The sequence below is a fragment of the Marmota flaviventris genome, chromosome 6 (assembly GCF_047511675.1).
Source record: "Marmota flaviventris isolate mMarFla1 chromosome 6, mMarFla1.hap1, whole genome shotgun sequence".
NCBI lineage: Eukaryota > Metazoa > Chordata > Mammalia > Rodentia > Sciuridae > Marmota > Marmota flaviventris.
The window spans coordinates 137,518,298-137,579,245 of record NC_092503.1 but is presented as its reverse complement, the minus strand read 5'-3'; the positions used below and the strand labels follow the sequence as shown (position 1 = coordinate 137,579,245).

General features: G+C 41.5%; 1 protein-coding gene and 1 long non-coding RNA gene across 7 annotated transcripts; both read right to left on the bottom strand.

The window, feature by feature from the left end:
- Positions 1–4,280: 4,280 nt before the first annotated feature.
- Positions 4,281–7,233, bottom strand: LOC139706280 (uncharacterized). The gene is made up of 3 exons (XR_011707888.1): positions 6,530–7,233; positions 6,075–6,235; positions 4,281–4,566 (listed from the first exon to the last, which is right to left on the bottom strand). It is a non-coding gene; the product is annotated as an uncharacterized lncRNA (long non-coding RNA).
- Positions 7,234–20,856: 13,623 nt separating this feature from the next.
- LOC114084330 (N-ribosyldihydronicotinamide:quinone dehydrogenase 2) lies at positions 20,857–41,660 on the bottom strand. 6 transcript variants are annotated; one of them, XM_071613635.1, is made up of 8 exons: positions 41,493–41,660; positions 38,706–38,773; positions 38,247–38,342; positions 36,124–36,288; positions 25,982–26,112; positions 24,430–24,543; positions 23,448–23,549; positions 20,857–21,252 (listed from the first exon to the last, which is right to left on the bottom strand). In XM_071613635.1, the coding sequence occupies exons 3-8, from the start codon at positions 38,251–38,253 to the stop codon at positions 21,076–21,078; spliced, it is 696 nt and encodes a 231-aa protein (XP_071469736.1). In that variant the 5' UTR covers positions 38,254–38,342; positions 38,706–38,773; positions 41,493–41,660; the 3' UTR covers positions 20,857–21,075. The 6 variants fall into 6 exon arrangements, with proteins under 6 accessions (XP_071469736.1, XP_071469737.1, XP_027781246.2 ...); XM_071613636.1 differs by lacking the exon at positions 41,493–41,660 and adding an exon at positions 41,127–41,237; XM_027925445.3 differs by lacking the exon at positions 38,706–38,773.
- Positions 41,661–60,948: the final 19,288 nt, after the last annotated feature.

Genomic DNA, 60,948 nt, shown 5'->3' with positions numbered 1-60,948 from the left:
CTTCTCTGACAAAGGAAAGAAGCTGACATGGCAATATTAGGCAATATTAGGAATATATTAGGCAATATTAAGAAGCTATATTAGGAATATATCAACTATATTAGGAATATAGTAGGCAATGTTAAGAAGTTGACATGGCAATATTAAGAATATACTAGGCAAGATTAAGATGCTATATTAGGTATATGTTAGGAATATAGTAGCTATATTAAGAATATATTAGGCAATATTAAGGAATATATTAGGCATTATTAAGAAGCTATGTGAGGAGAGGAGATGTGGTGTATGGAGGGTAAGGGAGCCTAGGGCTGGTCAGCGCAGAGAAGCACAGAGAGGACAACTGTGTCCATACTGGCTCCCCATCTATCAAAGCATGGCTCCCCCCAGACCACCTCTGTTAGGTAATGAGCATTAAAATGCAGGCAAGGTCACAGGTGTTCTTTAAATTACTTCTGCCAAAGTAAACAAGAAAGCAAAATGTGGCAATTTGTAGAAAAAGAAACAGAAGCAAAAGGAGATGTCAAGAAAAAAGGGTTAATGGGACTAACTCTTAATAGGGTCCATTGATGTTGACATGATGCTAGGAATAAAAGTATCTCCACTTATCTGGGGAGGAAGACTCCTTTAGTAGCACAGGCACACTAAAGTAACTTCTGATCAGTGATTGACCCCAATGCCCACATTAACATTGGATTGACTTGTAGATGAAACCCCCCCTAAATAGAATGGCCACCATGACAGTTTCGGAGAGGACCAACTAAGGTCAAAAACTCCACCATCCCACGTGAAGGAGGAGTTAAACACCAGATTGGTGAAAGTTGCTGGAGGAGGAGTCCAGTTTTCAAATTAACCATAAAACAATAGTGAAATTGGGGACAGTATTGTCTTCTTTGTTGTTTTCTGTTTGGAGACGGCCCACTCTCTCTCTTGAGAGTGCTTTTGGCTTAAGCCTCACTTTCCTTTATTTTCACCTCACTTTTGCTTCTAATAAAGTTCTTCTGCATGACGTTTTGGTGTCTGACTTTAAATCTTCTTTCGTTGGAACACAAGAACTGAGGTTTGGAGTTTCAGCTCCCTGTTTTCCTGTGACACCTCCATCTTGGAACACTGGAGCCACTGCTATAGCCTTCCCCACATGGTAGCCTTCACCTTAGAACAATGGACAGGGCCTGGAGGCAGCTGCCCACTGCAGCACTGTCGGCCACAGCCCTGCATCCCTGAAGGGCTGCCCAATGCCATTACACAGCCCGCCCTTCCAGCCCCATCTCTGAAAGTGGTCACCTCCATCATGGGACACCTCTGCCACCATCTTGGGATACATGTGCTACTGCCACTGCCATCTCTAGTTGGGGCAGTTTCCGTCTTGAGACATTGGCTGGGGCCTGGAAGCCCAACATCAAGGTACTACAGGTTTGACACTACTGCTGCCACCAACTAGGGACGTGGGTGCTTCTATCTAGGGACAACAGCCAGGATGTGGAACACTACCACCAAAGTCCCTGCAGGCCTGATTGCTCCAGAGGTGTCCCTACTAGTTGTGCTAATAGACACCATCTGGTTGCAGAGGCAGAGGAGAGCCTTGCTTGGGGTCACCTCTTTCTCTTTTTTCTTCTGCTAACACCAACTTCTTTTGATTCCTTTTTCATTCCTCTTGTGAACCAGTACCTCTATATTCTCACATCCTACCTCATAAACATCAATTTGTGCACCATTAGAAACTGTAGGCCCTTATGCAAACCTACAGTTTATATTGTAGATAATAATTGAACACATCATTCTATTTATTGTGACAAAACTGTAATCACCTAAATAGGAGCTATTTGGTTTAAGGCTGCATATTGTTTGTATTGGGTGCAGTAAAATTGATCTCCCCCTTAAAAAGGTGAGGTATTGGTAACTTGCAGGGATACTACAAGATTATAGGGTAGAAACTGTAATACCTCTAAAAAGCTTTTTCTCAGTAAAGGAAATAATCAATAATGTGAAGAGAGAGCCTACAGAGTGGGAGAAAATCTTTACCACAGACACATCAGATAGAGCACTAATTTCCAGGATCTATAAAGAACTCAAAAAACTTAACACTAAAAATAAAATAACCCAATCAATAAATGGGCTTAGATACTGAACAGACACTTATCAGAATAAGATATACAATCAACCAACAAATATATGAAAAAATTTTTCAACATCTCCAGTAATTAGAAAAATACAAATCAAAACTAATATTTCATCTCACTCCAGTCAGAAATGGCAGTTATCAAGAATATAAGAATGGGGCTGGGGATGTGGTTCAAGTGGTAGCGCGCTCACTTGCCATGCGTGCGGCCCGGGTTCGATCCTCAGCACCACATACAAACAAAGATGTTGTGTCTGCCGAGAACTGAAAAATAATTATTAAAAAAAAATTCTCTCTCTCTCTCCTCTTTCTTAAAAAAAAAAAGAATGTAAGAATAATAAGTGTTGGCGAGGATGTGGAAGAAAAGGTACACTTGTACATTGCTGGTGGGGCTGCAAATCAGTGCAAACACTCTGGAAAGCAGTATGGAGATTCCTTAGAAAACTTGGGATAGAACCACAATTTGACCCAGCTATCCCACTCCTTGGTTTATGGTCAAAGGACTTAAAATCAAAATACTATAGTGATGCAACTACATCAATGTTTATAGCAGCTCAATTCACAATAGCTAAATTGTGGAACCAACCCAGATGCCCTTCAATAGATCAATGGATAAAGAAACTGTGGTACATATACACAATGGAATATTATTCAGCATTAAAAGAGAATAAAATTATGGCATTTCAGCTGAATGGATGGAGTTGGAGAATATCATGCTAAGCAAAGTAAGACAATCCCCAAAAACCAAAGGCCAAATATTTTCTCTGATAAGTGGATGCTGATCCATAATGGTGTGTGTGGGGGGGGCAGGGAAAGAATGGAGGAAATTTGGATTGGGCAAAGGGAGGGTAGCGAGGAGTAGGGGCATGGGAGTAGGAAAGATGGTGGAGTGAGATGGACGTCATTACCCTAGGAACATGTATGATTGCATGAATGGTGTGACTCTACATCATGTACAACCAGATAAATGAAAGTTGTGCTCCATTTGTGTACAATGAATTGAAATGCATTCTGATGTCATGTATAACTAATTAGAACAAATAAAAAATAAAATCAAAAAGAAAACTAAGAAGCTATATTAGGAATATGTTAGCTATGTTAGGAATATATTAGAAAATATTAAGCTGACTTGGCAATATTAGGTAATATTGGGAATTTATTAGGCAATGTTAAGGAATATATTTAAGGAATATATTAGGCAATATTAAGAAGCTATATTAGAGGTCAGGCACAGTGGCACATGCCTGTAATACTAGCGGCTCAGGAGGCTGAGACAGGAGGATTGCGACTTCAGAACCAGCCACAGCAAAAGCAAGGTGCTAAGCAACTCAGTGAGACCCTGTTTCTAAACAAAACACAAAATAAGACTGGAGATGTGGCTCGGAGGGCAAGTGCCACCTCCCTCCAAAAAATAAGAAGCTATATTAGGAATATATTAAGAATATATGAGCTATATTAGAAATATATTAGGCAATATTAAGAAGCTGACATGGCAATACTAGGAAGAGAGAATTTCCTTGCATAGTTTTCTGAAAATTGATTTTGGACAGTGTTCTCTGCCCAGTGCTTGAATATGTATACACATACATACATATTTACCTATATAGCTGACAAGAGGAAAGAACAAGACTGTTATGGTTTGGATATGGTTTGAGTGTGTCCCCCAGAAGTTCATGTGCTGGAAGCTTCTTTGGTGTGGCAGTATGGATGTGGTAGAACTTTTAAGAAGTGGGGCCTGGTGCAAGGAAACTAGGTAATGGGAGGTGCTGCCCTTGGAAGTAATTAATGTAGTTCTCTTGGGATCCCAGTTCCCTCAAAAGTGGATTATTATAAAAAAGAATAAGCCTGGCACCTAAATCTCTCTAGCTTTCTGTCTTTCCATGTGATCTCTTCCACCTGTGTTCTTATCATTGTGTTACAGTCCTGCCGTGAGGCCTTCCCTGGAGGCCAGATAGGGCCAGCTGATCTTGGACCTTTAGCCTCCAAAACTGTGAGTTAAATAATTCTCTTATCTTTATAAAGTACCCAGCCACCACTATTTTGTTATAGCAACAGAAAACAGAGACAAAGACAAAGGGTTAAGAAAATTTTACCACATGAACAAAATTATTTGTATTTTTGTTTCATTCTTCTATTCAGTCTTCATCCTTCTTGCCTAGTTTTTATATTGTTAGGAAAGACGATCCATGGCAGTGCCCACCTCCCCCACACCTACACATACAAGCTCTTGCTGGGTATGCCAAGAATACCTGACTATGCTTTACATGGTCCACGTGTTTGCAAGGGGTGACTTCAAGGGATGAGTCTACATCTTTCTCCAGACAAGAGCATCTTGCTTCTGCTTTCTGTAAAAGCAGTGAATCAACAATCTCATTGTCCTCTTCTTCTGTAACCCAGTCATCCTCTTGTGCATCCATGGTGAGCATTTTTTTGCTTTGCCTTCCTGGGGCCTGGGAAAGGTAGGGAACCAACACAAGAGAAATAATTATTATAAGTTCTAGCTGCTGCTTTGCTGTGAATAATAGAGTCCTTTATCTCTGACCCAGAAATCTTGTGTCTTCTACCAGTATCCATGACATAGGTTGTAACAGGCTAGCTTGCAAGTAGCAAGTAGCTACTTGTTATAACAGGCTAGCTTGTAAGTAGTTGTAACAGGCTAGCTTGCAAGTAGCATCAAATCCCATAGTTCTTGATCATGCAGTTCTATCATGTGTAGCACTTTCCATGATAGCATTTTATATGTTAACTATTCTTTCTGATGTTCATACTGTTACATGAAAGTGATATATTTGCTCAATCAAAACCATATTTAGGAGTCTTTTCTTCATTGTAAAATATCTACCACTTGGTGATTCTTAATAATTTTCTTAGGATAAATTTTCAAGAGTGAGTTTAAAGTTGCTAAATGTATATAATGAACATATTCTTCATAAATTTTCCCATGACCTCCTGAAAGAAAAAAAAAGTAATAGTAATAATAGAAAATATAACTCCATGATCACAATGGCAATTAAAAATAATTATGAGTGAATAATGTGCTTCCTGAAAGCACAGATTGTATCATGAGGCTATGGATCTAGGTATCTTCATTATGGTCTTTGAAGACTTCAGAAGATTTGGATTTTACTTTGTAAAATATTAAACACACTAGCTCATGAAAGTCATTGACCATCCAAGTTATTTATCCTGAAGTTTATGCACATCATTAAATGTGCAGATTTTTTTTAAAAAAAGAACAATAACAAAACAAACCAGAAGGTCAAGGAGGAGATGTTTAATGTAAAGAATTAACTTATGACACAAGGGAGTCTGTAGGGTACCCTAAGACGGGGGAAGTACCCACAGAAGGATGAGTATGAGTGACTCAGATCGGTTGGAGAAGGTGTGACAGCCCACAGGCTGGAGCTGGTCTGGAGTGGCTGGGGGGGGCACTAGGCCATGGTGGGTAGTACAGATGGGCAGGCAGCATCCAAGCAAGGGTATTCTGAGCTGGGGGCTTCAGAGGTTGCAGGGACTGTTGCAGACACCTCTGGCCCAGGTGGCAGCTGTGCAGACCAATGTTAGGGCTTCTCTGCAGGGAGTGTGGCCAAGGTCAGTTCACCAAGGCTATGAGGTAGCACTGGCTGCCTCTGGTGGCTGGGAAGGCTCCCCAGAAGTCCTAGCTGCACAGTGCAGACCCCTGCCCATGCTGGAAACAGCTGTAGGGGGTCTTCCTCCTCCTGCCTCTTCAGAGCTTTCCTCAGAGGACACCAAATGTATACTTGCTTTACAGCAGATGTGCTTAAAGGAATTCTGACGTTTACCCCAGGGTGGCATGGGGAGCTGAAAGGCAGGCAGTAGACTGGTAACTGACACCTGAAGTATTTCTTACCAACTATTCTGTGCATTGTAGTTAGCTACGGTCCCATCTGACTACTCTTTGATAGACTGAGTGTGTAACATTATTTCTCCAAGTTACCAAAGGGGTATGTAGTGGATGGGTTCTTCCTTCCAGAGGGTCTTCATGTGGCCACGTTCACTTTCCTTTTTTTTCTCATGATGTAGCCTCGGGAGCAAAACCCATCTTCTGAAAAACCATGGAATATAGCATCCTTGGACTGGCTTGATTTCTAGCTCTCTCTAGAAATCCCAAAGGTAGAAAGGAACCGGTTAGAAATCACCCCCTACATGTAAGCCGCTATAAATGCCTCTTAAGAGAGGATTAAATATCACTTAATTAAAAATAAACCCCTCTTCTATGTAAAGGCAAAATGCACAAAATATGCATTTCTTTTCTGTTGACATCTACATCTTTTATGACTGTGGCAGGCTCACATAGCAGATGTATTAGTCAAGAGGGAAGGGAGTTTCCCGTGATGAGGAATCCTGAGGCTCCTCACTTCCTCCAGAATATCAGTTCTTAGAACCACTCACCAATCTCCTTTTCTAAGTAGTCACATGTTCATCCTGGAATTAATGGCTTTCTTCTATATTGTTTTTTTTTTTTTCTTTAAGTCCATCCTTCACGAAGCAATTGTAGCTGTACTTTGTTTCAGATCTTGAGATACTGGACTTTTCTTGGCATTTATTACGTATGTGTAGGTAATAATTTGTCATGCAACAGAAAGTGGTGCAGAAGGCTTGCTTGCCTTTGACTCTGTCCTGAAGGATTCAGTGAGTCAACTCTTGGGAGTCTCATTCAAAGGCACTATCAGTTGTCATTTTTTTTTCCACTTCAGTGCTATAAAGATCAAGAAGGAGAAAAATTAGGGAAACATATATTATCTCCCAGTCCTGGTTTTACTTCTATTTTCAGAATCAGCTCTTAATAACAAACTGTGGATCACGAAGGACCCGGTTGTGTCTGTTCTGCCCAGAGGTGGAGGGAAGGTCGAATGCCAGAGCACACAATTGCCAGAAGGAAACATGTGGGGCTTAAATATGTTCACAGGCCACAGGAAGTCACAGTCCCCTACACCGAGCCCTGCTTGGCTGGACATCTCAGCTGTGCCCCCATGGTAGATGAAAGGAGGGATAATTTATCCTGGGAATAGGAAATAATTGTGTGAGGAGCAGAAGAGACCTCTCCTAGGAAGCATTTACAATAACTCAGGTGGGGAAGTTCAAACTAGTAAAGAGAAACAAGTCAAGGACAGAAACAGATATAACATTCCCTGCCAGGTATTACAGTTATTTTTGTGTGTCTATGTCTCTTCTAATTTAATGATTTTTTATATTTTTTAAATACATGACAGTGGAATGCATTACAATTCTTATTACACATAGAGTACAATTTTTTCATCTCTTTGTATATAGAGTATGTTCACGCCAATTCATGACTTTATACATGTACTTTTTTTTGCATTACAATTCTTATTACACATACACATACACAGTTTTTCATATCTCTGTTTTATGAATGTGCTCCATGTTTTCCTCATCTTTTTTTTTTCATTCAGGATACGCAGCCCCATACACAATAGCTTAATAGAAATTTGTTGAATAATAATAATCATAAAATATATCTAGTAGACCAGAAGTCTAACTTGATAAGATGGAAAAATAGGACGTCTAAAGTTTTTATGAAATGTTCTTGGTAAACTCAAGAAATCTATTCCAAAATACAAACCTGAAGTCAGGTTCCTAGTATTTTTGGTGGCTACAATAGCAAACCCTCAACAGCTGGATGACTGTGTTCACCCAGCCCTTCAGGATAACTAGCACACCTAACTAGTACAGTAGGAACTGGGGTGGCACCCCAAGGAGACCTAGCTAGCCAAAAAGAAAGGAGCACCCCAGAAAAGCCAAACAAAGCGTTTTGAATGTTTTCATCATAAAAACATGATAAATGTTGGAGGAGATATGTATGTTTACCCTGGTTTGAACTTTACACAATGTGTACATGTATTGAAATATCACATGGTACCCCACAAAATTTTTTTTTAGTAATATGTGACAGTGGAGTCTATTTGGACATGTTTATACAGACATGGAGTCTATCTTTCTAATTAGGATGTATGATGTTGAGATCCACTGTGGTATATTTCTATATAAATAGGAAAGTTATGTCAGATTCATTCCCCTGCCTTTCCTTTCCTATCCTCCCTCCATTACCTTCATTTCCCTTAGTCTAATTCACTGAACTTCTATTCCCCTGCCCCCCACCCAGTTGTTGTGTATTAGCATCCACATATCAGAGAGACCATGCAACCTTTGATTTGGGGGGATTGTCCTACTTCACATGGCATGATAGTCTCCAGATCCTTCCATTTACTGGTAAATGCTATAATTTCATTCTTCTTTAAGGCTGAGTAATATTCCACTGTATACATATACCACATTTTTCTTTATCTATTCATCTGTTGAAGGGCACCTAGGTTGTTTCCATAGCTTAACTATTGTGAATTAAGCTGCTATAAACATTGATGTGGCTGCATCACTGTAGTATGCTGACTTTAATTCTTTTGGATATATACTGAAGAGTGGTATAACTGGGTCAAATGGTATTTCCATTCCTAGTTTTTTTGAGGAATCTCCATATTTCTTTCCACAGTGGTTGTACTAATTTGCAGTCCCATCAACAATGTATGAGTGTACCTTTTTCCTCACATCCTCACCAACGTTTATTGTTACTTGTATTCTTGATAACTGCCATTCTGACTGGACTGAGGTGAAATCTCTGTAGTGTTAATTTGCATTTCTCTAATTGCTAGAGATGTTGAACTTTTTTTTTTTCACATATTTGTTCACCATTTGTATTTCTTCTTTTGAGAACAAAATACAGGATCCTGTGGCCAAAGTTTCTTGATTTTTTTTTTTTTTTTGCTATGGAGATTTATTTAAACACATCTAGAGTATGTTTCAGGTGAGTGGTTAGGAGTGAACAGCAGTTCTTCTTAGGACCTTCATTTTTCCCCTTCCTCTTAATTTTCTATTTCCCTGTCTCTTCTGTTCACATTTTCATGTTTCTCACTCCTACTCCCAGATGCCACTTCCTACCCACCAGTGATACTCTTAAACATCTCCTTTGCCCCAGAAGTCACAGTTGTTGTTTTTTTTCTTAAACTTTTTATTTGTTCTACTTAATTGTACATGACAGCAAAATGAATTTCAATGGATTATTTGCTGATTGGATTATTTGTTCTTTTGGTGTTAAGTGTCACAACCCGCGTGATATTTACTCAGTTTCCCCAAGCTGGGGTGGTAAGTCAGATTAGCAATATTACTAGAAATTTAAGACATAAAGACAAGACATGGAGGGACTGGGGTTGTGGCTCAGTGGTTGAGCACTTGCCTGACATGCGTGAGGCACTGGGTTCAGTCCTCAGCACCACATGAAAAAATCAGTAAATAAAATAAAGATAGTGTCTCCATCTACAACTAAAAAATATTAAAAAAAAAAAGACAAGACATGGAAATAAGCGAAATGGCAGGATCTAGTGGAGACTGGATCTAACAACAAAATGGAGCCTATGGGCTTTATTCATATGGGTAGGAACACCAACGGGATTCAGTGTGAAGAACTTGTTGAGGAAAACAGGATGAAGATGGCAAAATCAACTTGGCTGGGGCTTAGCGGGTTACACCCACCGCCTGTTCTTCTGGGCTGGTGCATTTGAACCTAGAGCTGTCTGAGCCAATGAGAGGGCCTCAACATAATCTGAGCAGTCTCGAATATGTGGGATTTCACCGAGAGTTCTCAGAAGAGCTATACCCCTGCCTTGAGGTGGCAATTCATTCATGGCCCCCAATATTTAAGCTTTTTGAATTCTTTGTGTATTCTGGAAATTAACATGTTATCTGATGTCCAAAGGGCAAAGATTTTTCTCCCATCCTATAGGCTCTCTCTTCATGCTCTTGATTGTTTCCTTTACTGTGAAGAAGCTCTTTAGTTTGATACCATCCTTATTTATTTTTTTTTAAATTTTACTTCTTGTTCTTTAGGAGTCTTGGTGAGAAAGTTGGTTCCTAAGTTGACATGTAGGAGTGTTGGGCTTACATTTTCTTCTAGTATGTGCAGTGTTTCTGGTCTAATAACTAGTCTTTGATCTACTTTTAGTTGAGTTTTGTTCAGGGAAAGAGATAGGGGTTAAATTTCATTCTACTACATATGGATTTCCAGTTTTCCCAGCACCGTTTTTTTTGAAGAGGATATTTTTTTCTTCAGTGTGTATGAGATAACTGTATTTATGTGGGTTTGTCTCTCTTTCCTCTATTCTATTCTATTCTATTGGTTTTCTCTATTTTGGTACCAATAACATGATGTTTTTGTTACTATAGCTCAGTAGTATACTTTTAAAATATATATATATTTTTTTAATTTAGAAAGAAACACCATGCTTCAGTATGGTGGGAGAACCTGTGCTCAGAGCCTATCTTTAATTTTTGTATAGCTGAACTGATAATTACTAGAAATAAATCCAGTCATCTTTTCACCTAGCGGGTTAAACAGTTGGTTGTGAATTGGCTTAAGTCTCTCTTCCCATTCTCTGTGGTCTACATCTGACGTGACTGCAGCAGTGGAATTCCGTGGCTGAAGCCCCTTTATATTATTGATATTCAGACTATTAGCTGGACCCTGGCCCTGTTGAGGCTGTTCCCTCCTAATGCACGGACCAAATCAAGGACCCAGTCAAGAGAGAGCCCATGACAAAGAGAATAAAAGTGCTCTTTGCCATTTCATGGCTGAAATAATAGGCCACTGGCCATCCTGTACTTGGTGTCAATAAGACGCTTTGGTGTTTGGATTTGGACACTTGTTCAAGGTCTTACATAACTGTGCAAGATCCTTAAGCTTTAGCCTTAACTGACCTACAGCTTTGGTCAGTACTGGAATAGGCCAGGTAAAACACTCTGTTCCTTAAATGTGTGGGGACTGTGTGCGAGATATTTTAGGGGAGTACTGGGAATTAAACTCAGGGGCACTTGATCACTGAGCCACATCTCCAGCCCTATTTTGTGTTTTATTTAGAGACAGGGCCTCTCGGAGTTGCTTAGTGCCTCACTTTTGCTGAGGCTGGCTCTGAACTCGCGATCCTCCTGTCTCAGCCTCTGGAACCACTGGGATTACAGGTGTGAGCCACCATGCCTGGCCTGGGAGTGATTTTAACAGATATCTAACTCAGCTTGCAGCATAGGAGATGGTACAGCTTTGACTCTGAAGGCAGCAGACCTGCCTTAGTGTTAGGGTTAGGATTTTATTCTAGCTCCAAAGCTCTTTAATTCTTACTTCCTCTCAGGCTTCCATTTGTTCATCAGACAGGAACGCCACTACAGGTTGAGTATCCCTTGAGCAGAATGCTTGGGAAGAAGTGTTTCAAATTTCAGGTGTTTTCAGATTTTAGAACATTTGGATAAAAATAATGATATATCTTGGGGAGGGGACCCAAGTCTAAACACAAAATTTACTTGTTTCAAATATACCTTATACACATAACTGAAAGTCAATGTTACACAATATTTTTAGAGTGCCTATGTTTTGACTGGACCTGTCACATGAGGTCAGGTGTGAGATTTTTCCACATGTGGCATCATGTTGGTGCTCAAATGTTCAGGTTTTGGATCATTCCACATTTTGGATTTTCAGATTAGGGATGCTCAACCTGTTAGTAGTAATACCTGTTTCATACACAAGTGAGCATTTAATGACATACTTTATACAAAGTATACAGCACTATGTAGTGTGCAGAGGGAGCATTCAATCAATGTTAACTGTTGTTATTAGCAGTGTTACATGAAAAAATTGAGCTAGGCTTTGGAGCTAGGTGTGTAGGAACAGTCTAGGAGTTGAATCAGAGGCAAATGAAAACATTCACCCATTCATCCTTTAGTTGGAGGAGGATGCTAAGCTCTTTACATGAACTGAAGAGAACCCCAGGCTCTCTTCAGAATTTGCCACCAGAGGGCAGCAAATGCACAGCTGGCTCTACTTTCAGCACCCCAGGTACCCAGGAGCAAGTCAGTCAGACCTATAGCTTTATTCTGGGTCAGTTTAGATAACAGAGCACCCTGGGGGCCCACCCACTTTTTTTCCCCAGACCACACAGTGCCAAGCTTATCAGAGTGTGTACATTATGGAGCAAGTGGCCTCAGTGACTCAGAACTGGCAAGGTCACATGATTGTAATCAATACCTTGGAAAGGTGTTAACCCCTCAGGTAAATTATTAATGTATTTTTTGTTTTTAAAGGAGATGTAACAATCAACAGGAAAAAAAGATTATGAGTATTTTCTACCAAACATGCCAGGTAGATGGCTTATTTTGCTGCAATGCCCTGACAATCTTGCCTTGGTAATGCCAAGGTCCAAGGAGGCCTGTAGCCTGGACCGTGGAAGGAGCAGAGTTGACACAAGGAGGTCATCTTTGAGCCACCACACTGGAGGAAGAGTCTTCTATCTGTATTTAGCTTGGAGATTCAGAATTTACAATTTGTGATTCTGATTATAGCAATCTCATTTCCTGGGGTGCGGGGCGGGGGGGAATAAGTTTGTAACAGCATTATTTCTTGATGTCCACATAAGTATATGTATGATGCTTATATTACACTCTAACCTGAAGATAGCTGGCTTATCTTATGTTTAAAGATATTAAATATATTTAAAAAGAGGGAAAAAGAACCTGAAATATACTGGCCCCCCAAAACACCAGCTCAGCTTCCTTTGAAACTTCTTGTGCTCCTCAATTATATCTCTGGCCAGAGACCCCTCTTGGAGTCCTTCATGACTTTCCAACTCCACTGAAGAATCTTGCCAAGAGTAGCTGGGGAGGGGTCTCCCTTATGTAGGCATTCTCACTCCTAAGACCAGTGGACCGTCCAAGCAAGTCAGAGATCATGTGTGTCAGACAGGATGGAATAATCTTGCCCCTTCAATTCTACACATGTTCATTGAGGTTCTAGAATGTGCCAGGGCCATTCCTGGCACAGATTTTCCAATACTGTTTTCTATTTGCAATATATTAGGGGGAATGGATGGGTCAAAGGGAACCAAAAATACATTGAGCAATGTGGGAAGAGGGGCTAAGTGACTCACCCAGCACCCTCTGTACAATTAACCTTGGAAAACATATTTCAGTCAGAATTATTCACAGTCAACAAGCAAAATAAAGTGAAAGGATACAGATATTTAAAGGAGGTACAGCAAATATGCTTAACTATAGGTGGGCAGATTACCTTCATTAGCAAATGAGGGTGTCTTTCTAGACAGGGCATTCTTAAACTGAATTTTGGAGAATTCCTAGGATTTTCCAGAAAGAATGGTCTGAGAGGTAGGAGAATATGATCATTGTAGACAAACATTCCACTGGTCCAAGAATTTCCTGCTGAAGCATGAGGATTGTGTGTGCCAGGGTGGGAGTGTGCCAGAGTTTATGGCAGCCAGGGGAGGGTGATGGAGCCTTGTCCAGAAAGCAGACCAGAGTGTAGGTAGGGCCATGTCACAAAAGGTCTTGTTTGCCATGCTGAGAAATTTGGACTTTATTCTGGAAGCAGTGGACAGCAAGGGCAGGAGTTCATGCTGGAGGGTTAACTTGGAGCATTCTTGGGTTTATTATTTTTTGTAATTTTTTTTTTTTTAGTTTTAGGTGGACACAATATCTTTATTTTGTTTTTATGTGGTGCTGAGGATCGAACCCAGGGCCTCACGCATGCTAGGTAAGCATGCTACCACTTGAGTCACATCCCCACATTCTTGGGTTTATGAGCGATCCTTTGGTAGAATGCAGACAAGGACAAGGTTAGAAGTTAGGCATCCAGTTAGGAGGTGACCATATCATAATAAAACATTTCAGGGAACCACGCGTCCCATGCCAATATGCTTTGAATGTATCCCCCAAAGTTCATGTGTTAGAAATTTGATTCTCAATGTGGAGATAAGGCCTGTTGGAAAGTGGGTCATGTGATGACTTACCCTCAGGAATGGATTAATGCTTTTACTGAGGGAGGGGTTTCCTTATAAAAGGACCAGAGCAACCTCGTTCTCCCCTCCCCTGTCTTCTCTTTTGCTTTCTTTATGTCTTTACCTTTCTGCCTTTTGCCATGGGATGACACAGCAAGAAGTGGCTTCTCCATCTTGAGTTCCCCAGACTCCAGAACCATCAGCCAAATATATATTTTTTTTCATGAGAAATCTGACCTGTAATCCCAGTGGCTTGGGAGGCTGAGGCAGGAAGATCCCGAGTTCAAAACCAGCCTCAGCAAAAGCAAGGTGCTAAGCAACTCAGTGAGACCCTGTCTCTAAATAAAATGCAATATCTGTGGTATTCTGTTATAGTGCTACAGACTTAAGACAAAGCCTCACATTATACAAAGAAAAACACAATTAACTAGAAGTTATTAAAAACTAATCCCAGTCTTGTGTTTCTCCAAAATGCTAAAGGAAATACATTTCAAAGCACAAAGCAACACATCTTGGCTGCCTCTTTCTCCTCCCTGCTTTCCTCCACTTCCTCCGCCTTCACCTCACCTCTCCCTGATGTGGAGCATTACATTCCAGAAATCCTTGAAAAGCGTATTGTCCTTCTGGAAGATGAAATAGCAAATATCCTCTGTCCAGAAGTCAGAATATTTATAATATTTCCACCATGCTGAAGTGTGAGCCAGGGAAATGACAATTAAAATAGTAAATTCCCGGTTTAGAATGATCTTTTCAGGCCCTAAAGAGAAAATACTGTACATCATGCTAAAATAATCTGCTTTACGCTTTTTACAAGCATTGGAGTTGAAAATAAAATATTGTTATTATTTTAAATTCTGATTCCCAAAGTTATGTTTCAAGTCTTTCAAGAGTGGCTTTGTTTGTTTGTTTATTTCCTGAAGATTTTATTTATGACTGATTTAGAGGAATCCAAGAGGAGGATCTCCTGACAGCTCTGGGTTCTTTGGCAGCTATAACCCCTTTCTCCTGGGGTGCACTTTGATAGAGCAGAGGTGTGAGGTGTGTTCTCAACCTGAATAGGAGGAACCAGTGTCCACGACAGCCTTCGGATTATCACAGGGCCCTGCTGCCGCCTGCTGGTTATGTGTGGCTATGGCACAGTAAAGCAGCCCCATATCAAAGGCACCCGGTGTCAGCTGCCCTATCAGTTTAGAAATCAAAGAATGTATTTTCTTCCATTTAATTACATGTGCCCCAATGCCCTCAGTAGCTGGGCTCCCTGCTCCTACTCTAAATTGTACAAGAACCCCTGGGGATTTTCTCAGGACTTTTGCTTCCAAACCTCAAAAGTTTCGTGAATTGAAAAGTCTGACCTGGCCTTTAGCACTCATCTTTCTGACCCTGCTGTTTGGGGTCACTGTGAGGTTTATGACCTGTATGGCTTGTGGGATGGGCTTGCCTTGATGGATCAGAGCCCTTCCAACCCCCAGAGGATGCCCATGTGGACTCCAGAGGGGCAACTCGCTCATATTCATGCAACCCTTCCCCAGCCTGCCTTGGTGTCAAAGGGATTTTAAAATAATGTGTATGTGCACTGTTTGATGGTAGTGCACACACTTATCATACCGGAGGTTCTGTAACCAAAGTTTTTTTAGAAAACATATATCTAGATTTATCTTATTATTACTCATCACAAATGATTTCACCTATGTGAAAGTGTTCTACAACTATCACTTCAAAAACAGTAAAATGAACACTTGTGTACTCATCACCTAAGGACATAGAACATTAATAATACCTTTAAAAGCCTGTCCCCTCCTAACACACAACTATCCTGAAATTTGTAATTTTACCACATCAGTATGTATCCTTGAGTAACTTTTTCTTTGACTTGTGTTTATTCTTTGTTAAGGGATACTCTATATCCTGCATTTTTTCTTTTTTTAAATTTTTTAATATTTATTTTTTAGTTATCGGCGGACACAACATCTTTGTTTGTATGTGGTGCTGAGGATCGAACCCGGGCCGCACGCATGCCAGGCGAGCGCGCTACCGCTTGAGCCACATTCCCAGCCCTACCCTGCATTTTTTCACTCAACTTTTTACTTATTAAATACATACATCTTGATATGTGTGCCTAAGGTTAACTAATTTTTGATTAGTAGTAAGATGTGAAAATACTCTATAATTCTGTTGATCCATATTCTCACTAATACTTGGGGCTGTCTAAACTAAGATTTCTTCTAGACTGGTAGATGCAGAATGGTATAGCATTGTGCTCTTAATTTGAATTTCCTTTTAATAATTAGAGTGGCATCTAATGTGTGTATCTCCTGTGAAATACCTTCTATTTGTGAGTGTGTATGTATTCTTTTATTATCTCTTGAATATGACATTCAGCTTGGTTATTTTCAGTCTTTATTTTTCACTAATGAGCATTTAAGGCTGTCTGAGATGTAGTCCACAAATTTTAATAATGCAGTAATTTCATTATATTCACTTCTAAGCAATTTTTAAATTTTCCATTGTAATGTCCACTTTTATCCAAGAGTTATGAAAAGAAGGTTGTCAAGTTTCACGTTAGGCATTTTTTTAAAGTTATCTTTATTCCCATTTCTGATTCATTACACTTTTATCAAAGAACGTTTTCTGTGTGTTACAGATTGTTTGACATTTGTTGATGTCAGAATATTTATAATTTTTCAGTAAATACTTGAGAAAAATATGAGTTTTCCTACTGTGCAGTGCAGTGATTTTTATATACCTATTACATCAATTTAGTTCAGCTATTTATTCTTTTATGTATTTTGCTAGCACTTACTAGAAGTCTGTTGAAATTTCCCACTCTGATAGTGGATTTGTTGAGCTTCTTTTTACAATTTAATGTTTGTTTTATGTAGTTCAAAGCTGTTTACCAGATAGATAAGAATTTATAATCAATTTAACTTCAAATTGAATCAAAATTCTCATCATTACAGAGACTTTCATCTCTACTAATGGTTTTTGTTCTATTGTCTAATTTTGTTTGATATTAACTCATTATGTCTGATTGTCCCATTTACAGAACACCCAAAAACATACCACTGATGGCAATTTTGAAATAAATATTTATGGTTTGTTTTGTTTTGTTTTGGTACCAGGGATTGAACCTCTTAGCCACATTCCCCAGCCCTTTTATTTTTTATTTTGAAACAGGGTCGTGCTAAATTGCGTAGGGCCTCAATTAGTTGTAGAGGCTGGTTTTGAACTTGCAGTCCTTCTACCTCAGCCTCCAAAGCTGCTGGGATTATAGGAATGCGCTACCATGCCCAGCCAATATTTATGTTTTTAAATATTTTTCTATTGAGAAAAGGAGTAGATGAATGATTAGTGATATATTCATTAATATTAATGACACTATTAATATTATTGATAATAAATTATGTAATAAATGCTAGGTTATGATTTCCACCTATTTTAGAGCACCTCTATCAATTTCATTAAAATATGCACAGAATTGAAAACTTGGGACTTAACAGATTAATACAACTATCCTCCTTCTTTTGAGTTAAGAAGGTTGGTAAAGGAATATGTTGGTAAAGATGGGGGTACTTCTGCTGGGTGCAGTGGCATACGCCTGTAATCCCAATGGCTTGGGAGGCTGAGGCAGGAAGATCCCGAGTTCAAAGCCAGCCTCAGCAAAAGCAAGGTGCTAAGCAACTCAGTGAGACCCTGTCTCTAAATAAAAAGCAAAACAGGGCAGGGGATTTGGCTTAGTGGTTGAGTGCCCCTGAGTTCAATCCCCAGTACTTCCCCCACCCCCAATAAAGGATGGGGATAATTCTAGGAAACCTGAAATTAGGTGGCTTCATTATTGTACAAAAATAACAGAGTGCACTTATGTAAATCTGGATGTCGCATTTATGGTCATCATTCTTGGTGCAATCGAAGGACAGGGTAAATGTAGATGGAGGAGGCTGCTGCTGGCATAACACAGCATACTACCTGACAATACTTTTTTGTTGATGTTTTGTTTGTCTTTTAGCATTGGGGAAGGAAGCCAGGGCCTTAGCAGACTCTCTACCATTGAGCTACATCCCCATTCCTAAACTTTTCTTTCATGAATAGGAGGAGTACATTTTAGAATAACAATAAAGTATAGAAAACACATAATCCAGTAGCGGTTGTTTCCTATCATTATCAAGTACCCTCTACTGTCCATGCTGTATGTGCTGCACTTTTATGACTGGAGGTGAAGCAGACAGGAACTGCAGTTCATGTAGGAGGCTAAAGTTCATGGTTAACTGTGGTTTTCAAGTGATATATGTGTATTCAAGTTTCTAGATAAGATGAGCCCTAAGAGCAAGGAAATTGGCAGCCAAATTAGTAGAGAAAAAAATGGAATTTAAAAACTACAGATATCCAGGGCTGGGGTTGTGGCTCAGCAGTAGAGCGCTTGCCTAGCATGTGCGAGGCCCTGGATTCGATCCTCAGCACCACATAAAAATAAATGAAATAAAAGTATTGTGTCCAACTACAACTAAATAATAATAATAATTTAAAAAAAAAACTACAGTCATCCAAAAGAAGATTAGAATGGGAGGAAAAATGAACAGTAAATGCAGGACACATTGAAGGTACGAAATGTGATGGTGGAAAAAATCCAAATATATCTATAAGCACTAAAAAGGGTAAGTGGACAAACATATCAGTTAAAAGTCAACATGGATTTAAATATCAAATTGTCTATCTTTACCAAAGATATGTCCTAAAGCACAAATCTCTACAGTCTCACTACAAACATGAGGAAAGTGCTACACTACAACGTGACAAAGGCTACCAGGTCACTAGGTAGCAGCAGGTTTTCAGCTCCATTGTACCTTAGGACCACTGTCAAAATGTGTGGTCTCGCAGGGACTGAAGTGCTGCTTGCTGTGTGACTACATTTGCAGTGTTTCTTTTTCCTTGCCTTTTGGATTTTTGTTTTAGATATGTCTCTTGTAAACTGTGGGCGGCTAAATTCATTTGGCTAGAAATTTTGGTTTGCTCTCTGATCAGCCAATTGTAATGTTGGGACCCCGATCAAGTTGCTGCAACTCTGAGTCTCAGCTCACCCATCTGTAAAATGGAGGTAATAATAAATTCTTCTCTCAGACTGCTAGCTCCTGCTGGAAGAAATCAGCACAAAGGTCAAAACTGAGTGAAAATAACACCTGATCTGATTCCTGATAAGCTTTACCCTCAGTACATTTTCATGAAACAAATGAATTTGGCTAGAAATTCCCCTCAAGGCATGAGATGGATCTGCAGAGGATAGGGTTGAAGAGACTGCAAAGCTAAGAGGGGCCAACAAAGGCATTCATGGTTCCAATTTCATCTTTACCTCTTAAAGAGCAGGACTTTCTAAAGTAAAGCATTTTTGGGGTACCCTAGCACATCCAGGATGGATGTTCAAGAGGCCATAGTGAAGTGGTATTTAAAAGACCTATTCATGAAAAAATGCTTGGGGGGGAGCAGAAGATGGGGAGATTTTTTTTTTTTTTTTTTAGACAGAGAGAGAATTTTAATATTTATTTATTTTATTTTTAGTTTTCAGCAGACACAACATCTTTGTATGTGATGCTGAGGATCGAACCCGGGCCGCATGCATGCCAGGTGAGCGCGCTACTGCTTGAGCCACATCCCCAGCCCAGATGGGGAGATTTTAAAGAAAATTCTTCTGAAAAAAATGCTAAAGAAGTTAGCCCCTGAAAAGAAGCCCCAAAAGATAGTTCTAAGAAGGTACTTGAAAAAAGTCTTAAGATTCCTCAGAAAGTCTAAAGACTACTCTGAAAAGTAACTTGAAGATGGCTCAAAAAATAATATTGAAAAATTATCCTGAAAACAGGGAGAAGAAAATGGCTTGGAAAGATCATTATCTGAAGATGATGCATGTTCAGTGAGGAAAGCCCTGAAGAGAGTGTGAAGACTCAGAAGAGAAGGTGTATCTGGAAAAATATCTGCTAGAAAATGCAGTTGGAAAAGGGTCTGAAGATGCTGCTGAAGAGGGGGAGGGACGCAGGTGAGAAGCAAGATGAAGACGCAGAGGACAGGAAGACCAAGATGGTAACTCCAGCAGGAAGCTGTCTGAGCAGTCCAATGAGGGTGGCTAAGAGTGGCTTTGGGAAGGTTAAGGAAGAAGGGCCCCTGGGCACAGGCTCTTTGTTTAGTAGTGACAACAGGGGGAAGGAATGATGATGACGATAAATATGTGATCCCTTAAACTTGCATTCAGAGATATTCCTCTATCTACCTGTTCCTGTGCTTCAGGATAATTAGCAGTGGTGTCACGGGACCATGTGCATAGCGGCAGAATGCCGTTCAGCTAATGCTTTGAAATTTTCACTGTAACCAGCACATAATGTCTCCAAATACATGCTAACCAGCTGTTCAATTAAAACTTCATAGTAATAATGCAAGTGAAAAGAAAATAGGGGAGTTATATCCCAATAAAGAACTAAAACATTAGCTACGAATGGATTAAACTTCCTGGGGAAAAAGCAAAAATTCTCTAGTTGAGTTATGCCAGCTGAGTTATGAAACAAAAACAAACAGAAAAATACAAATCAAGCTCCATGTCCAGAGAACTATCTGAAAATTAAAATCATCCTGAAGGTTGAACATAGCAAGATAGATATTAAACACACATTAAAGAAATGAAAGCTTAAGTAAATAATTACCAGTCAGCAGAATTCAATACAGTAAACTGATGATTGCAATATCTGATCTGGCTGTATAAAACTCTTGAGGTCACTCATTCATAGTGACTTCATAGAGATTATTAACTATATCCAGTTCACTTTGTTCTAATTTTGTTTTATTTATTTATTTTTTTAAAAAGAGAGAGAGAGAGAGAGAGAGAGAGAGAGAGAATTTTTCAATATTTATTTTTTAGTTCTCAGCGGACACAACATCTTTATTTTATTTTTATGTGGTGCTGAGGATCGAACCCAGCGCCCCGCGCATGCCAGGAGAGCGCGCTACCGCTTGAGCCACATCCCCAGCCCCTAATTTTATTTTTGACAGTACCATCTCCTTGCATGTATTCTTAACTGCATCGCGCACACGATGTACATGGGACACACAGTGTTATTCCCCAAAGTACCAAGGGGGTGTGCAGCGGATGGGCTCTTCCTCCCAGATGGTCTTTAATCGTTGGGCCCAAGATGCCACCATTGCTTTTCTTTCTTCTTCTGATGAAAACTCAGGAGCAAAACTGATCTGAGGGGCAAGAATTTTAAATCCACAGAAGTGCAAAGCGCCATGCTGAAGACATAAAGAAAAGAACTGATCAGAAACCACATCCTTGATGTATGATTCAGTGAAATGATCAAAGGGAGAATGATAAAAAATAAACCTTCAAAAAATAAAACAGCTCTAAAGCTCCGAGGTCTTGAAACCTGTGACTCCCTTTTAACCTCAGGATGTGGGGAATAAATGAGCAGAAGAGCACAGAGCAACCAGCATTTACAGATTTTCACCTGCAATTATTACTGCTGTTTCCAACCCTAAATGTCACTGTTTTGATTGACTAGACAAATTATGGTACCTTCATAGGATGGATCATTCTAGACTAAGGGTTTTCTAGATATAGTATGTCACTATAGTTGAAGTTATTTGTTAAATGAAAACTACAAATTTTTTTTTTACTTTATTTATTTATTTATTTTTTTAATTTTTTATTGTTGGTTGAAAACTACAAATTTTAAGCATTACTTGTTGTATGCCATTTATATAAAAGAGCAATAAACATAACTAACCTATTAATAAAAGTTATGTGTACAAGAATATATATGGGTCTTAAGAAAATAAACCATGTGATTAAAAGTGATGATTTTGTGGGGTTATAGATTGAGGGGACTTTATATTATTATTTTTTTACATTATCTCCCTTTGTCCTGTAACATGTATTTTTGCAAACTGAAAAAAAAGATTTTTTTTTTTTTTTAAAAAAGAAAGAATGTAAGTGGGCCTGTGAAGAAGGAAGCTCAGACTTGTTAACTGTCCTCTCGTACTTCAGCGGAGTGTCACTAGTTGGAATCACTATTCTTTCTCCTTTTAAAAAGGATCACTTGTTTTCTTAGAAATCTCACACTCAGTCCAGTGCACTGCTTTCTTTAAAACCCACATCCTGGTCCAGGCCTGCCCCAATCAGGGGGGTAGGTGGAGTGGGAGAGGCTCACACACCTCTTACTACAGTATTTTTTCTCACACAACATTATTTCCAGAAGTCAGCTTTTCAGAAGCACCATTATGATCAACAGAAGAAATCAGAAATGGTCTGGGTGAAAAAGTAGTACTTGGAAATCAACAGCCTCCATAAATACAGAACTAAGTTTTAGAAGACACAGTGAAAAAGTTGACAAAATCAGCAACAAAGGAAAGGAATTCACTTAAAAATAAATGTGAATTACCTGGAAGGAAGGTTTTCATGGTTTGAAAAGACACACAATAGGATTAATTTTGCTAACATCTAGAATGCTGATAAATCAATTAAAAAAAAAAACAGACCCGTGGGCAAAGCATGTTCACAGAAAAAAGGCAATTCCTACTTCTTCTTTTGATTTTCTTTCTTTCCTTTTTTTTGTGGTGCTGAGAATCAAAGCCAGCACCTCATGCATGCTAAGTGTGTGCTCTACCATTGAGCTATACTCTCTACTGCCACAACATCTATATCTTTTACAACAAGCTCACAGGCTGTGCTCTTCTCTATATATGCTCTCCTCTGATAGAAATCTCTCATGACAGCCTGGAAGCTTCAGGTCTCCTCAGAGTCCCTCACCTAGAGTGTGCTTCTCTGCATCCTTGCCCCCTGCTCTGTCCCTCACTGGGGAGCACTTTGCACATGGACAACCGAGACTGCTAGAACTCACTCTGCCTACTGCCTTCCCCTTGGCAGATGCCCACTCCTTGGCTACTCATCAGGCCCAGGGTGTTCACACAGGCATCAAGAGTCCACCTCGGAGAGCAGGTCAGAGTGGGGAAGCTCAGAGCCGTGGGTCCCTGGAGTGTGGGCTATCTCCACGGGGAGCTCAGCCAGCAGAGGCTCCTGAGAGGCTACATGGAACACAGGGCCGGGGGCACCTCTCGCCAGGGCTGAGGGTCTGCATGAAAGGCTCTCTTGGGCCTCCCACATGCTCGTCACACAAACACACACACACACACCTGGAACTACCTCAGAGCCATTCTAGTCTCCACAAAGCAGACAACAAGCTAACCAGGTTTGGCTTAGCTTTGGGCCAAATCTCAGAGGCTACAATTACAATACATATTCCCTATTGATCAGCCTTTTCAATGCTCCCAAGTCAGAATTCAAAAGGGCAAAATGTTACCGTCTGTATCCAAATACAGTGAGAATGGTGTGGGGTGGCACGCTCACATCACATGTCATTTCACACCTTGGAGAGGTGGGGGTGTACAACAGGCTAGCATGGCATGGAAGCCTTTTGTCATCTGTTTACCTGGAGTGGCCACAGAAAGTACCGAACATCTCCATTGACCCCTGCTTTTGAGTACATCTCAGCTGTGCCTCCCGTGGTTAAGGAAAGGAGGGCTAGTTTATCCTGCAGGAGAGAGAGCAAATGCATTTAATGCGGATGCCAGAAGAGGATGTGAGTGCTACTGTGATGCTGGCAATGGCCAGGGGAAAATAGGGGGTCACTCACATCTCCCACAGGCCCATCCACAGGTGACAGCTATATCCCAACAGGAGGCAGAATGAAACAAAGGGACCAAGTGAACGCAAAAGCTCTAACATGCCCAGACTTCCAGCAGAAGCCAGCTTCCAGAGACACCATGTAAGTGGTCACTACTTAGGTGCTGTCTACAGAGCTGAGGAGGAGATGAGTGGAGCCCAGCACTCACTGGCCACTCAGTAAATGACAGTGTCACTCGTGGTCCAAGACAGATCTTGTTTATGAGATTTGCTTTCCTCACATACACTCATTTTCTGAGGCTTTCAGAATTTGAGTCTCTAATTTTAGCAGGAAATTCTTTTAGTAAGAAATTCATAGCTGCTAACATTGTGCATCTACCAGATTCCATGAATTTCTCATTGTGCAGTGTGGCTGTTGCATTATCTTGTTTCATCAGGCCCACATGTGAAGTTCAGAGGGATGAACTCATAAGGCCAGGGATGGTCTCTCCATCATGGAGTAGATGACCTCTGGAGCCAGGGCTGACCACTTTGCTGCCCATATTAACTTGCCCACTTCATCTCTAGCCCAATACTCAGCCCCCACATCCACTAAACGGAAAGATCCACAAGTTCAGAAATGATGGTTTTCCTCATCTGTGTCCAGCACTCAATGCTGTGCACATAGCAGATGCTCAATCAGCACTTACTTAAAAAAAAAAAAAAGCAGCAGCAAACTTAACTTGATAGCTGCCTCCTCCTTCCTTCCTCTCTAATAGTCCAGTGATCCTTGTCCCTAGAGCACATACCTTGAAAAAACCAGAATCATAGAATCCTGTGATGTCGAAGGCGAACCCTTGGCACAGCACCCTGTCCATCCAGCCCTTCAGGATAGCCGGCACGCTGAAACAGTACAGTGGAAACTGGGGACAGCATATAAGGAAGAAGAAATACTGTGGCTTGTCTCAGGATTCATAAGTTAGTCTGTTTGGTGATACAGAACAAATTCCACTCTCCTCCTCCCTGGTGGCTGGGTGGATAAGGGTAATAAACATGGCCAGCTCTGAGGTGTGGTGATAGTGGGAAGGGGTGTAGTTGAAAAATGGTCCTATTGCTATTATGTTGGCTCTTCACCCCGCTGATGCTGATCCCCATGCATAGGGAAGAGATGAAAACTTGACACTGGCTTTGGGGCAGCAGTCCTGTGACTGAGCCAATCAACGACTGAGAAGAAGGGTGTGGAAAGATCATACAGTTCCCACACCTGGGGTGAGTTGTTAAAATCTGGGTGTCAACTGGGACTAATCAGATCCCTTGCTTGGAAATTCTGGATCTAGGGAATCAAGGCCTTGGCATGCAGCAAGAGAAACAGAACCAGGGGCTGGGGTTGTGACTGAGCACTAGAGTGCTTGCCTAGCATGTGCGAGGAGCTGGGTTTGATGCTCAGCACCACATAAAAAATAAGTAAATAAAATAAAGGTATTGTGTCCAACTACAACTAAAAAAAAAAAAAGAAAGTTAAAAAAAAAGAGAGAGAGAGAGAACAGAGCCAAGGTGCAGGGAGATGTGGATGGAATCTGGTGAAGAAGACATCAGAGATGTTCCAGCTTGGGTCCTGTGTCCCTGTAGTCCAGCCACAGCTCTGTGCTGCTTGTCTAGGAGACTCAAGTGACCAAAGCCCTTGGTATGAACTCCCCTTTCTTTCCAGTTTGACTTGGATTTCTGTTAACCCACAAATTACCCTAAACACATGTGTTTACTTGACTGCTTCTTCTGTAATGGCAGAAAGGAGCCTATATTCTCCTTGGGTCAAATACAGGTAAAGTGGCTGGTGTGTGTGTGTGTGTGTGTGTATGTGTGTGTGTTTCAACTAGTGAGAAGATGGAAACAAAAGTTTTTCTCCATAATAATCAGGCCTTTGACTGATATTACCTTGATAAACATTTGAGGCCTTTGACCCACATCTTTGATAAACAGTTGGGTAGAGAAAACTGGCTTTCAAGTGGCCCAGCATGTACAGGGTGGGGACTTAAAGAAAATGAACACAACAAGACCTGCATGATTCTACTGTTTGTGGACCACTGGGCTAACAGAAAAATTCACTCCTGTTTACACAGGAGGTCAGAACTCTATAATGGCTGCATGAATCTCTCTACTAAACTAAGTAAAGTGTTGTAACTAGGTAAGTGTTACAACTAAGTGTTGTAACTAAGTACTGTGGTACAACACTCACCCAGTAAGTGTGTGAAAATGTGCTAAGAAAACACTGTTGCCACTTCTAGGAGTGTAGAATGTAGTATTTGCAAAGAGTCTTATGTAGGACGAATCTCATTCAATACATTAATTAAAGGAAAAACAAACCTGGAATATCACGAGATCAGCTTCCTGCACCTTTTTCTGCTCCTCAGTGATGTCACTGGTTAGACAGTTTTTCTTGTAGGCTTCATAGGCTTCCACCCCATAACTGAAGACCTCAGGATTAGAAAGGTCACCTGAGGAAAGAGCCAAGTGCTCTCACTTCCAGGTGAGAGGTCACAGCCTGTCCCAACAATTTCACTAATGCTGTGTGCGTCTGGACTCCTCAAAGTGAGTCAATGACATTTGCTGTGACCCAACCCAGTTAGGGTACGAGAAGGAACCTACCAGGGCCACTCAGTGAGCATTTCCCACCCACCAGATGCTGTGCTGTGCACCCATCACCCTTCTTATGCTCCTAACAACTGATGACATCATACTAGTTCTCTACCAGTGAGAAAGCCGAACTTTACAGAGCTTAGTAGTTTGTTTGGTGACACCCGATTCCTAAGTAGCAGAGGCAGGCACAGAGGTGGGATGACTAGAGAAGCAAGTGTGACTTCCTCCACTGTTCCATGTGCAAACCTGAAGTCACTTTGAGAAAAGCCAAAAAGGGAAGTGAACTAGCCATCAATTTGTAATTTAAAAAAAAGAATGTTCTTTGCTTCCTCTTTTAACCTATTTGTATTTGATTTTCATTCAAAGAATACACACCCAGTGCTTCTAGGTATAAATCTTGTCTTTTCAAGAAAACCGAAGAGAGTAACTACTGTAGGCCAGAGGCTGTGTGGCACCAGGGAGGTAATTAGATGGGGTCATAGCTGCCATATTACATCAAGCCTGAGACCCCTCTGGGCCCTTTAAACCTATAGTTGTCCCTCAGTATCCACAGGCGTTTGGTTCCAGGACTTTCCAGGTCACCAAAATCCATGGAAGCCCAAGTCCCTTATATAAAATTGTGTAGGATTTGCATAGAACCTACAAACATCCTCCTGTAGACTTTAAATCATCTCTAGATGACTTCTAATATCTCATGCAAGGTAAATCTACGTAGGTAGTTGTTATATTGTATTGTTTACAGAACAATGACAAGAAAAAATGTTTTTTTTTCTATATTTATTTATTTATTTTTTAATTTTTTATTGTGGGTTGTTCAAAACATTACAAATTTCTTGACATATCATATTCCACACTTTGATTCAAGTGGGTTATGAACTCCCACCTTCACCCCATACACAGATTGCAGAATCACATCAGTTACACATCCATTGATTTACAAATTGCCATACTAGTGTCTGTTGTGCTCCACTGCCTTTCCCATCCTCCACCCTCCCCCCTCCCCACCTCTCCCCTCCCCTCCCCTCCTCTCTCTCTACCTCCTCCACTGTATAACCCTGAGGGTCTCCTTCCATTACCATGCAATTTTCCTTCTCTCTCCCTTTCCCTCCCACCTCTCATCCCTGTTAAATGTTAATCTTCTTCTCCTGTTCTTTGTCCCTACACTGTTCTTAGTTACTCTCCTTATATCAAAGAAGACATTTGGCATTTGTTTTTTAGGGATTGGCTAGCTTCACTTAGCATAATCTGCTCTAATGCCATCCATTTCCCTGTAAATTCTATGATTTTGTCATTTTTTAATGCAGAGTAATACTCCATTGTGTATAAATGCCACATTTTTTTTATCCATTCGTCTATTGAAGGGCATCTAGGTTGGTTCCACAGTCTTGCTATTGTGAACTGTGCTGCTATGAACATCGATGTAGCAGTGTCCCTGTAGCATGCTCTTTTTAGGTCTTTAGGGAATAGACCAAGAAGGGGAATAGCTGGGTCAAATGGTGGCTCCATTCCCAGCTTTCCAAGAAATCTCCATACTGCTTTCCAAATTGGCTGCACCAATCTGCAGTCCCACCAGCAATGTACAAGTGTACCCTTTTCCCCACATCCTCGCCAGCACTTGTTGTTGTTTGACTTCCTAATGGCTGCCAATCTTACTGGAGTGAGATGGTATCTTAGGGAGGTTTTGATTTGCATTTCTCTGACAGCTAGAGATGGTGAGCATTTTTTCATGTACTTGTTGATTGACTGTATGTCCTCCTCTGAGAAGTGTCTGTTCAGGTCCTTGGCCCATTTGTTGATTGGGTTGTTTGTTTTCTTATTGTCTAATTTTTTGAGTTCTTTGTATACTCTGGATATTAGGGCTCTATTTGAAGTGTGAGGAGTAAAGATTTGTTCCCAGGGTGTAGGCTCCCTATTTACCTCTCTTATTGTTTCTTTTGATGAGAAAAAACTTTTTAGTTTGAGTAAGTCCCATTTGTTGATTCTAGTTATTAACTTTTGTGCTATGGGTGTCCTATTGAGGAATTTGGAGCCCGACCCCACCGACTGTAGATCGTAGCTAACTTTTTCTTCTATCAGACGGCGCGTCTCTGATTTGATATCAAGCTCCTTGATCCATTTTGAATTCACTTTTGTGCATGGCGAGAGAAAGGGATTCAGTTTCATTTTGTTGCATATGGATTTCCAGTTTTCCCAGCACCATTTGTTGAAGATGCTATCCTTCCTCCATTGCATGCTTTTAGCCCCTTTATCAAATATAAGATAGTTGTAGTTTTGTGGATTGGTTTCTGTGTCCTCTATTCTGTACCATTGGTCCACCCGCCTGTTTTGGTACCAGTACCATGCTGTTTTTGTTACTATTGCTCTGTAGTATAGTTTGAAGTCTGGTATCGCTATACCGCCTGATTCACACTTCCTGCTTAGCATTGTTTTTGCTATTCTGGGTCTTTTATTTTTCCATATGAATTTCATGATTGCTTTCTCTATTTCTACAAGAAATGCCGTTGGGATTTTGATTGGCATTGCATTAAACCTATAGAGAACTTTTGGTAATATCGCCATTTTGATGATGTTAGTTCTGCCTATCCATGAACAGGGTATATTTTTCCATCTTCTAAGATCTTCTTCTATTTCTCTCTTTAGGGTTCTGTAGTTTTCATTGTATAAGTCTTTCACCTCTTTTGTTAGGTTGATTCCCAAGTATTTTATTTTTTTTGAAGATATTTTGAATGGAGTGGTTGTCCTCATTTCCATTTCAGAGGATTTGTCGCTGATATACAGGAATGCCTTTGATTAATGCATGTTGATTTTATATCCTGCCACTTTGCTGAATTCATTTATTAGCTCTAATAGTTTCTTTGTAGAGCCTTTTGGGTCTGCTAGGTATAGAATCATATCATCTGCAAATAGTGATAATTTAAGTTCTTCTTTTCCTATTTTTATGCCTTTAATTTCTTTCGTCTGTCTAATTGCTCTGGCCAGTGTTTCGAGAACTATGTTGAACAGAAGTGGAGAGAGAGGGCATCCCTGTCTAGTTCCAGATTTTAGAGGGAATGCCTTCAGTTTTTCTCCATTCAGAATGATGCTAGCCTGAGGCTTAGCATAGATTGCTTTTACAATATTGAGGTATGTTCCTGTTATCCCTAGTTTTTCTAGAGTTTTGAACATAAAGGGATGCTGTACTTTGTCAAATGCTTTTTCCGCATCTATCGAGATGATCATATGGTTCTTATTTTTAAGTCTATTGATGTGGTGAATAACATTTATTGATTTCCATATATTGAACCAGCCTTGCATCCCAGGGATGAATCCTACTTGATCATGGTGTACAATTTTTTTGATATGTTTTTGTATCCGATTCGCCAGAATTTTATTGAGGATTTTTGCATCTAGGTTCATTAGAGATATTGGTCTGTAGTTTTCTTTCTTTGAAGTGTCTTTGTCTGGTTTAGGTATCAGGGTGATTTTGGCCTCATAGAATGAATTTGGAAGTTCTCCCTCCTTTTCTATTTCCTGAAGTAGCTTGAAAAGTATTGGTATTAGTTCTTCTTTAAAGGTTTTGTAAAATTCTGCTGTATACCCATCTGGACCTGGGCTTTTCTTAGTTGGTAGTCTTTTGATGGTTTCTTCTATTTCCTCAATTGATATTGGTCTGTTTAGGTTTTCTATATCCTCCTGACTCAATCTGGGCAGATCATATGACTTAAGAAATTTATCTATGCCTTCACTATCTTCTAATTTGTTGGAGTATAAGGATTCAAAATAGTTTTTGATTATCTTCTGTATTTCTGAAGTGTCTGTTGTGATATTGCCTTTTTCATCCCGTATGCTAGTAATTTGAGTTCTCTCTCTTCTTCTCTTCGCTAGCATCGCTAAGGGTCTGTCGATTTTGTTTATTTTTTCAAAGAACCAACTTTTAGTTTTGTCAATTTTTTCAATTGTTTCTTTTGTTTCGATTTCATTAATTTCAGCTCTGATTTTAATTATTTCTTGCCTTCTACTTCTTTTGCTGTTGTTTTGCTGTTCTTTTTCAAGGATTTTGAGATGAAGTATGAGATCATTTATTTGTTGGTTTTTTCTTTTTTTAAGGAATGAACTCCAAGCAATGAATTTTCCTCTTAGAACTGCTTTCAATGTGTCCCATAGATTCCGATATGTTGTGTCTGTGTTTTCATTTATCTCTAAGAATTTTTTAATTTCCTTCTTGATGTCTTCTATAACCCATTGATCATTCAGTAACCTATTGTTCATTCTCCAAGTGATGTATGCTTTTTCCTTCCTTCTTTTATCGTTGATTTTCAGTTTCATTCCATTATGATCAGATAAGATGCATGGTATTATCTCTACTCCTTTATATTGTCTAAGAGTTGCCCTGTGACATAATATATGATCTATTTTTGAGAAGGATCCATGTGCTGCTGAGAAAAAAGTGTAACTGCTTGATGTTGGGTGGTATATTCTATATATGTCAATTAGGTCTAGGTTATTAATAGTGATATTGAGTTCTATAGTTTCCTTATTCAACTTTTGTTTGGAAGATCTGTCCAGTGGCGAGAGAGGTGTGTTGAAGTCTCCCATGATTATGGTATGGTGGTCTATTAGACTCTTGAACTTGAGAAGAGTTTGTTTGACGAACATAGCTGCACCATTGTTTGGGGCATAAATATTTATGATTGTTATGTCTTGTTGGTGTATGGTTCCCTTAAGCAGTATGTAGTGTCCCTCTTTATCTCTTTTGATTAACTTTGGCTTGAAATCTATTTTATTTGATATGAGTATGGACACTCCTGCTTGTTTCCGAAGTCCATATGAGTGATATGATTTTTCCCAACCTTTCACCTTCAGCCTATGTATGTCTTTTCCTATCAAATGCGTCTCCTGTAGGCAGCATATTGTTGGGTCTTGTTTTGTGATCCATTCTACTAGCCTGTGTCTCTTAATTGGTGAGTTTAAGCCATTAACATTTAGGGTTATTATTGAGATATGGGTTGTTCTTCCAGCCATATTTGTTTATTTCTGTTACTAAACATGGTTTGTTTTCCTCTTTGATTATTCCCCCCCCCCTTTACTGTCCTACCTCCCACTGTTGGTTTTCATTGTTATTTTCCATTTCCTCTTCCTGTAATGCTTTGGCGAGGATGTTTTGAAGAGATGGTTTTCTAGCTGCGAATTCTTTAAACTTTTGTTTATCGTGGAAGGTTTTAATTTCATCCTCCATCCTGAAGCTTAATTTCGCTGGATACACAATTCTTGGTTGGAACCCATTTTCTTTCAGTGTTTGAAATATGTTATTCCAGGATCTTCTAGCTTTCAGAGTCTGTGTTGAAAGATCAGCTGTTATCCTGATTGGCTTACCCCTAAATGTAATCTGCTTCCTTTCTCTTGTAGCTTTTAAAATTCTCTCCTTATTCTGTATGTTGGGCATCTTCATTATAACGTGTCTAGGTGTGGATCTCTTATGATTTTGCACATTCGGCGTCCTGTAGGCTTCTAGGATTTGGGATTCTGTCTCAATCTTCAAGTCTGGGAAGTTTTCTTGTATTATTTCATTGAATAGACTTCTCATTCCTTTGGTTTGGAGCTCTGTACCTTCCTGTATCCCAATGACTCTTAAGTTTGGTCTCTTAATGTTATCCCATATTTCTTGGATGTTCTGCTCATGGTTTCTTAACAGTCTTGCTGAGCTGTCTATGTTCTTTTCCAGTTGAAATACTTTGTCTTCATTGTCTGATGTTCTATCTTCTAAGTGTTCTACTCTGCTGGTAGTATTCTCCATTGAGTTTTTAAGTTGGTTTATTGCTTCCTGCATTTCTAGGATTTCTGTTTGTTTGTTTTTTATAACCTCTATCTCCCTGTATAGTTGATCCTTTGCTTCCTGGATTTGTTTGCGTAATTCGTTGTCGAAGTGATCTTTCATTGTCTGATTTTGCTGTTTAATGTCTTCCTTGATACTCCAGATCATCTGAAGCATGTATATCCTGAATTCTTTATCTGACATTCCATCTGCTGCAGCTGTTACCTCTTCTAAAGTTGCGTTGACCTGCATTGCTTGTGGTCCTTTCTTTCCTTGTCGTTTCATACTGCAGGTGCGGGCGGCGGCTCTGCTCTCTCCTTATTCCAATTGGGGTGTCGTGGCTACCACGCCGGCAGGTCACTGGGCCTGTTCTGGGAGCTGGCGGCGGCTCTGTTCTGCCCCTACTCCAATTGGGGTGACGAGTGTACCACGCCAGCAGGCCACCGGGCCTGATCCGCCGGTCGGTTGCAGGTTTGCCTACCCTGCAGGCGCGGGCGGCGGCTCTACTCTGCCCCTACTGCAAATGGGGTGACGTGTCTGTCGTACCGGCAGGCCACTGGGCCTGTCCCGCTGGTCGGTCGCGGATCTGCCCACCTTTCGGGCACGGGTGGAGGCTCTGCTCTGCCCCTACTCCAATTGGGGTGTCGTGACTACCCCGCCTGCAGGACGCTGGGCCTGTTCCTGGCACAGGCGGCGACTCTGCTCTGCCACTACTCCAATTAGGGTGGTGTTTGTACCACGCCGGAAGGCTCCTGGGCCTGATCCGCCGGTCTGTTGTAGGTCTGCCTACCTTGGAGGCGCGGGCGGCGGATCTGCCCTGCCCCTCCTACCACGCCTGCGGACCCCTGGGCCTGATCTGCAGGTTGATCACTGGTCTGCTCACCCTGCGGGCACGGGTGGCGGTTCCGCTCCGCCCCCACTCCAATTGGGGTCACGTGACCACCACACCGGCAGGGCCTGATCCGGGCGTGGGAGAAGGATCTGCTCTGCCCCTACTCCAGTTGGGGTGACGTGTGTACCACACTGGCAGGCCACTGGGCCTGACCCGCCAGGCTGTCACAGGTCTGTTTACCTTGCACGCTCATTCGTCACAGCGCGAACCGCGGCTCTGCCCTGCCCCTCCTACCACGCCCATGTACCACTGGGTCGCGGGTCTGCCCACCTTGCGGTTGCGGGTGGCGGCTCCGCTCCGCCCCCTCTCCAATTGGGGTCACGTGGTCACCACGCTGGCGAGCCGCTGGGCCTGCTCCGGGGGCTGGCGGCGGCCCGGCTCCTTCCCTCTGGCTCGACGACAAATTGAGGAGACTCGGGTGACTGTGCCTCACCCCCCCTACCAGGAGACCAACTGCTTATGTCACCACTGGTATTGATGAAGTTCCCTCCTCTGCCGCTTTCTGCAGACATCAGATCTCTGCCATGTTGGTATCCTATGCGAATGGCAGCATTTCGTTCCCCTTGCCGGGCAACCAAAGCACCGGGTGAGTCCTGACCGGCCCTCAGCAGGACCCGGACCGAGAAGCAGTTTCCGCGGGCTCCTAGCCCCGGGCCAGGGAAGTTCCGGGAGCCGGAACTCGGCCGCTCCGTGCTCGGTGTAAGCTCCTATAAATGTAAGCTCCAAGAAGCAGTCCCCGCGGGCTCAGTTCCGGGAGCCGTAATTCGGCTGCTTAGTGCTTGTTGTATGCTCTGGTAGGAGCAGGGTCCAAGAAGCAGCCTCCGCAGGCTCAGCAGCCCTGGGCCAGGGCAGTTCCGGGAGCCGGAACTCGGCCGCCCCGCGCTCGGTATTCACTCCGATAAGATCAGGTTCTAAGAAGCACCCAGGCGCTGAGCCCTAGCAATCTGTCTGCAAGCCGCAGGCGAATTGCAGCCTGAAATTACCTGTTCTATGGCTGAATGAGCTGCGGTCAGTCGAAAACAGGGGTGGTGACGTCAGTTTACCAACATGGTGGCTGCTGGCCTCCTCTGTGGTCTGACCGGTGTGGAGAACCGAGATAGACCGCTTCCTTCCCCCGTCTCGAACCCAGAATTCAGCCCTGAGTACGGTGCTTGCGCGGCTGGCAGAAACTGCAGCGCTGTAACCCTGCGTCTCTATCCCAGCGCACGCTGCAGATTCTAGCCGCGGGGCGATTTGCTGAATAAGCAGTGTTACCCTCCGTGCGACAAACCTCTCGCGTTTGAGTCCCCGTAGCTGATCCTCGTGCGATGGAAATCCTTCCTCCAGGTTCCGGAGCACCCCACTATTGCTGGAAATTCCTAACAAGATATCCTTTAGCCGTCCTGACTTGTCATACTCCCACACAGTGAAGCAGCACACGGGGGCAATGCACTCCCCTCGCCGCCATCTTCCTCTATATTTATTTTTTAGTTCTCGGCAGACACAACATCTTTGTTGGTATGTGGTGCTGAGGATCGAATCCGGGCCGCACGCATGCCAGGAGAGCGCGCTACCGCTTGAGCCACATCCCCAGCCCAGAAAAAAATGTTTTTATATTCACTACAAGTACAATTTTTCCTAGATATTTTCTTTTTTTCTTTCTTTCTTTCCGTCCTTCCTTCCTTTTATCTTTTTAATTTTTTTTTTAGTTGTTGATAGACCTTTATTTTATTTATTTTTATGCAGGGCTGAGAATCAAACCCAGTGCCTCACACATGCAGGGCAAGTGCGCTTCTGCTGAGCCCCAGCCCCAACCTCCCTTTTATTATTTTTTTAATAGCATCCTTTTTAAGCTTTTTATTTAATTAATTTATTTATTTTTATGTGGTGCTGAGGATCAAACTTAGTGCCTCATACGTGCCAGGCAAGCATTCTACCACTAAGCCACAATTCCAGCCCTTCCTTCCTTTTAAATTGGCACTGGGGATTGAACAAATTCCTGAAGTCATAAATGAAAAAGACTGATCAAATATTAACTAAATGAAAGTAAATGGAAGCTAAAAGGAAAAAGTCACCATAAGCAAAGTCAAATAAACAAAAACAAAAACAAATAAGGTAAAAATGTTTTCGGGTTTGGGTTGTGGCTTAGTGGTAGAGTGCTTGCCTAGCAATGTGAGGCACTGGGTTCGATTTTTAGCACTGCATATAAATAAAATAAGTAAATAAATAAAGGTCCATCAACAACTAAAAAAAGATTATTTAACAAAAAGGATTTACAATTCATATTCCATACTATAGGCTTTTTAGTATATAAAGAACTTTTTAAAATCAATAATAAAAAGACTAAAAACTCAATAGAAAAATGAACAGATGATATGAACAGATAATTCACTGGAAAGAGAATATTTAATATTTTATTAAATGTTAATTAAAAATAAAAATAAAATGTTAATACAAATAAGTATTAATAAATAGAATATAAATATTAAGATAATAAACCTCACAATGAGAGAAGGACAAATTAGAACTATTTGGAACACTATCTTTTCACCTGCTAGACTAGCAATTATAAAAAAAAAATTGTCAATACTATTGGTGACAGTGAGGAAATAACATTTGTAAACATTGCTGACAATAGTGTAAACTGGTATGAGATTTATGGAGAGCAACTTGGCATTATCTAGGAAAATTAAAATGCACACTCTTTTTCACCAGTAATTCCACTTCTAGACAAACTTGCATATGTGGGAAAACACATATGACTCTGACTGTTCACTGCAACATTGTTTTTGATAGCAAAAGATCAGAAACAACCTAAAATGTCCTTTAGTAGGGAGATACCATGACATGGCCATACAACGGAATACTTTCTACAATAAGAAAAATAAAAGCAACTTGTAAAATGATGAGCATAATATGCTTCCGTTTTTGTAAAATGTAGAGGAAAAATGAAGAATACTCTCATGACTGCTTATATAGCAAGGACTATCTCAGAAAGGACACAGAGAAAACTGCATCCTGACTACCTTGGGAACAGAGAAACTGGGTTGCTGGGGGATAGGAGGGAAAAGAGCCTGGCACTTTGGACTCCTTGCTGACCTGAGATTTACATATTTTGTGCAATGATTAGCTTTTTAAGACATGTTAAAATTAAAGAATACAAAGAAGAAAGTTAAAAAATAACCAAGCATTTATGCCGTGACTCACCAGTGATATCTTTCCTTGTGGCCCTTGGCTCAAAGTTCATGGCATACAAATCAGACACGGTGACGGTGCATCCCTGCTGGCTCAATTCATCCACTGCCACTTTCTTCAAGGAGCCATTGAAAGACTTGGGTTCTTGGTGTGCATAGACAATGAGCACTTTCTTACCTACATCAGGAGAAGGAACATTTCCTACTGAACAGCCATTCTCCTTTGTCAAAATCCCATGAAGACTAAGATGAAAACTAAATGCTTAGACACATCCCTACTGTTGAAGCTAAGCAATACAATGATCTTACTGGATGACAGTTTTAAAATTAACATTTTTAAATTCAGTTATATCATTGTTCGTCATTACTTGAGTGTGCAAATATAGGTTGAGTATTCCTTATCTGAAATGCCAGAAGTATTCTGGAATTCATATTTTTCAAATTTTGGAATATTTGTGTAGACTTTATAGGTAAAGCCTCCATGATATGAAAATCCAAAATCAGAAATACTAAAATCTGAAATTTTGTGTTCAGAGAATTTTGGATTTCAGAGTATTTTAGAGTCTTGAGCTGAAAAATTTTTCGGAGCTTTAGGGATGCTCAGCCTGTACATACAAACACAGCAGGCCAAATTATGTCTTCTCAAAACGAAACTACACAATTAAATCCTTAAAAGCCTGATATAATCTGGTTAGCTCTATGAGAAGTTTTAGCCTGACTCCCAAACACCAAAATAAAAAGCTGTCAGAACTCATCTTTTGTGCCAACCCTACAGCTACGGCCCCTTTTAGGCTGGCACATTGTGCTTCCATCTTCCAGGTTCATGGCAACTGGGCACTTAAACAAAACACGAGGAACTGTCCCCTCGTCCCTTGAGGAAGGCAGGATTAGGTGAAAGCCATATCTTGGTGGCAATGCTAAGGCAAAGAGGACTCTAAGAACAGATTTTATAGGCATTAGCTGTATCACGAACAGCAGAGGCTTCTGAACACAGTATCGTCCACATTCATGAGAGTCTGTGGGATTATGTACTGAATTCTTCTAGAAGGTAACTTGGTGATTTGCTCTGGTAACATCTAAGTCTAAAATGTTAAATACTTGACTTAAATTTTGCAGTCTAGGATCTTGAGGAGAAAATACATATATTAGCTTGAAGCAGGGTATTCAATTGAATGTAAAGGGCTGAATTCCATGAGTTAAGTAAATTATTAATTTTGGCTTTCTCCGACTCCAATGTTATAAAGGAATTCTACTTGGGGGCTTACCAGGAGAATGGGTGTGAATGAAATCCTACACCAATGTTTCTCAACTAGGGGCAGTGTTGCCTGTCAGAGGATATTTCCCAATTCCAGAGCCATTTCTGGTTGTCACTGGTGGGGGCAGGCAGAGTCACTGGACTCTGCTAAACAGGGATCTCCCCACAACAAAGCATTATGTGGCCCCAGATATCAGTAGTGCCAAGTTCAAAACATCCAAATCTATAGTAGAATGTACAGAATAAAGTGAATACATATATTCTAAAATGAAAGCATTTCCATGTTATATTGTTGAGTGAAAAAAATAAGTTCCAAAATTCACTGTATAGGTGTGCAGGTGTCTGTGCCTGCATGCATGATAAACAAACACAAAAGTACAGATAGATGGGGCTGGGGGTGAGCTCAGTGGCAGAGATTCTGCTTACCATACATGAAAAAAATGTACTGAAAAAAAAGAAAAGAAAAAGAACAAAGAACCAACAACAACAAAAAAAGTAAAAATGGAATAATTAAAAAAAAAAAGTAGAGACGAAATCATTTTAAAATTGGGACTTAAAGTGTAGTTTAAAATTGGGGCTCACTCACTCACTGAACAACTACTTTTTGAGGACCTACTATGTCAGAGGGATGATTTCTGGAACTGGAGGCAGGGTAAAGACAAGGTAGGTATGGCCTCCATTCTTGAGGAACTTGCCTTCCGGAGTGGGTAAAAATGGACAAGAAAACTAAAAATATTCAAAACAAGATAATTCCAGAGAGTGATCCACGGTGTAAATAGGTTGTACACACTGCTGTGTTGTTTAGGTTTAGATTTTTAAAATATCAAATGATATATTCAATCTTGGATTAAAAGTCTAACTCCCCCATAATGAGCCATTACCTGCCATGCCCGAAGAAGACTGATTTTTTTCCTCTGATTTGGTGTGGCGGCCCCAGGCTTTCAGGTGCAGTCACTCTCTTTGGTGATCCCAATAATCTGAAAGAGAAAGTCAACTCAAGGGAGGTGGAGAATGCAGAGGTGAGGTGCAAGTACAAAGTCTAGGCTCTCTGCTTCAGGAGGACATGCGCATGCATTAGAAAAAAAGGCTCTTGGGAGAGGCAAGGCTTCCTTTGGAGACAGGCCTCCAAGGACAAATCATGCCAAATATCAAAACCAACACTTCTTTTTTCTCAGAGGACTTGGAACCTTCAGTGAAGGCAGCCAGCCATAGAGAAGAGGACCTGAGAAACGAGTCACAGGCAGGAAGCAGGCACTGTACCTTCTCAGCCTTTAGGTAATACATGAGGGTGAAGAGGCAAAGGGCAGGCACATTAATAAGCTGACATGCACGCAGGGCACCTGAATACCCAGCTGGTGTTGGCGAAGCCCAGGAGATAGTACTGGGTGTCACTGGGTGCTTTTCCTACCTGTAAATAAGGAGTTGGTTCAGATCTTGTTTCTAGATAGAGATCTCAAAAGTTTCTCTAGGGAGGTAGCCTAGGCCAGTGGAGACTTCCATATGAGATGAATTTTATCCAGATTCCAGTTTTGCTATGTCTAACTATGTGACCTGCAGCAAGTCCCTGTACCTCTCTGTGCCTCAGCCTTCTCAACTACAAAGCCACAGAATGGTTCAGGAGATATCTATATCATGCACACACACACATGCACATATATACATATATGTGTGTGTAGTGGCTAGCACACGATATGATTCCAGAGGGCCAGGGTGGAGTTCAGTAGTAGAGCATGTGCTTAGCATGTACAAAGCTCTGGGTTCAATCCCAAGCACCAAAAAAAAAAAGAAAGAAAGAAAAATGTTAGTTCTCCCTAAGAAGACCTCAGAGGCACAAAGGAGGCTGTGTCCTCACCCCTGGCTAGCCATCTCCAGAAAAACTAGCTTCATGCTGAGAGAGCAAAGGTCCTGCAAGAAACCTACTCCCACTGAGGGGCGGTGGCGGGGGAGAAGCTCAGATAAAACTCAACAACAAAAAACAAACAACCCAATTAAAAATGAGAACAGGAATGGAATAGACCTTTCTCTAAATGAGATATATAAATGAGGACTAAGCAAATAAAAAGGTGCTTGGTGTCATTAGTCACTGGGAATAACCAATCAAAATTACAATGAGATATCACCTCACACCCATTAAAATGGCTATCATCAAAAAAATCAACAATCCACAAGGTTGGTGGGAAGTGGAAGGATTTAGAACCCCTATGGACTGTTGGTGTGGATGTAAAAAGTGCATCTGCTATGGAAAAATGGTACAGAGGTGCCATTTTAAAATGAAGTTACCATGTACCCTGCAATTCCACTTCTGGGTATAACTTCAAAAAATTGAAAGCAGGGTGAGATCATTTGTGCACCCACATTTACAGCAGCATTATTCATAGCAGCCAAAAAGGTGGAACTGACCCTCTGGCTGGATACTGCACCCAGGTGCTAAGGCTACAGAGATGAACAAAATAGATGAAAATAGAACCCTTACTCTTTGGTGGGTGGGGGGAGAGACAATAAACAGGAAGGCACAGAATTCCAGACAGAGATATGTACTAATGATGATGATAAGTAATAGTGATAGTGCTAAGAAAATAAAATACCTTTGGGCAGGAGTATGTTTGCTATTTTAGATAGGGAGCTCAAGAAGGGGTCTCCAAACAGGGACAGTGAATATGCAGTTTGCCATGCAAAAATATGGGGTCCAGGCAGACAGAATAGCAAATAAGTGCTGAAGTGGGGACTCTGCTGAAAGGTTTGAGGAACTAGAAGGACTATTTGGCTGAACTATGGTTTTTAGTTTCAGTTTCGTTTGTTGGTTTGTTTAAGAGGTATAGGGGATACAGTCAGAGTTGAGTGGGGTCCAACCAAGCTGACCTTATAGGGAAGGGACAAAACTTTTATCCTAAGCCTAGCAAAAAGCCACTGGAGCCTCTTAAGTAGAAGAGTAGTACTGAAAGGTTCCCAGTGTCACTGCAGACTCAGAGATGCTCAGCCTGAGATTGTCAAATTGAGGGACCAGAGACATCTTGATTTGGATCAAATGCTTCCATTTAAATGCTTCCTGGCACCCTATGCATTTTTCAGCATTCCCAGGCCTCACCACTCCCTATGTCTTGCTTGGCTCAGGTGAAATATTTCTATCACATGTCTTGGCCGTTCAAGCCACTTTAGTAATCTGGGTTCCCAATTCCAAATCATCCACTTCGTCTAGAGGTTAAGAATAAGAAACTGAGGCCCACAAATGAGGGACTTGTTCAAAATAAACAAATCTCCAACACAGGCTCTTCACCCTCAGGCACCCCATCCACAGCAAGAACAACTCACCTTTGTTGGAAACCAACAAAGGATAAAAGTTTTACCCAAGTCCACAGGAAGAGTCATGTGCTTTTAAACTACACATACCACACCAAATGTGTTCTATTTTTGACATAAACATCATTTCATCTTAATGCATCCAAATGCTATTTTATGAAGTTTTCACTTTATTACTTCCTAAGTCTCTTTCCACAGTCAGGCCCCACACTGGTCACTGGAACAGCTAGACATTTCTTTGTGTAGCTACGCCATTGTCTGCTGCCCTTTTGTGCTCATTTAGGTTACTCTCCTCTCCCCACCCCAGAACTATACCTAGCACTATTAGAAGTCTGTATGATTTATACAAGTTTCTTTTCATGTCTTTTCTTTGGCTGAGGTTTCCAGAGATTAAAGTTCACAGAAGCTGTTATTTTCAGAGATTACTGGTTAGGAAGATCCCGCCCCCCAGCCCCCCAGATTACCACAATGTTTTTGAAAGCACAGCCAAACTACAGCGGTTCCGTGGCGCTTCGGTAAACGATGGCACCCTTCGTGAATGGTGCTCTCGGGTTCCCTGCTCCCTTATTAGTAATATGAGGATAATGCGGTCACCTACTTCACGGGGCTGAGGGCACATTAACGAGATCATTCGTTTGAAGCACTGTGCCTGGCATGCGGTGGCGCCCAGGGAGAGGTAAGAGATCATATTTTCCAGCCGGTCCAGGACCCGGAGTGCCAGGAACCACGGGGACACACATCTACAGTCTAGCTGGCAAGTTGTAAGCCAGAGACCTCTATGGCCTGCAGTCCCTCCCCAGCCCCCAGGTCCCTGGCCGGTGGGCACTCACTCTCTGGCCAGCGCGCCCTGGTAAGTGGCGGAAAGGCTCGCACGTCTGCGTCCTTGAAAGGACACTCCTTGTGCGCGCCAGCTTCCAGCTACCCAACCTTGCCCTCGCAGGCTCCACTCGCTGTACCGCCGCGGCTGCGCTTTGGAGCACCCTCGCCCCCTGCCAACTCGGCGTGGAGGCGCCCCGCCCTCTCCCTGAGGCCCCGCCCCAAGAACGAGCTCCACCCTGCACGCCCCTCGCCCCCGCAACAAGCTCCACCCCGCACGTCGCCCCGCCCCCCAAACAAGCACCACCCTGCACGCCGCCCCGCCCCTCTGATAATAAGGAGGCGCGCCTTGGCTCTGCGCTGTTGGAGGCTGGGCTGGGACAGGTGCTGCATCGAGCAGTGGAGGAGCCCTCCTCCCGCAAGCCTGGTGTGTATCCAGATTAAAACAAAGGAGGATCCGTAACATGCTGCTTAGCAATAAAAAGGAATGAGCTGTGGATCCACTCGACAGCCGGCTTGAATCCCCATGGAATTACACTGAGTGAAAAAAGCCAATCCCAAAAGGTTACGTACTGTATGATTCCATTTCTTGAAAGGACGAATTATAGAAATGAAGAGCAGATTAGCGGTTGCCAGGAGTTAGGGAGGGAAGTGGCTGTGGCTATAAAAAGGATCTGCGGTGATGTAAATGATCTCTCTGGCTGTATCTGTGTCGATTGTCTGTGTTGGTGTGTGGTGTAGTTTTGCTAGGTGTTGGGGAAAGCTAGATAAGAGGTTGTGAGGGGAATGGGAAAATAAACAAGGAGAGAAATGAATTACAGTAGATGGGGTAGAGAGAGAAGATGGGAGGGGAGGGAGGGGGGATAGTAGAGGATAGGAAAGGTAGCAGAATACAACAGTTACTAATAGGGCATTATGTAAAAATGTGGATGTGTAACCGATGTGATTCTGCAATCTGTATTTGGGGTAAAATTGGGAGTTCATAACCAACTTGAATCTAATGTATGAAATATGATATGTCAAGAGCTTTATAATGTTTTGAACAACCAATAAAAAAAATAAATTAAAAAAAAAGGTGTATGGGTTAAAAAAATAAATTTAATTGACACAATTAAGTTCAGGGCTGAAGGACATCCCCAAGAAAGTGAAAGAGCCTATGGTTAGTTGGTGGGTGGGAGGGAGTTTAGAGGGTACTGGTGAGCAGTTTGGGCTAATTGTCTCTTTTTTCAGCCTTTTTCTGGTGCCACCTTATTTGGTAGCCCACCTGCCATTGTGGCCCCTCCCAAGGACCCTGGCCCTCTCCAAGCTTGTTTTTGGTGTACTGGGATGGTCTATTCATGCTTAGAGCAGAGAGAAGCTTTTGCCTGCGTTTATAATGTTCCTAGTGAAACTTGCTGTTGATTGTACTCCATGTCAGTTCTTGGTTCTTCTCTGCTTAGATTTAAGGCTTTGGGTTTTAGATTTCTTTTCACTTTTTACCTACAGTGGAACATCACAGTGTTGAGTCAGGTTGGTCTGTGTGCTGCTGCTGTGAATTCCTGGTATTCAGAGGTGGGAATATGGCCTGAGATGCCCTCATAACGCTGTGTGCTCCCCAGCCAGAAAACCGGGCATCCTTATCTTGTGAGCCCAAATCCTAGAGGTCATCTTCATTTTGGAATAGAAAAGCAAGTGTAGGGAGCTTTAGTACCCGGTCCTTGGTCATGCATGACTGTGGTACAGCACCGCCACCTTGTGGTAGATAGGAGAAATCACAGATGTGGACTGAGCCAGCAGCTTTCTGCTTGGGACTGGAAGCTGGAATGCCTACAATCCCTGGGTTTTTTGAACTTTGTAAATTGAATGGTGGTTGATTCTAGGACAATTTAGTAGAAGGCCGTTTTAAAAGGGAAAGAAAAGAACTTCCTGCTAATCTGGTATTGTTGCAATTATTGCCAACATGTGAGATGTGACATTTTTGTATTCTTGAGTTTTAGGAGGATGTCTGTGCTCTCAAAATGAGATTAGAGTTAGTATCAATGACAAGCATCACCTCTAGGGGCTTGAAGATTTCCATTTTTTCATTTCATCTTTAAGTTGAAGAAATGCAAAAATAGGATTAAGTATTTTAGGCAAGGAGGCAGATAATCCAGTTATACATTTCCTCTCAACTCCCCATATTTTATTTAAGAATAAAATGGAACATAGTGAAACTACCTTAAGGCCAAGCAAATTAGCTAAGCTATCAAAGAGCTGATAATTTTGGATTTCATTTAATGATAGCTCTTACCCTCCTGTTAACAGCATCCACTTTCCTTTGGGAAACTGATTTTTTAAAAATATCATTTGTGTGTGTGTGTGTGTGTGTGTGATGTTATTTGCCATTTACCATTTTAAAGTGTACAATTCAGTGGCATTGATTACATGTACAGTATTGTACAACCATTATGGCCATTTATTTCCAAAAACTTTCCATCACACCTAACAAAAACTGTGTTCCCATTTGCTCTCTTTGGGATCTTGAATGTCCTCCAAAGGCACACATGTTGAAGGCTTAGTCCCCAGCCCATGGTGTACTGGGAGGTGGTAGAATCTTTAGGAGATTGGGTCTAGGTGAAGGAAGTTAGGTATTGGAGGCATGCCCTTGAAGGGATATTAGTACCCTGATCCCATCCCCTTCCTCTCTATTTCCCCACTACACTCCCCATCATGCTCACTGCCATGATATGCTGCCTTGACATAGGCCCAAAAGTAAGAAAGCCAATCAACTGTGGACTGAGACTTCTGAAACCATGAGCCAAAATAAACATTTCCTTCTTCAAGTTGATTTATCTCAGGTATTTTGTCACAGTGATAGAACACTAACACACTATTTAACAATAACTTCCCACTCTCCCCTCCTCCCATCTGTAGGAGTCCAGCTCTGGCAGGGGGTCTCAGGAGACAAATGGATGGTGAGGAGTCAGGGAAACGGGGTGGAGAAACAATACAGACACAAAAGTGAAGGTGCTGAATCCCAATCTTTACTTGTGAAGTTAATCATATATACTTTGCGTTTTGGCAGGCTCACAGAATTTTGTGGTTACAAAACAGGAATCATTATTCAAAGAAACAAAATATTATGTAGCTACAATTAGATAAGAAGAATGTATCTTGGCTTATGCATAAGCAAGCATTTTTACTTTCAGTTCCCGTTTTGCTTTGAGCTGTTTCTGCGTAGTTAGCTTCTAATAATAGTTAGAAATGTCCCAGACTATTGGCCTATACCTTGACTATTCTTTCTTGACTTACTGACTAGAACCGGCGCCGAGGTTATGGCAAGTGGTTCACTTGAAAAGAGAGGCTACTAATTTTAATCAAACAAGAGTAAGAGCACAAACCATTGTGCACAGGAACAAGAACAAGTTGCCCAGTACTAAGCACTAATCTGTCTTCTTAATATTAATTCTTCTTCTCTAGATTTAATTTAATTTCTCAAAAACTTCCTTGACTGTTTTTCCTACAGGGGGTTTCTCATTAAACATTAACAATTCACGTTCCACAGCTGAATCGTTGCATTTAGAGCAAACAGATTTATTCTTTAGAAGTAGTTGCATTAATTGGGAAAGTCACTTTTTTTCCTTCATACTTAATGGTCATATGAGAAGTCGCAACTATACTTATTAAAAGAATACAAAAACAAACCAGCCAATTCCTAGAAGCATACTGCACTCCTCCAGAGAATGGACGCCTTGTGCCTTCCACCTCAGTAGGGCCTTGCCATTGCCTGAGTCAGGGGAGGGGCGCAGCACCCATCCACTGGAAACTTAATAAATTTGTCTATCATATATATTTCATATAATAGGGGTTCTTTTCACTTAGCTTACTTCCCTTGAAAACCATGTTGTCAGGCTTCACATGTTGTAGCATATACCAGAGCTTCATTCTTTTCTCTGGATGAATAATATAAAAAGCGCAAACCACATTTTATTTATCCATTCATCTGTTGACAGACACTTAGGTTGTTTGAGTATTGTGAATAGTGTTTCAAACATAATTTTTATACAAGTATCTGGTTGAGTCCCTGTGTTTGGGCCTTTGGGGTATATAAATAAGAGTAGAATTATAGAGTCATATGCTTAATTCAGCATATAGCTTTTTGAGGAGCAGTGAGTGACTACACCACTTTACGTTTCCACCAGCAGTATTACAAGGGTTCTGATTTTTCCGCATCTTCATCAACAATTTTATGTTCTTCTTTTTTCTAAATATAGCCATCCTAAAAGGTGAGAGAAGAGGTATTTCATTGTGGTTGTATTTTTGTTTTTGTTGTTTGGTGCTGGGGATTGAATCCAGAGCCTCATGCCTGCTAAGCAGATATTCTACCACTGAGCTGCATCCTCAACCCCTCATTGTGTTTTTGATTTACACTTTCCTAAAAACTAATGATATTGAATATCTTTTCTTGTGTTTATTGACTATTCATATTCCTTCTTTGGAGAAATATCTATTCAAGTCCCTGGTTCATTGTTGAATTGGGTTGGTTGTCTCTATGTTGTTCATTTGTAGAACTTCCTTATGTATTCTGGATATTATCAACTTAGAGGAAAGTTTGATTTTGGCTAAGAGTTTTAGAGGTTTTAGTCCATAATTAGTTGACCTGTTGCTTTGGGTGAGCAAGCACAACATGGTAGAAATGTGTGGTAGAGCAAAAGTGTTCACCTTGTGGCTGAGAAGTGAAGAGGAATGATAAGAGACTAGGGTCCCACAGTCCCTTTCTGTGGTACACCCTCAGTGACCTGAACATTCTCCACTGGGTCACACTGTTACCTCTGTTGACCGGTGACGCTGTTGACCGGTGACGAGTCCTTGCTTCCCCAGTGTTGAAGAATAACACCAAAGAAGCACGCCGAGGCAAGGTCCGAGTAGAAATTAGAAGTTTATTAAAGGACAGCAGAAAAGACTTCTCCCGGAGGAAGAAGGGGACCCAAGAGGTGGAATCCGTGGAAGGGATGTTGTCTCCCCTTTTTATAGTTCTTTCAGTGATGGAATGTAGGTAGGAAGGCCCGAGGGGTGGGACACAGGTGGGCCAAAGAAGTAATCTGGTCAGGAAGGACTTGAGTCAGCACCTTTTTGCTGGGGGCTGTTCATTAACATTTCTTTGAGGTGGACTTTGGCTTAGGGCCTTTTCGGGACTTCATTAACATTCCATGAGTTGTCCTGTGTTTTCCCTGAGTCACTCTCCGCATGGTCTCCATCTTAGATTTCACTCGATATTAGACCCGATTTATCTAACTACACTGACTACCTAACTTTAAATCTGGCTTCAACACCTCTTAATCTTCTACCATCTCCTAGTAGCACTGTTCTGAGGACCAAGCCTTTTACACATGGGTTTTGGTGGGGCATTTAAAATTCAAACTATATCAATAGCCTTTGACATATACAAGTTTTTAATTTTAATTAAATCCAATTTATCAAATTTTTTTGTTGTTGTTCTACTTGGACTTTCTGTTCATATCTAAGAACCCATTGCCAAACTCAAGGTGATGAGTTTCAAGAAACTCCTATGGTTTCTTCTTAGAGTTTTATGGTTTTAACCCTTATATTTAGGTCATTGGTTTGACTTTTTTTTTTTTTTTTTAATAGAGTATGAAGTAGGGGGCTAACCTTACTCTTGGGTGTGGAAATCCAGTTGTTCCAGCATGATACATTGAAAAACTGTTCTTTTCCCCAATGAATGGCGTTGGTATTTGTAAAAAGTCAATTGGCCATAAACATATGGGTTTTTTTTGAGGATCCCTGGTGTATCAAGTATTACATCCCTCTTGCTGTTTTTAATACTCTCTTTTGTCTTATAACCAGTTTGATTATAATATATCACAGTTTCAGAGGTTCAGTCCACTGTTGGCTGACTCCACAGCTCTGGGCCCTGAGTGAAGCAGAACATCACAGAGAAGGATGTGGTGGAGAGAAACAGCTCAGTAGAAGGCAAACAGGAACCAGAGAGAGACAGTTCTGCTCACCAGGGACAAAATATAAACCCCAAAGTCATGTGCTTGTGATATACTTCCTCTACATACAGCATATATGCCTACAGTTACCACTCAGTTAATCCGCATCAGTGGATTAATCCACAGATTAGGTTATATCTCTTATAACCCAATAATTTTGCCTCTGAAAAGTCATGCATTGTCTTCCAAGTGAGCCTTTGGGGGACACTTCATATCTAAACCACAACAATACTATGGCTTGGTACCAACTTTCAATTGATTAATTTGCTTATCAGCCAGGTTTCTATTAGGACTGACATGACTTAATCATGTGATTCTGAACATTTTGAATACTTAAACTGAGCATTGGTTTCTCATGCAGTACATAATCTGCCTTTTTTTTTTGTGGGTGTGTGGTGTCCAATTTTCATATATGCTAGATATTACATAAATGTAAATTCTCATGGCCTTACTATTGTATAGAAAAGATGTTCAGATTATTTAGTAAAACATGTGAAACTGAAGAGAATGGTAAATACAACTGTAGATAATAAAATATTAGATTCAAGCTCTTGTAACATGCAGGCTTCTTTCAAACAGTGCAGTTTCTGACCTGTAGCTGTTGTCACATTATTGATGCATGACATTTACAGATGTTGTTAACAGTTAATAATCAGGTCTAGAACACTCTCAAACTGCAAAAGAATGTGCTTTGAAACAAATGTGTCATTAAAAAAATTTTTTTTAAAGTAAGTGAGTCTTGAAATAATGTACTTTGGAGATCCTAGTATATCAATGCAGGTAAAATGTAAAATGTTATTCTATTTTTATTTATGTATTTATTTATTTTAGAGTGGAAAGTAGAAGCTTTATTAAAGGACAGCAGAAAAGACTTCTCCCTAGAGGAAGAAGGGGACCTAAAAGGTGGAATCCATGGAAGGGGGAGGTCTTCCCTCTTTTATAGCTAAGGTCTACTTTCAGCTTTCCTGCATTCCTGTTGCATTCCTGTCCTTTGTTCTCTGTTATCTTGCAGTGATGGAATATAGGTGGGAAGGCCCAAAAGGTGGGGGACAGGTGAGCTGATGGAGTAATCTGGGCAGGGAGGGCCTGGGGAGGCCTTTGGATTAGTGTCTCCAAGTTTGCTGGGAGCTGCTTCATTAACATTTCCTTGGGATGGGCTGGGGGGGCCTTGGGGACATTAACATTTCAATTTCCCCAAGTGCTGCTTTGGTTTCCTGGACTCCATTTTCTATAATGGCCTCCATTCTTGATTTTACTCAATATTAGACCTGATTTACCTAACTACACTATCTATCTGTAAATCTGGCTTCATTCCCCCCTCTAATTTTGGGAACTCCTTACTGCTGTGAGGAAAGAGGGCCATGACCGTTCTGTCTTCTTTGAGCTCAAAGGGGACAGTATTAAGCAAGCAGTTTTGGAGTCCCAGAGACCCTGGGAGTATTCAGACTTAAGGGCCTTACTGCTTTCCTCCCTGCCACTAAAAACCCACAGCAAAAGAGAATCGCACACTCTTCTTGTTGCCTTTTTGCTCCGTAGACTAAAGGAATCTCCTGGGGATGAGGGATATCTACGGATTATAAGGCATATAGCACTTTCTATCAGAGAGACTACTGGAAGAGTTGATTCTAAAAATGCCTCCCTCTAGCAGCTTAAAGAGAACACAGCACATTCTAAACATTGGAGCAGTAATGTGAAATTTTAAAACAGACCAGTGAAAGTTCCTATGCACATGAGGGGAACCTGGGCACCTTTCACTGATCATCCCATGTCTTTCTTAGTCCTACAACCTGAATTGCTAGCCTTTCTGACCGGTGAAGGAAGGGGAGCATCCAGGAGGGAATGGATGCGGGTTTGGGAGTGTTTCGCAGCCCACATGGAGGCAAATGTGATTGGGGCTTTCCCTCAGTGCCTTTCATCTACCAATCACCCCAGATACCCCTTAGGGCTGTCGGGAGGGGGTTCAAGGGAAAGGAACCTTAGGAATACATCTGAGTGTAGCCCAGACCAGAATTCTGCAGTTGTTCCAAACTCCTTCCTCCACCTCCACGCATCCCAGGCAGATTGGGATTAGAGACACTGTGCACTCAGGTCAATTGCTCTCCGGGCCCAGACAGAAAAGTGGGAAGTAGTTTTGGCAGAACCCAACATGCCTGCTCTGTATGGAGAGCTGCCTAGGCCAGGAAACCTCTCACCTGAGTCTTGAAGAGTGGTGGCTTCACTTACTGCGTTTTGTTGGGAAAACATATAATGGCGGCAGCACCCCAGAAAAAAAAAACCCCAACATGGCATCTAATGACCCTCTTTCCCCTCTTTGTTTCTTTCACTGGCACGAAATGTTCCCGCCGGCGCCAATGTTCAAACCCTGCTGGTGGGAAGCCTTAGCCCCAATTAGAATTAACTTCTTGGGCTCCGGAACTGACATATGGAAGAGCTTGCCAATAAACGGGCGACCTGTGATCTAAGTCAGCCTCTGCTACCTCTCCCTAGACCTATATAAACACACAGCCTTTTGTAATAAAGCGGAAACCTCTTTGGTGATCTGTGTCGTGTGGTGCGGCGTCTTCCAGTCTTACATGTTTAAGTAGCCGTCTGGTGCCCACATCACCCTCCAGAAAGAAAGATGCACCTCAGATAGACGTGTGGTGTGTGTAGAGGCTCTTACCTTGGTGTAGATCTCAGTGGGGAGCCTCCAATCTGTAACCGCTGTTTACAGATGACAAGTCCTTGCTTTCCCGAATGCTGAAGTATAACACCAGAGAAGCACACCGAGGCAAGTGTAGAGTGGAAAGTAGAAGCTTTATTAGAGGACAGCAGAAAAGACTTCTCCCCGGAGGAAGAAGGGGACCCAAAAGGTGGAATCCTAAAATGTTATTTTAATCACATAAACAAATTTTCTCTTTATGTGACTTTTTATAGATTTATCTTTTTTTTTTAAGAGAGAGAGAGAGAAATTTTTAATATTTATTTTTTAGTTTTCGGTGGATACAACATCTTTATTTTATTTTATGTGGTGCTGAGGATCGAAACCAGGGCCCCACGCATGGCAGGTGAGCGCGCTATCGCTTGAGCCACATCCCCAGCCCAAGATTTATCTTTTTACATTTCAGAAATACTATGCGATTCAGTTGAATGCCTAATAATTCTTGAGATCACTGTATTTTCATTGTCATTTCTAACACTTTTATACATCAATTAGTGAAGAAATGTCTTCACTAAGGCCTGATGTCTCAGGTATATTATATAATATAAAGGTAAAAGTGATATGTTACTGATAATCATGAAGCTTTTCAAGAATATCATTTGTGTTTTCACTGAAAAATGAAATTCCTCTTTTCTGCTGATGACTTTTAAAAGATTTATGCTGACATTCATGGAAAAACTAGTGACGTCCAAATGAAGTCAGAAGTTTAGTTAATAGCAAGAAATAAATGTTAGCATCTTCAGTTTGGCAAATGTATCATATAAGATGACCATCAGGGGAAAGTGTACTGGGAGAATAAGAGGACTCCCTGAATTATTCTTCCAATTTTTCTAGGAATCCAAATAAAAATTGTATTAAAATAACTGTTATTTATAAATTTTGAATTTTATGAATATCTCTGCTTTTAAAAATCTTATGAGCTAGCGGGGCATGATGGTACGTGCCTTTAATCCCACCAATTTGGGAGGCTGAGGTAGGAAGATTGCAAGACTAAAGCCAGCCTCAACAACCTAGTAAGACCAGGTCTCCAAATAAAAAATAAAAAGGGCTGCGGATGTAGATCCGTGGTAAAGAACCTCTGGGTTCAATCCCCAGTACCAAACAAATGATGAGCTAAAAGAATACATTTCTAGTGTAATTATTATTAGTAGTAGTACCAGGGATTGATCCTAGAGGGCGCTCAATCATTGAGCCACATTCAACCACCACCTCCTCTTCTTTTTTTTTTTGGAGTCAGGGCCTGGCTAAGTTGCTCTGAGGCTGGCTTTGAATGTTCCATACTCCTGCCTCAGTCTCTGGAGCTGCTGATATTACAGGTTACGCCACTGCAGGGACAAATTTCTATTATTTTGTGTAACTATATGCTGTTGGTTTTAAGAAAATATTCTTGGTAATACGAAGCTCTCCCCCAAAATTGTTTTTGCAATTTCTTAAAAAAATCCTAATACACAATTTCTTTTTGGCAAGCCCATTAGCTCTTCTTCTAATTTTAGATGTATTGCATTATTTTAGATTCTTTTCCCATATCCTTGTAATATCGTGAAAGACTGGACCTGACATGGACAATGTATAAATTAGACTATTTTCTGGACCAAATTGTTCCTGTATTACAGAACTAAAGAATGATTCTGTCCTTAACACCCAAAATAGAAAATTGCAGCAATTATTTTACAATATCTTTAAGAAACATTTTGCATCTATAATTATGTCACATTTAATATTACTAGAAAAAGTCCTTTGTTTTTGTGTTCTAACAAATTAAAAGTTGTATATCACTGTGAAACCAAAAGAGAAGCAAGTAACAAATGAATTAGGACCATGGAAACGAAGCTGGAATGAAGGAAGACTACCACAGCACTATCTCAGAGGCCGACAATTATAAGATTTTAAACATGCTACATTAAATTCAACAAACTTTTTTAAAAAAAGACCCTAGAAGCTTTTGATCAGTAAGATCCATTCAGGCAGTCATTTACTGTGTCAGTCACTGTTTGGGGCTCAGGGGAGTCACTGCTTAACAAAAGCACCCTAGCCACCTGTTCTCTTGGAGTTGCCTGCAGAGCTTACAAAGAAATGAGGGAAACAGATTCTAACAGGGAGCTGGTGCAAAAAAAAAAAAAAAAAAAAGACTGCAAAATAAATTGCAGTCATCCTGAGGCTATGTGCATGTGCATTCATATGTATGTATACTTATTTATATGTTTTAGTGTATATGAATGTATACATATATGAATACATGTGTTTATGTATATACATATTTTTATTTTTATTTAAAAAGTTTTCAAACCAAGAGGCTTAAATGGGGGCATTTTGTTGGTGTTACATTTTCTCATCCTTTAGTACAAATGTATATAGCCTGTCTTTTTGTTTGTTATGTGCATATTTTCTTTAATGTTCTTTTTTTTTTTTTGAGGGTCACAGTGGATGATAATCATTCTCTTGTAAACTCATTTGTTGTCAGTGGAAAGTAAAACTATTTCAGGGTTGTGTCAGAAGGGATCTCACTTGCTACTGGGGTTGTTTTTTGTTTTTGTTTCCAACTCTTCTTTAAAAATAGTCTAGTTTTATTTTTGTAAAATATCATACAGATGTAGATGTTTCTACAAATACATATCTTAATGTACACTCGGGTGTCTGGGGGAGAAAGGAGAGGGAAATTTCACTCTTTCTGTAAGTCTGGATTTCTTGGCTTCATTACAAGGACACATATAGTGTTTGCAACACTTTTAAAGTGTACGTAGAGCAGTCCTCCGTGCTGAGATCCGTGTGGAAGAGAAGAGGCTCACATTTATGGAATTACGAACCTGGTGGAAACATTCTGTTGCAGGATGGTGATAGAACTTGTGTGAAGCCCATCCACATCCCTTGAAACAAAACGTTTCAAAACATACATGAAAGCTAATTCCACTGGAAAAAAGAAGGGAAGCTCTGGTGGGCCAGAAAACCTCCCAGCAAGTACTAAAAAGACAGAAAGCTGCTACGAACTGTGGCTGACAATGAAGTGTCAATGAAGGTTCATCCACTTCAACAATGATGTACCACTCTGGGGTGGGGGATGTTGGCAGTGGGGGAGGGACAAAAGGGATATGGGAAATCTCTACCTTCTCATTTTGCTGTGCACCTAAGGGTGCTCAAAATAAATAAATAAATAAATAAATAAATAAATAAATAAATGGGGTTTATTTGTCTGTCTGTCTTAAATGGAAAGCTGGGATCAATTCAACTCTATGACTGATCCAAACATTCACAGAATACTGCTATAAAAGATGGAGAGAGCTCCAGGAAAACCTTGGGTCAGTTCCATCATTCCCTGGGGCCCTCAGGTCGTTTAATCACCCAGAGTGCTTAGGTAGATGCTGAGGTCCAGCCCCGGCGAGGGTCCAGGGTGGTCCTGAAGGAGGAGTGGCATCTGGCGAAAGAAGAAGAGTTGGGACGACAGGTTGCAAGTTATGAGCAACCTCCAGAAGACATCTCCCTGCCCCAGGAGGGCCCTTTATTTTTATACCTGTTTTACGGGTGTTTTTTCAGGTAGTTAATGGATAACTTCAAAGCCCAAAACTTTTTTGATTTACATAATTTTCAAGAATTACAACTTTTCTGACATACATTGATTACCTAAGATTTTGAGTACATTGTTTAAAATATTTTTCTGTAACCTTAGTCAATCATGATTAAGCTTTTAGGTTTTCACCTAAATCACTAGGTGCTAGGCAATGCAACTAGACTATAAAATGACTCCTGACTTATTATTCACTTCTAACTTTAAAGCATACCTATAATTATTTCATTAACCTTTAACTTTAAAGCATACTTACAATTATTGGTAAGCTTTCTTACTTCTAAACTAAATACACTTAAAATAGTGAAAATCTATTATTTAAAAGCCTACTACTCTGAAGTGCCTCTAAAATATATCTATGTTAATTTTACATTATTCTTTTTTAATTTCCAAGGTAATTTCCTTTTTTCATATGACCTATTCAACTGCTTTCTAAAAGAACTTCCCTGATCCTTGGTCAAAGCACACCATTTCTCATGTCTTTGTAATCTTTAACTAAAGGCAGGCTTTACACCTCAACCCATTTGTCATTTATATTAACTATGTGTTTTCTATTTTCATCATAAGTTTCTGCATAAAGCAAAGGAGGGTATATTGGTTGGGGAATGTATTTTTATTAGCCTCTTGTCCTCGAGGGGATACCATAAGCTATATACGGCGGTCCTTGTACTGTTGGCACAGCAATTGTTTTTCTGTAGCTAGGCTATTGTACAGGTTGTGGCTTTAGGATGGGGTTGGGGGGTGGGGCTAGTGTAAATTGTTAACCATGAGATAAATATTTCTTGTTGCTTAGGCTTGAGGAATAACACCATTGTTTGTATCCTGAGAGACACTGAAACGTGCCTCATGGCATATCTCAATTGTATCCTTAGTCTCATTCTGGGAATTTTCCTGCAATCTCAGGCAATATGTACTTTTATTAATGATTGACATATGCCCTGTTATCCATATCATGAGTATCACAAACAAAACACTTAACATTCCTAATGATTCCGGTTTCCAGATGGTGCGGCCTTGCCACAGCATCCCCCACGCTGTGACCCTGTCAGACAGCGGGTGCAGGAACACCTCCACCAGGTAGAGACCTCAGCAGCCAGACAGGAAGATCAGAAATGTGAGGTCTGTTTCTCCAACCAAGGTGAAGAGCAAAGCTTTACCATATTTATTTGGCACACTTTGAGAAGAGTATACTAAAGTGACTGACTAGCAAAACTGCAAAATGCATACAGCATTTTAAAGATCTGATCTGATACTGGAAACTTTCCTGTTGAAGTTTGATTATTTTTATCTTGTGTTATTTTGGAAACTGCTGTAAAAATGGTCTAAGGTGGAGGGAAGATCTCAATTATTTAATAAAAAATTGGAGTGACGATTGAGAGCCTGCCTTAAGAATGCCTTCCGCAAGCACAGACTAAACATGGTACCCAATGTTAGTGTTACTTGTGGCTCTGACTGGTCTGCGGGTAGTGCCTTAGCAAAATCAAGGGTTTTTAGCAATGATCTGAAAGGGCAAATTGGAATGGACCAGCAGATGCGATGTGAAGTTTCTCTGCCTGTGGGACCTCGGGCACAGCCAATGCCAGCACCTTGGCCCCAGGAGGGCTGGGGTGGGGGGCCCTGTGCATTGGCTTCCCACCCTGAGGCCAGGCCCGGATTTTCCAGCTTCCTGAACTTGACCTTCCTCCCAGCCTTCTCCTGGATACTTGGCGCCTCTGGCACTGCTGCAGTGGTGGGGGATGCTAGCAAACTTGGCACCTTGTCCTGGAAATCACCGTCTAATCTGAGAATGGATAGATAAAACTGCCTAGGCGGCTGGTGCTTTTAAGGAAATGGCGCTGAGACAGAAACTAGCAGATGGGCCACCACAGGGTATACAGAGTGTCTCACTTGACCCTCTTCTATGCCCACCCTGGGCCCCAGGTGATTCATCCTCCCAAGTGATCCTTTTCTTAGGCCATCTTCCCACAGCTCCTGGCTCCCTGGACTCCAGCTCTTCCTGACCCTGTCCCCAGCTGCGTTCCTCTGAGCCTCAACCCCAAGAGCTCCTGGGCCCATCCCACAGGGCCTCAGACCTTTTGTGCCTCTGGCCATCCTTCCTGGCCCCAATCCTTAGGGCCCAGCCTCATACACCCCTGCCATCCGTGCCCCTATCTCCACCCCTTAGCCCCAGCACCAGGGCCTTAGCCCTATGATCCCCAAATCCCCAGCTCTGTCTGCCTTACTAGGACTCCTCGCCTAGCACCCGAGCGCACCTGAGATGCCAAAGGTAGGGCGCTGAGGGTCGGGCTCCTGCCAGGCTGGGCGTGGGCACGCAGCTGGTGCCAGGACACAAAGCGGAGGTAGAATCGTTCTCTGGGATTGGGCTGTGGCCAAAGGTCTCTTCCCAGCTCTTGCACCCTGGGTAGGCGGGGGTCAGGAGTTGACCTGGGTTCCCGCAGGGCTTAGACCCATTGGGAGGTGTCTGTGGCTTTCAGTGGGTTGAAGCCCTGTTCTCTCTGGGTCTGACCTGGCAACCCAGGGCAACATAAGCCCTTCCCAGGCCCGTGCCCAGTGACTCAGCTCTTACTCAGCCCTTTAACTCCCCCTGTAAACTCCCCCTGGTTTTCCTGGAGTACTGTATCCTCTCTCTGGAATCCCATTTCCCCTGCAGAAGTCACTCAGCAGAAGTCACACATTCTGTTCCCTCCAATACAGGGTTGGGGAGGCCTAAGTCCACTTCCCTGCTCTTGGGCCTCTCCCAGGCCACCAAGCAACAGCAACCTTCACCCTCATTGTCCCGCAAACCTGGTCATTTCAAGACTATTACTGGAGGATTTCAGCATCTGATTCAGCTGTCCCTGCAACAACATCCACACACGCATTGGTATGACTTATTGAATATAAGGCCCTTTGTAGATGTAGGTTTAAACCACTTCACATTTAATGATATAATAAGTTATTTGTGTTCTCAAATACAAGATATGTTGGACTGTTTTCCAGTCTCCTAGATTGCAATACCAGCCTCCTATGTGTTACCTGGTCAGCTCATCCTCATTTTTCAGTTCTCAACTCTGGTTAAGGTCTCTGGTTCCCCCCCAATTGGCATTATTGTTGCTCCTTTAATTTGTTCTTGCCCCTTATACTCAGCACCATTATGGTAGTTCTATTTCATCTGTTTGCACATCTGTCTGATATCTTCAGGTCAGCGACTGTGTCTTTTTCCTTCCTAGGGCCAGCCGCTAACTGTAGCTCCTGATCTATATATTAAATGCTCAATAAAAGTCTGTGGAATGAATGAAACAGTCACACCACATTCAATGAGTCACAGATATCACTTCAGCAATACAAACTCGTTTATATAATAAAGTTATAAAAGTCATTGAGAAAACATCAAGTTATCCAAAGAACAACACTGCAAGTGAACTAAAGGACTGTGTCTCAGATTACTTGATAACTCAGAGGATAAGAATTCCCCCAGTCCTTCTAATCTTGTATTGCTTTTGGAAGCGATCATAGCCCTGGGAAACAAAAGGGACAGTGTACTGGGAGATCAGAGTGGAAGCCACAGTGGTTACTCGACAATAGAACCCTCACTGGACCCTAGCTATGTTGTCACAGGAGCCGAGGGACTGGGATTCTACTACATCAGGGTAGGGTGTTGCTGTGCTTTGATTGTCCCTACCAAAACCCATGCTGAACTTCATCCCCAGTGTCAGATATGAAGAGGTGGGACCCTCAAGAGGTGACTGGGTCTGCCATAAATGGATTAATCCATTCATGGATTAATGGATCTGTTATAAAAGCCAGTTTGGCTGTGTCTCTTGTATGTGCCCCCTACACATCCTCATCAGGATTCTGCAGAGAGTCCCCACTAGCAAGAAGACCATCACTGGATACAGCCCCTCTACTTTGTACCTCTCAGGCTCTAGAACCATGAGCTAAGTAAACTCCTATTCTTTATAAAAATCCCTGACTCAGCTATTCAGTTCAAACAACAGAAAATGGACTAAAACAGGTAGATATCAAGAAAATGATCTGCCCATCATTGTTTAAAAGGATGCAAATTTTCTGACCATCTTTCACCAAAGAGGAATAATGAACGTGTTTATCTTGTGCCCCATTCTGTTGTCATTCGAATGCCCAAGCCTGCAATTTGAAATTAAACTGTTTGCCTTTTGTGTCAAATCCAAACACCATGTTCAAGGAGATTCTGTCAAGGGCAGCATTGAGTTTGATCCAAGGAGGGACCCTATTGGGCCACCTAGTTTGACAAAGACCTCCTTACTATAATGCAAGTTTCAATATTAGCCTCTGTCTCCCAGAGTACCCTCAGTGCCAGGGTAGCAGGGTCTGGAGGGGCTTGGTGCTCCATGGCTCCAACCACAGGAAAACTGAAATTAGCCTCATCATCTTTGAACCTATTCTCAACAGGTTTTGTTTCCTTTATTTTTAGTTTTAGGAATTTGATTGTCACAGGGCCCTGGTCAGGACTATTCTGGTCAAACATGCTAGGTTTCTCTCTCACTCTCAGTCTACTGTCTTTTAGTTCAGGGAGTTGATTCCAGAGGCAGTTTGTCACTCAGCTACACTCCCAGCCCTTTTTATTTATAATTTTGAGAGGGGGTCTTGATAAGTACTTAGTGCAATGCTAAATTGCTGAGGCTGACCTTAAACTTGCAATCCTCCTGCCTCAGCTTCCTGAATGGCTGGGATTACAGATATGTGCCACCATTCCCAGCTCATGTTAAGTCTCTCTAAATTGGCATTTACAAGCAGTATTCTTGAGCTCCTTAGTAAAATTTTCCAGTTCCCTTCAGCAAAGCTACCTTGTCCTGTAGGGCAAAGCTAACCTGTCCTCTCCTGACATAGTGGGCACTGGCTCACTTGGGTGTCCATTTGCATTTTGAAATGGATCACCCAGTAATTCTAGCCCAGATAAGAAGATGAGCATCTCTTGTTATGGGGAAAAAAAAAAAAAAAAAAAAAAAAAAGAGAGAGAGAGAGAGAGAGAAAGTAGGGCACTGAGGGTCAGGCACTGAGGGCCTGCTGTGGAACCAGGCCTGTTTGGTCTGCAGCACAGAATGCCTGGTCACTGGCAAAATGAGTTTTGCAAAAGAAACAGTTTATTCCCAAAGTGGCTGAGCATGGACCAGAAGACCAAGCCTCAAATATGCTTCCCTGAGGATGGTTTTTATTGTGGGATGGAAAAGCAAGATGAGTTAAGGTGTGGGGAAAGATGATTGAAGCCATTGGATTAAAGGTGATATAAAATAAGTTGAAGGTGAGGGGGCTGGAGGTGTAACTTAGAGGTACAGCACTTGCCTAGCATACTATCTGCAAAAATAAAAATATAATAACAAAAACTTGTCAGGATAGAAATAAGCAGCATTGCTTTGCTTCACTATTGTACTCTTGATAAAGCAACTATTTTCAGTAGATTCTCCTTTAAATCAGACAACTTCCTCATTTCCCAGTATTCTGCTAGTTATTTCTGATTGTCAGTATTGACAAGACGAATGACATGCTCAACTCTGTTGTGTCCTTAAAACACAATCCTCTTTCCAGCCCACCTCCAGCTTTGGGTGGCAGTCTGGCTCTCATTCTTCACAGCCAAGTTTCCTGGGTTTTCTAAGAGGCTGCCTCCATGTGTCTCTTCCCATGCCTGTGTCCCACTCACTTTGGTGTCTATGCCTTCCACTGCCACTGGGTGACTGTTGGCATGGCAATAAGAGGTGACCTTCACTGAGGTCCACCAGCTTTAATTCAAATGCTCCTCTTCCTCTGTGCCAGCTGCTGGTGCTGTTGATTACAGGGCAAACACCAGCCTTGGAGCTCAGGCAGCCATTTTTCTCACCAGTTCATGTGATCACGCCAGAAAGATCCCAGACATCCCACTCAGAGTTGCAGGCTGAGTTTATTGAAGAGACAGGAAAAGGGAAAAGACCACACTGTGGAGGGAGAGAGTGGGTCCTCTCAGAAAGGGGGTTTTTAAGAATTTTGGGGTCCCATTGTTCTTAACTCCATTTCTCATGCTTCTTTTATCTAACCCTTTGAATAGCCCTCAGCAAACCTGGGTTGTCCAGGTCACAAGAAGTGGTGGAGGTAGTTTTGGTGAAAAGGGGAAGATCCAGGTCACTTGTAGGGTGTGACATGATCTTGAAGCAAGTTTTTCTTTAAGGGGATATAATTAATTATGGTTGTGAAAGGGGTTTTTGTTGGCAGGGAAGATCCTGGGGATTGAACCCAGGGACACTTTGTCACTCAGCCACATCCACAGCTCTTGAGACGGGGTTTTGCTAAGTTGCTTAGGGCCTCGCTAAGTTGCTGAGACTGGCCTTGAATCTGGGATCCCCCTGCCTCAGACTCCTGAGCTACTGGGATTACAGGCATGTGCCACCATCCTGTAACTTACCAAGCCTCCATCTTCCAGGTGCCTGTCTGTCAGATAAGGCTCCTGTGACTTTCAGTCTCTCTTCCTTGTCCCGGCCCTGCTCACCCATCATGGCTGACTAGCTACCTAACACCCTAGTCTCTGGGCTCTGTCTTTTCCTTTTACTCTTCTCAGCAACTGGTTCCTAAACCAGTAAAGTCATCCCTACCTTTTACTGACTCTACTCTCTCCTTTTGCTTCCCAAACTTTGTCCCTTTCATTAAAGATCTTCCTTCCCTCAGGGGAACCAGCTGGGGAGACCCATCACCTTTATCTACTGGTCTCTGTCTTAACTGCAGCTTCTGGTAAGTGGTAGTTCATGTCCATTTACTTTCTTCAGAGCCTCTCTTCCTGTGCACTCTTCTGAGTCCAACACTGGCTCCCTCTGGCCCTTGGCCATGGTCTTCTAAGAACATTCTCTTCTGTTGTTTTTTCCTCCTCACACTCTGGGCAGACAGTTCTCAAGTTCTAGGTCTCTTTGTCTTAACCCTTTTTTGATAAAATAAAGGCAGACAGAAGGATGTCTCTGAGTGGGTATCTTTGAGATCCGAGCCCACATTAAGTACCTGGGTAGGAGAAATTCTTTTGGGGGTCTTAGGACTGAAGACCCAGGCCGTACCCTACCTTAAGGGCTATCACACTCTTTGGGATATTGGGGTATCTTGTCTGGCCCTGATATGATCTGGAAGTGCATTCTGGCTTAATGTAGTTGTTTTATGTGTTTTTTGTCTATTAGTTTGTTTCTGTGTTTTTCATAGGGGCTAAGATATGAATTTGATGACTGCAGGGACAGTCCTATTATTTCACTGACTCTTGCTCCAGTATTCAG

Bases quoted from the DNA above. Each gene is read 5' to 3' on its own strand.
- LOC114084330 (XM_071613635.1), bottom strand. The intron at 23,550-24,429 runs GTATGTGCTCTA...TCTCTCCTGCAG, and splicing joins ATGATTCTGGTTTTTTCAAG to GATAAACTAGCCCTCCTTTC. The intron at 21,253-23,447 runs GTAAACAGATGA...TTATGTCTTCAG, and splicing joins ACTTTCTGTGGCCACTCCAG to CATGGCGCTTTGCACTTCTG.